At 38.3% G+C, this 62,007-nt stretch overlaps 7 protein-coding genes across 9 annotated transcripts; 4 read left to right on the top strand and 3 right to left on the bottom strand.

Moving 5' to 3' along the window:
* The first annotated feature begins 574 nt into the window (after positions 1–574).
* Positions 575–6,318, top strand: LOC126372333 (ATPase family AAA domain-containing protein 5). Its single transcript, XM_050018031.1, has 3 exons — positions 575–793; positions 1,262–4,792; positions 4,952–6,318. Exons 2-3 carry the CDS (start codon positions 1,269–1,271, stop codon positions 5,211–5,213), a joined length of 3,786 nt encoding a protein of 1,261 aa, XP_049873988.1. The 5' UTR covers positions 575–793; positions 1,262–1,268; the 3' UTR covers positions 5,214–6,318.
* A 6,989-nt stretch (positions 6,319–13,307) lies between these two features.
* On the bottom strand, positions 13,308–27,026 carry LOC126372339 (equilibrative nucleoside transporter 4). The gene is made up of 10 exons (XM_050018040.1): positions 26,860–27,026; positions 25,947–26,101; positions 24,033–24,236; positions 23,638–23,876; positions 17,994–18,066; positions 16,720–16,929; positions 16,044–16,231; positions 15,611–15,739; positions 14,354–14,465; positions 13,308–13,560 (listed from the first exon to the last, which is right to left on the bottom strand). Exons 1-10 carry the CDS (start codon positions 27,024–27,026, stop codon positions 13,379–13,381), a joined length of 1,659 nt encoding a protein of 552 aa, XP_049873997.1. The 3' UTR covers positions 13,308–13,378.
* A 522-nt stretch (positions 27,027–27,548) lies between these two features.
* LOC126372671 (farnesoate epoxidase-like) lies at positions 27,549–42,825 on the bottom strand. Its single transcript, XM_050018520.1, has 10 exons — positions 42,821–42,825; positions 42,681–42,739; positions 39,519–39,770; positions 39,033–39,258; positions 38,184–38,364; positions 34,925–35,024; positions 33,106–33,298; positions 32,745–32,862; positions 30,590–30,728; positions 27,549–28,583 (listed from the first exon to the last, which is right to left on the bottom strand). The coding sequence occupies exons 1-10, from the start codon at positions 42,823–42,825 to the stop codon at positions 28,360–28,362; spliced, it is 1,497 nt and encodes a 498-aa protein (XP_049874477.1). The 3' UTR covers positions 27,549–28,359.
* Positions 42,813–51,520, top strand: LOC126372344 (purine nucleoside phosphorylase-like). 2 transcript variants are annotated; one of them, XM_050018051.1, is made up of 6 exons: positions 42,813–43,019; positions 44,386–44,480; positions 44,820–44,998; positions 47,767–48,009; positions 49,600–49,743; positions 50,817–51,520. In XM_050018051.1, exons 1-6 carry the CDS (start codon positions 42,919–42,921, stop codon positions 51,009–51,011), a joined length of 957 nt encoding a protein of 318 aa, XP_049874008.1. In that variant the 5' UTR covers positions 42,813–42,918; the 3' UTR covers positions 51,012–51,520. The 2 variants fall into 2 exon arrangements, with proteins under 2 accessions (XP_049874008.1, XP_049874007.1); XM_050018050.1 differs by having other exon boundaries at positions 44,386–44,498.
* Positions 51,508–56,450, bottom strand: LOC126372346 (epimerase family protein SDR39U1). The gene is made up of 5 exons (XM_050018053.1): positions 56,204–56,450; positions 55,874–56,078; positions 55,449–55,692; positions 54,441–54,674; positions 51,508–51,833 (listed from the first exon to the last, which is right to left on the bottom strand). Exons 1-5 carry the CDS (start codon positions 56,226–56,228, stop codon positions 51,624–51,626), a joined length of 918 nt encoding a protein of 305 aa, XP_049874010.1. The 5' UTR covers positions 56,229–56,450; the 3' UTR covers positions 51,508–51,623.
* Positions 56,451–56,668: 218 nt separating this feature from the next.
* LOC126372329 (tRNA-splicing endonuclease subunit Sen34) lies at positions 56,669–59,102 on the top strand. Of its 2 annotated transcripts, XM_050018027.1 has the most exons (8): positions 56,669–56,735; positions 57,158–57,216; positions 57,292–57,378; positions 57,454–57,589; positions 57,766–57,881; positions 58,317–58,427; positions 58,650–58,799; positions 58,885–59,102. In XM_050018027.1, the coding sequence occupies exons 2-8, from the start codon at positions 57,165–57,167 to the stop codon at positions 59,079–59,081; spliced, it is 849 nt and encodes a 282-aa protein (XP_049873984.1). In that variant the 5' UTR covers positions 56,669–56,735; positions 57,158–57,164; the 3' UTR covers positions 59,082–59,102. The 2 variants fall into 2 exon arrangements, with proteins under 2 accessions (XP_049873984.1, XP_049873985.1); XM_050018028.1 differs by lacking the exons at positions 56,669–56,735; positions 57,292–57,378 and having other exon boundaries at positions 57,153–57,254.
* Positions 59,103–59,353: 251 nt separating this feature from the next.
* Positions 59,354–60,877, top strand: LOC126372714 (programmed cell death protein 5). The gene is made up of 3 exons (XM_050018563.1): positions 59,354–59,535; positions 59,816–59,927; positions 60,102–60,877. The coding sequence occupies exons 1-3, from the start codon at positions 59,467–59,469 to the stop codon at positions 60,314–60,316; spliced, it is 396 nt and encodes a 131-aa protein (XP_049874520.1). The 5' UTR covers positions 59,354–59,466; the 3' UTR covers positions 60,317–60,877.
* The last annotated feature ends 1,130 nt before the right edge of the window (positions 60,878–62,007 follow it).

The following is a 62,007-nucleotide window of genomic DNA, read 5'->3' as shown; positions in this document are numbered from 1 at the left end:
CTTAATAGAGTACATTCCTACTGCGTGTAAACGTAGCACAACCACAAATAATAGATTGATCAATTAACCAATAGGCAACGAGCGCGATCGACCAATAGGAGGAAGTGTACACGGAATATTTGGATGGGCTTTATCACCTTGTGTCGCTTTTGTCCAAGGTGTTAATTCGCAGCCACGGAATGTACGCGATGATAATCCGTGTACATATGGTCACGGAATATTTGGATGTACATTACTCGGTTGGGCTTTATCATGGTCGTGCATTACAGTTTCCCACAAGATCGAGACCACAGACAAAATCGAGACGAAAATTTTTTTTTCTTCTTTTTCAATGTCGCCAACATAATAGACCAAATGCGTTCTCCTATTGTATGCCCCAAAGATTACCAACCACCTGATTCGACTAACATGTCAGATGGCGAGAGTCAGATTCTTAGACCGAGTATGCTATGTGAAGGTGGTGATGTAATACATACCTTTCGTTCTGAAATTATATGACAGTTTGATTTGTAAGTTTCTGACTTTCTGTTCTATTGCCATTCTGTTTGTCATTTTGACAGACTTTTTTCAACTTTTGGTAGGTGATGGTAATCGTAAGAATGCCGCCAATTTGATGTTTTACGTAAATAATGCGATTATATCACGGGAAACTTGTGTAACACTTGAAATTAGTAAAGGATTATTTTCCTAGTTCGTGTACAAACAATACCACAGTGAAGAGACGACGAAATCATTATAAAAGTGGTAATGTTTAATGCACAATTTGGCATCTTTCGGTGTGGGAATATGCATGGTTTGTATTTGATATTTTTTTCATAATGATTAGTTTAAATCATTTATGGAGAATTCTAATTTGTCTGTTATTAAGTCATTCAGCATTACTGTTGTTATTTTGTCTAGAATGTACTATTTCATGTATTTATTTTCATGCAAAAATTGTCTCAATCTAAGATATAGTACTTGACAATATAACAGCTACCTTTTAAATTTCACATGTTACAGCTGTCAAACAACTTTGATAGACATTTTGTGAGATAAATCTAATTAGGGTTGCCTAGATAATCAAAAAATAAGCTCACAGCAGCATTACAGTACCTACTTACAATTATTTATAACCTGTGAGCTCAAGATATTTTTAGCAAACATATTGACTAACTTCAAAGTATTAATGAGCAAAAACCTCTCCTTCCTCTTTCCATATTTTTTTCAAATACTAATTATAAAGACTTAATTATTCATGATTATTTGTTTTGTTTTTCAGGAAAGTTATGTCAACTTTGATAGCACCAACTATTTTTGAAGAAGACTTAAAAGTAAAAAAAGGTATCATAATCTCAGATAAACACAACAATAATACTCGACATGTATTGAAGTGTAAACACAGCTTCAAACCCAAGTGTGATAAAGCACTTAAAAGGAAGTTACGTAAATATAAATTGAGGAAAAATGGAGAGGAAGACCCAGAAGTAATAGATGTGTCCCACATTTTCCTATCTTGTCTAAAAATAAAATCACCCAGTAAATCTACAAAAAGTTCAGAAAGTGTTTATAACATTGAAGAATTAAGGCCAAGAAATTACCTATTTAAAATGGGTAGAAGAAAGCAAAAGATCAAATCTGATAGTTCAGAACCCGTAGTAGAAAATTGTAAAGTTAATGAGAAGGATCAGATCTCTGTGACACCTGAAGGACAAGAAAAAAAGCAAACAAATGCTTTTAAGTTACTGATGGATTCTAGAAATAAAAGCATTGGAAGCAATTCTCCAGGTAAGGAGAAAATTTGTGATCCATCTGAACAGCAGGATATCATAGAAAAGAAAAACATCAAGGTAAAAAGAAATTTAGCATTACAAAAAATGGCAGAAGCAAAAGGTGCTCTGAAAAAGAAGGAATTAGAAGAATACCAAGAAAAGTGTATTAATAGAAAAATGGAAAAGAGAGCAGAGAGACTAAAAAGCATGATTGCAAGCAAAAAACCAAATGAGAGTAAGAATGAAAAGGAAGTAAACATAGATAGTACTAAACAAGTAACAGAAGTAGTGGAAATCTTAAATCACGACTCAAAATCAAATAACAGCAAGAAAAGTAAGTCAAAGTCTTTACAGTTAGTGGACATTTTCCAAGATGTCATCAAATCTAGAAATATTAGCCCAGATAAAAAGGTTATACCTAAAGAAGACGATGAATTTCTAAAAAAATTGTCTCCATCTATCAAGAAGAAAGAAAATATGCTTTGCTATTTTAGGAAACTTGAAAAAAAGTCAGACACTTCTTTAGATGTAGATGATGGTGGAGAGAATACTAGTGAAGTTATAAAAGTGAAAATAAGTGTTAAAAGCCAGAAAAGAATGAAAAAGAAAAAGTTAAGTTTAAGTAAAGAGCCTGCAAATGAGATTCTGAAAGATCACAATGTATTAGATACTATTAACAATGAAGTGGAAATTGAGAGTCACGTCCCTAATGGTCTTGCTAATGAAAATAGTAGCAGTGAGAGGAAAAAACGTAAACGCAAAGAGAATTTAGCAGAAATAGAAATAGATAAATCTGAAACTGTAGCATCTAAAAACCCAGTAAAAACAGAAGAAACAAGACCAAAAAGGAATATAAAGAGACCAGTTAAATATGTAGATGATGTGCAACTATCTAGTTCAGATGATGAGCTGCACATTTTCACACCGAAAAAAAGAAAACATTGTGAAAATAAATCTAAACATAAGGAAATATCCAATGAAATTATTGTGTCTGATGAAGATTCTGAGACCATTTCTAAACCTAGGAAACCGTCAAAAAATTTAGAGCAAGAAGAGAAAACACAAAAGAAGGCAACTAAATTAGCACCTATATTTGTTTGCAAACCACAGCTCAATCCAGAACAAATTGAAGCTAAACAGAAATTTCTTTACAGTGGAGTTCCAGATCAAATAAAAAAAGTCATCGCTCAACAGAAAAATTTGCATATAGAGACAAGCAATGATTTTCCAACAGTGGTACATGTTCAGCAAAAAGTTAAACCTACAATTCTTACGTCAGTTGCATCACTGCCTGATTTACCCGAAAATAACTATGATGAAGTTATATTTGCCGAAGATGATGCCAGTTTATTCACAAAATTGATTGTTCCTTCTCAAACAGACATTTGTATCAATACTACTCTGCCTTTCAAAGTTAACACAACTGGACTTTTGCAAAATATAAAAGAGCGATATCCCAAGTTTCCAGTGTACCGCACTTTCCGTTTATTAAAAAGCAAAAGTAAAGGCGAATTTAAAGAATGTACCATACCAGAGCTGGATAACAGCATAGAAGTAATAAATGGAGTTACAGATATTTCAAATGAGAACCCAGATTACTTAAACTGGACAGACAAGTTTAAAGCAACATCTAGTAAACATTTAATTGGGAATTTTGAAAGTATAAAGGAGATCAAAAAATGGTTGCAATCATGGACTGAAAATGAAACTAAGCGTAAGAATACACTTGCAAGCTCAGATTCCTCTGATTTTTATGATTCTGATTCAAATAGTAAAGACAACATTAGGTCATTAAACAATTTACTTTTGTTAACTGGTCCAGTAGGTTGTGGAAAAACAAGTGCTGTTTATGCGGTAGCTACAGAATTAGCTATAAAAGTAATAGAGGTGAATGCCAGCAGCAAGAGAACTGGCAAAGTGATGTTACAGGATCTACAAGAAGCAACACAATCACATAAGGTTAACAGAGCAGGAATAGATAATTCGCAAAAGTTACAGGATGTCACTGAGACAATAACTACAAAAGTTAACAAAAGGGGACGGCCAAAGAAAGCAGGGTCATTGCAGATATCAAGTAGTAAAGAGGAATCACTGAGTCAACAAACTTCTAGCCAAGAGAGCACTAGAACTGGGATGTCTTTAATATTGGTTGATGATGCTGATATAGTGTTTGAGCAAGATGATGGTTTCTCTTCAGCCATTGCTCAATTGACACAAACATCGAAACGACCCGTAATTTTAGTTACGAGAACGTTGGCTTATCCGCATTTGCAAAAATTTGTACAATGTGGAAAAATCATAAACATGCACCCCTTGTCGCCAAGAATGCTAGGAACTTGGTTAGACATCATGTGTGTAGTCGACACTGGTACATGCTGGACAGGATTAGGAGCTAAGGTTTTAGATTATTTTAAAGGCGATATAAGGAAGTCTATAAATTTCTTGCAGTTTTACGTAACTTCTTTTGCACAAGACTGCCTTCAACCAGATGAGGCTACTTCTCAAAATAGCGAATTTAAATCGAGTCTTGATGATGAGAACTCAAACATATCATGGGCAGATAGTGACGAAAATCAAAACTCTGGCGAACTTTCTAACGAGGCGTGGAGATGCTTTTTTGGTAAACAAATGAATTTGCGACATCTTAGATATCCTTTGGATTTACTGAATGCGTGGTGGAGTGTACCTACCCTATTGAATGAGACATTTAATGGTCAACGTCAGCGTGCCGCTAATACTGATGAATTGAAGAGGACATCAGAATTAGAATCAATTGTTAGTGTAATAGACGCATTTTCATTTTCGGACTATTATAGCAGCAAAAATCCAAATACACATTGTAACATTACTTCTGAACCATGGTACACTTCGGAAAGCGATAGCATGTCTGAAAACGAGAACTTGGAGAATTATAGCAAACACCATGAAGTTACTAATGATATCATTCAAGATATCATAACAGGGTATATTGATAAGGCACAGACATCCCTGCAGTGTGAAAGAAACGCAATATTGGATTTTCCTGACATGGCAGCCCAAAGGTAAAAAGTATACAATTAGTTTTCTTATAATATAAATCTAGACATAAATTGGAAGATGAGATGGGAGGCCTTACCCAGCGGGAGATAATAGAGTACTTATTATTTTAAACATTTTTTTCCACGACATCCTCTGCTAACTTGCCAAATATGCTTTTTCAGGGAAAAGGATCGGATAGTCTCGCGGCATGACTATTTGACGACAATTCTAAACCCATCTGCAATTTTAGACAGAAGAGGATTAGCACTCGACTATTGGTCAGCGTGTCGATCAATTTGCAGAACAGAGAAGATGAAAGTAGACATAGTTTCGAAAAGACACAACAGATTCTGCCACTACCTCAAATCCATGAATTCAATGGGTAGAAATGATGCATTCGACAGTCTTGCTGATAGTTTAAACTTTAGAGGTAAGGATGAATAGTATAATTTATAAAATTAAGCAATTTGTAATTATCATGGGTAGCCATTTGTGGATTTGTAGCCTGTGTTTAAAGTAAATTAATTAATTGTTTCATTGACATGTAATATCTCGACTCGATGTATTGCGATGGCCAATTTGTCAATGTTTTGAACATTACGTTTTTTTTTTTCTGGAATGCTATTTTGACTCCAGCTAGAATTAATTATTTGTTTACTAAATAAGAATTAGGGAAACAGTTAAAAAAAGGAAAATCTATTGCATTTTAATACAAGTATTAGTTAACTACACATTGAAATCAGCCAAAATAACTTGTACTCTGCACTACAACGTTACTTATGTCTTAATTTATTCACCTCACGAGTTACGAAAATTGTTTAGTTACAAGATTAGTTTTGAAAACAAGGCTTCTTTTTCATGTATTATTATGTTAAATTCTATAACAAAACAAAAGGAAAAGAATCATTTGGGATCAAAATTCATCACATGTTACGTCACACTAAAGATACTGGCTAGTAAGTTTTATTAAAGGCCTGTGCCCACTACATTTTATCGTACTAGGACCGTGTTAGGCACGGCCCGGCGCGTGCCTGACGCTACTATGCCCACAGCAACGCCCAAAGCAACAAATATTCTCACTGGGAATTCTGGCTGCTCCGTACAAGTCACGCTACGGTGTTGGTCGATGACGCGACGGTCTACTGGGCGTTGCGCCATTCAAATTCATACAAAGAATATCTTTTTACCTGTACTGGGACGCATGCGGTGTAGTGGGCACGGACCTTAAAGTATTAACGACGCGATGGATTCGTTATGTAGCTAAGATCATATTTTCGGAACCTATATTTATAATTTTCTGATAAATCATCCTTATCTACTTTATGTCCTTTCGCGTGAAAACCTATTTACAGCGCATGTTATCACGCCCTTATTTATTACTTTGAACATGTCCTTCTTGTGTCTTTTAAGGTGTTTTGGCACAAATATATGCTTAGTGTACTGCATTGTAATAGTTCGTTGTTAATATTTTTTATCAGTTTTTTGAGTAAAGATTTTTATTTTTCATTGACTTGAGTGTGGGACATTAAATATATTACGACCAAATAAATTTTGTATTTTTTCTAGATGTAGGCACGTGAAGTAAACCACTTTGATAAGGTATGACAATCCTTATATATACATACATACATACAATAGCAAGTCTCCAAAGTGCTTGTTGCCTTCGTAAAGATCAATAAAGTGAAGTTATTGTATGGCTTTATAAATAGCATTTACTTGTTTACACCCTGTCCGCGAGATAAGGGCTTTGTCAAGTTGCCAGAACGGCCTATGCGTTTCCAGAAATATCATCGTTTACTTGGTGGGCGTTGTTTAGATTATGATAAATCTGTTGTAGAAAACGGCAGTTGGTGTAATTATATAGCTAAATAGAAATGTTTTGACACCAATACTTTTCTGGTAAAAATTCGTGATTTTGTTTTTCATAAGAAATTTAAAATATTTAGAACGGTAATTATAATAATAATGCAAGTAACATGCGCTGCAGTCCTCTTTCGAGTATGATATGTATGACACAATGAATTATTACGTTAAATCAAGGGAAAATTAAAATAATAGGAATAATAATTAAGTATTAAATGGTATTGGAGTGTTGGTCAAAGTGGATTATTCGAATTCATTAAGTAGACAGATAGGTACGAGTATGTTTTGTCTCTAGAATGGTCTATAAATATGATTTTCATACTATTCGTTACCTACTCATTTTATTTTCAAAATCATTACATTTGTTTGTCGTTTCGTTATTTTCTCGTATCTTTTTTTGCTATCGTACGGAAAGAGCCCACGCAATAGAGAATGTTTAAAAAAAACTGACTATGTACGATTTTAATATCAACTTATCAGATCATTTCTTTTTAAATTGGGAAAACCAACTGGAGTTCATTTTATAAACATTAATTATCAACATTAGTACCCTAAATATCGTACTAAATTATTTGTTTGATACGGCATTATTTGCATAAATAAATTACTGAATGCAGCCACTGGTGCTATCGAGGTTAGCTAACCGGTATTTTCTGGTTGACATCTGGAATCTGGAGCGCCGTTATCTTAGGAACATGACAATTTTGAGCCGGCGACATCTATTAGGTTGGAATATTTAGGAAAATTTTAGACACAAAGCAGTCTGGATAAACTTGTTATCCTCATTCACATTTACGTCGGTCTTTTAGGTACTGAATTTAACACGAGCGAAGCCGGGGGCAAAAGCTATGTACTTTAACTATAAAAATAATAGGTAGCTTTCCGACTGTCTTAAAATGCGCAACTATAAATGCTTACACACAATGCCTACACATACATTAATTTCGTGTAGGCATTAAAACCACGTTTTTTGAAACTTAATATTTTCTATCTGCAAGTACAAGAACATCTTACATCAGCTTAACCTTTCTCATTTCTCATCAGTTTATCCTGAGGTTTATTGACGTCTATCTATTCGACCTCTGCAACTGGGTCTAATTGCTTTCTTCACGGTACGGTAGTGTGACGTATTGATAGCTTTAAATAGCAACCAGTGAGTTGCAGATTATATTTTTGCTGAGTTCGTAGTTCGATCGTTATTACGGCGCCAGGGCGGGGGTTATCACGTGTCGCGTGCGCGACGCCACTGGATCCCTGCATAAATATCCTGCGCCGTATCGCGCGCGCGTTAGTCTCAAAACTGGACAAGTCACAAGCATTCGTCATGGTTAGCAGCGTCCTCGGGGATATTTGTGGCTATTGCCACGCTTGTGTTCGTATGCGGTTGAGTGCTGCTCGGGGCCGGAATCCTGAGCCTTTAGAGTGCGCTTATAAGCATATTCTGGAGTCGTACGGAGGAGCGTGTGAGCCGGTGGGTAAGGTGCTTGAGTCGCCGAAGCCGGTGTGTGCATCGTGTCGGTGGACGTCAGACGCCCAGTTCCCGGAGACACCTCCCTCAGTGAGCGACCTCAGTTTGGAATGGAGCTCACGATCGTCACATCGATCTCGCACACGTCGACGCAAGAGATAGTCGCCTCAAGAGTCCAAAATTTGGAGCCAATCAATGAAATAACCCAACGAGTGCGTGCCATACGATGACACCGCCACACACGGTGTTTCGTCCACTGTGCGTCTCGTAACTTATTAAACCTAATTTGTCTTAGTTTATTGTCTTTAATAAACATTTTTCATAAAATCTTATTTTTTTCTTGTCTTGCATTTTATTGTCTAATTTTCGGGCAAGTAAGCAATTTGTGTGACGTGATACCATAATAATATGTGATATCCGAAATAAATACTTTAATTTTGTAAACTCATGACTGTGTTTTGAAGAACGGAACCTGGGGGGTTGAAATGGCTACATCGAAGCAATAGGCTAGTTTCCAACTAGTCAAATCAGTTACTTTTTACTAAACGTCAAAACACAAAGCACAGTGTGACGTCATAGTAAAACGTGACAAAAGTAGGACTTACTATTAAATTTTTCTTGATTAAAATTCATAAATAAGTTAAATAGAAAAAAGAAAATGTTTTTCGTTAGTTCTAGATCTGTCTTTATTTAGTAATCAGAATTTCATAATTTATCTTGAACCTAGTACACGACCCAATTCGTTTAAAAAACTAATACTTATTGCAATTTTCCATTTGCGCATATAAAAGTAAGTGCGCAATGCAAACGAAATGCCATACAATTTGGCCATTTTAAACTCCCTGTTCTATAGGTATATTTTTATATAGTCACATAGGGGTGTGGTTGTACGGTACATGAAACCTAACTCACCCACCATGGTGTCGAGATTGAGCTCCCGAAGGCCTTTGACATGATTCTTGTAACGATTAGGTAAGCAAGAGATGTAAACGTTTTTATGTCTAGGATATCAAAAATATTCAACTGTGTAAAGGGTTGGTGGTTTTGTTGAGGAAAGGTTCTGTTGATTAGGGACGATTTGTTGATTAGAGGATGTTCTGATGATTAAGGGAGTTTCTGTTCATGGAAATCAAAATCATTTATTCAGCGTAATTATAGATAAACTTGTTGAACGTCAAGTTAACATTTTTGAATCTACGCCATTTCGCAAGGTGTTATGGCTGAGGGGAAGAAATGAAGAAACTGCAATAGCAATACATCTTTTAAATCAATGTAGTACACATTACAAGTTATTTAATAATTAGAGAAACGCAATGAATACCAGGAAGTTTTAAAGGGATGTTCTGTTCATTAGTGGAGGTTTGATTACTTTGGTTGTTTATCATATTATTTACTTTGCAGTTACGTTAGATGTACTCTACGCGTAACTACGCATTTACTACTCATAAATCAGATACGGTACGAACGTTTTTGGTACATCGAATCTACTCGGAATAACTATTATTAAATTATTTATATCTAGGTATTTCTAACATTCCACTCATTTTACTAATGGATGAAAATTTACGTTGAAGTAAGGTATCTGATATCATAACGAGTCTTTAGGTCAAAAAGTGACATGCATAATATAAAACGAAATATTTTTCCGTGGAAATTCTTTATTTTCCGATTCAGTTTATTTTCGTTTTCTTTTAAATATGTTACAACAGTGTGCTAACATCTATAGGTACTTCTGCAGTGTTTCTTATACAGGTTAGGTTAAACTTTTTTATAGGAATTTACTAATTAAGCAATAATGCTATACCTTCTATACACTGCAAAATGCTGTAACATGGTTTTTGTTTTTTATAGCACTTACCCGCGCGGTAACATGCTGGATACAATATTGTCAAATCAGTATGTTGTATTCACTAATCAATAAGCAGTCATACAGTTTATATCCCAAACGACAACAAAATCTTAGGCGATTCTCACACTGCCCCGCATGGGTCTAACACACAGAAAATGCATCCACGCGCGTTCATGCGGATTTTCTGTGTGTTAGACTGTGCGTGTTTTCTATACAAACGGAGATGCTTACAAGCAACGGAAGAATACGCATCCACGAGCTACGATGTATCATGCGGGGCAGTGTGAGAATCGCCTTAAGCCGGGTGTTTACTATACCTACGAGTACTCTCTGACTGAGTGCGGTGAGGTAGTGTGTAATGTACGCATATGTATGTAAAGAGAAGATCATAAATATAAGAAAAGGGAAACAAACTTCTGAAGGTCTGACGGACCTCTGAATACAAATCAATAGCCTGAATAGAGAAAATGTACGTATTCAGCCTCGGGAGTCGTCCGCTTCAATTTGCCAGGAAAAACAACCGAAATCGTTCAAAAAATTCAAACAAACCGACTATAAATACTATGACTTATGTATGTACGGTCACGAGTACTAATATGTATACATTTTGATATCAAGTCACAATAACTTTTTTGACTAATTAAACCGTGTAGCTATGCGTCATAAATGTCAAATATGATAGTGCGACAGGGTTCTAAAGTGCGTATATGATATTACTCATGATTGTATATGTGTGTATTATATGTATGTGTGTGTATGTATGTGTATGCGTATGTATGTATGTTTTATGTTGATCGTTTTAAGTTATATTGCACTATTTACTTATACCTGTATTGCATCGTCCCCGACTCCAATATGTAGCAAGTTCAGTCACCCTAAGGTCGCCTTGCTAAATTGCTATTTAGCAATAAGGCCGCCGATTGTACTTCTCTTGTCACATTTGTAATTGTTTTTAGTGTTGTGTTTATATGTGCAATATGTTCGTTTCTGTATTGTATTGTATAAATTGACTCGCGGCCAGTATCACAGTCACAGAGTAGTTACCCGAGCGAATTCGGTCCCAGAATACTCGTATAGTAAAATCCCGGCTAAAGTATTGTTCGGAAAAGTGTTGCGTTAACAAACGGTTAATAGGTAAAAAATGCAATTCTGTAAAAATATTACTGATAACCTAAGATAGTCATGCGGCTATGTATTATCCCGCCTTGTCGTGTCTATGCGAGAAAAAGTGGAAGAGCAAATAAAATTGTTACTGATGCCTCACGCAACAAATGAAGCATCATCTATAAAATAAGGAACAATAAACCAGGTGTAAAATCCATACGCGTAATGTCTATAGTTTCGCAGATATCCTAATCAGTTTACAAGAGCAAAGTCAATTCGAAGATACTTACTAATACAGAGGAACGTTACATGATCATATGTTTGGATATGTATACGTTGACATTATTTACATGCTATATACAACTGTAATATCCACATTTAAACCAACTACAGCATAAAAAAGTAACAGGTAGCCGAATTGATGTAAGTTATGTTACTTTAAGGCTAAGGCCACACACACTGCAAGAGCTTTCATTATTGCTAAGTACAGTCATGAGCAATATAATGTACCCACTTTAGGACTCTGTCGCACTAACATATTTGACATTTAGTGAGACTTACAGTTCAATTTGTCAAAAGTTAATGTGACATGCTATCAAAGTGTATACATATTAATGCTCGTGACCGTACCAACCGACTACGTAAGCATCCGCATAATTTTAGGATTCCAACAGAATTGGAAAAAAATACAAGGTTGTCAGTATCCTATATACTTCTGCAATATTTAATGCTGTTGATTTTCCGAAAAGTATATAAATATACTTATTTTACCTATCACCTAGAAGGACGTACATTGATCAAATTGGAGACAGACGCCCTTAGAAAACGTTTAGTACGATCTACTCTGAACCAGCGTGCGTATATGAAACAATTGATGAATGTGGGGGAAGCAAGAGAAGTGTGTCAGGATCGAAGCAAATGAAATTTCATAGTCTCTGCTCACCCCGGTGGGAAGTGGGCGTGAGTTTCATGTAAAATTAAATTGGCATTATACAAATTGGCCGACTACAAATTTAAATTCATAAATATCTTTATTCAGTAGTTAACATAGTTACTCTTTGAATCGTCATTTTTTACATAACGAACGTCTCATCCGCCTAAAACTACTGCAGCTTCTCACAACCTGTATAGCCGGGAAAAGAAGCTGCAAGAAAAACCTCGGCACATCGGTGACGTCGCTAGGCAGTTAGCAATAAGCTAAGCTCTTGCAGTGTAGCCTTAGCCTTAGTTTAAAAACCTGGACTATTAAAGAATGGTTATTTCAAAAACTTATTCATTCGATTATTACAAACATACTTATGAGTAAAGATCATGTCAGTCTCCTTCTACTATCACACTACGATCAGCGCTTACAAATACTTAGATACGATACATTCGAATACAGTGATGAAAAATATCAAAATATATAATATCTATCTACCTAGACGTAAATTACAGCACTTATAGATATAACTAGATCGGAAATTCGGTGGCATAATTACTTAAACTTGATGGTAGTACATAATATAGAGTTGATATAACCGTTCATTGCCATACCTTACTTTTTATAGTAGCAATAACTTTATTTGTTATCAGAACAATAAAATACTTACAAAAGTTTTGCATAACTCTTTTAAGTTTTTGGATACGCATTAAAATATGACGAGTAAAATAGTCAGGTAAGGTGGTTAACGGTAATATCAACTCTATTATAGACTGACCGTCAAGCTTAGGCCACCGAATTACCGACCGTATAAGTTACATAATATCAACAAAATATATTTCAAAGAAAATAACAGTCAAAACTGGTGCCTACTATTACATAACATCATAGCAATTAATAACAAATAGACACATCAATCGAGTAGGTATTTAGAATTAGCAGGTACTAGTTATGCTTAAGATTAGAGTTAAGAAATGCTTAATTAGGTATTGTATTGATGTCATGGAATGGAACACGATGTCCTATATCTGATTTGAAGTATACAATAAGCAGTAAGAAGATGACAATTGACGACTGGGCTCATAACTCGATCACTCTCGGGACCATTTCGACCCTTGTTTACTGTACCTATCTAAACTAGTTACAGAGTCTTTGGCTTGTCAAACATTTGCGCACACTCATTAGATAAGGGTTCACAAAATGTCTGGGAAGTCCAGAAATTATGCCGACAAGTATCGGAAACTGGATAAAACTTGTTTCTAGTTGAGGTGAGGTGGTTGTTGGTGGTTGGTTGTCGAGGAGAGTAAGCTCCTTCCTCCGCCCTTCTTTTTAATTTTTTTGTTAAATATGGAGTTTTATCGCCCCCAGAGGTCAATTCTCAACAGTTTTTCTGTTTTTATAGTCTAATGCAGTAGAGAAGTGAGGTTCGTAGCAACGGTTGTCACTGGCGGTAGTGTGGGGAGTGGTGGAGTCGGGTATAAGCGACACGGCGCTCCCGCGGGCTCGCCTAACATGCTTAACAATAAGTAAGATACCAGGGACCCGGACAGTAAACCACCGTTGTATGATAAAGTCATCATATTACCTGAAATTGTAAAAATAATAATTTGGAGAAGTTCGATCGAATATAAGGCTCCGTTTCCACCAAAGATACGGATGCGTAGCGAGGAATGTTTGTTAGAAGCGAATTAAATTGATTCATAGGAGCTGCGCTGAGGGACCATAGGATAAGGAAGCGATTCTATTGGTTCTTAGCAAACACATTCCTCGCTATGCAGCCTCGTATATCTTGGGGGGGGGGGGGGGGGGGGGTAAGTAGCCTAAGAGGACGCACTGCAGTTGGTAGGTACGAAAAAAATATGAATATTATTATTTTTTAAATAATATTGGCTCGCGTTTGACCACAATCTCACCTGATGGTAAGTTACGATGTGGTCTAGGATGGATCGCGCTTACAGACCTAGCAAATGCTTATTCACTCTAGCCTTGAAGACTCCCAAATTATAACGAGGAAAAAGAAACGACGGGAGACAGTTCCAGTCCTTTGCTGTTCGCATTAGTGGTATATCCACAACATAAGGATGGAATGCCTCCCGACGTCTAGTTACCCTTCGCCTGTGTTCTGCACTTTGGAGTCGAGTCTTCACTAAGAGCTCATAGACAACGAGCTTATAAACATTCATTTTTAGCGTTTATTTCTTATAAACATCAATATCGAGCTTCCTCTATAATGCAGGTTATTTCAGTGGTTAACATGCCAAAAGCGTCATATATTTTTCCCTGTTTTGATAGACGACTTACTTTACTAAATACTAATAATATTTCTTAAGTACGTTTGTCATTTGTGCTCCAAAGGTCTTTGACTAGTATTGTGGTACCTGCTATCTCTCGATGCTCGCGGCCGACGCGTGATGGCGCCATTATCATTGGCACTGACCCAAACAGACCGTTGGTGAAACCCAGGACGACAGAAAACATTATGGGGTACACCTGGAAATTAAACGAGTATCTAATACAGTTTCAAAATTACAGATTCTCCTTATAATGGTTCCCTGGAAAAAGCTGTAGAGCTATAAGGCCGCCCTTTCGTACTCCTTTTATTTATTTATAACGTAAATTATCAAAAATAAACTTTTGTAATTATTTTATAAAAAAGGAACAGTGGACATTTGAGTAAACAGTACATCGTGAAAATCTGGTCTCGATAGTGAAAACCTCGTAAGGTCATTTCACAAGTATTATTTTTTGACGAGTCTAAGGCGGTGATTTTTCATGTGTTTGTTGCCGTAAACGATTGGGTAAGGGGTATACGTAGTTAGATATAAAATTAGGGTAGATATGAAATTGGGGTAGATAGAGTTACAGAACTCAAGAAGACTTACTCTTGGTTGTTGCCACTTTATACGTAGGTAAATAGCTATTTATAAACCGTTGTTTTTATTTATAACCTTTAACGACAAGTTTCATTATATGTTTACTAAGTCATGTTTTAGACTTTGGAACATCTTAAGTCTTTGTTTAATTGAATAATTCCCAATAGGTACATCAAACAACAAGAAACAGGGTGTGTTTGTCGCTTGTTTACGCGTAACTAGTCAACTCCAGAAAAAACTAAACAATATTAAAGTCTAATTTCGTTCACATACGTTTTGCGTATGTGTAGTAATTAGTTTCTCAAAAACTGATTGTGAAATCATGCACATAATTTTGTTGTTTTAAAATTCTGTTTGTTTCTGTGTAAAATAGTAGGTTAATGAAGGATTTTCGTACTCAGTTTTTCTTGTAACTGATTTGGGAGCCAAGGGATAGGCACAATGGGTACATAACTAGGTTATCGGTTAAATATGGGCAGGTATGGAAACAGAAAAGGCCGGGATTACCTGGCCAAGTAGCGAATGTGTTAACATATTACTTGGTACAATATTACTCGCCAATATGTTTTTAGATAACCAACAGCTTATAAAACAACATTTAACAAACCAATTTAAGCTATTTGAAGGTTTAAAATGAACACCTTGTGTCAAGGACGATGGGCGAGGCGTCTTGATCCCAGCGGGTTATAGGTACATTAACGAGTGTAGAATAGGAACATTTTGGTTGGGCCCTAAGGAATGATAAAGGTGTATAATACTTACGTCACCGACGATATGTGGCGAGTGTCGAGGAGCAGCACATAACAGGAGTAGGGGCACTAGCAGCAGCCGCAGTCCACTCGCCATCAACAACTGACTACGACTCCACTCATACGGCCACGCCGCTGCTATCTGTAGATAACCGATTGCATGGAAATTATTAGGAAAACTGCTATTTGCTAAAACAACATCTGATGACGCTATGGTGACTTTCTTTGTCATCATGGAAAAACGCACTTGACGAGACTATTTTGTACCTGCTGTAAGCTGATTCCAATGAGTATAGACCTTTGGAGTCAATCCACTTAAATTATTTTGAATTCTGCTGCAATTATTTGGTGTATAAAATAGTTTGTGAGTCATTAGCTCTCAGCATCAATCACTACAGATCCCTTACATGACAAACTGTAGTTCAACCCTTACATGAGAAACTGACCTTGCCAATGAAATCAAAGAAGTTGAATGCGGACATGAGGATGATAGGCATCCAGGAGCCGAGTCTGCATGAAGGCACCTCGGACGCTATGCCAGGGTACAGGCTTAGGGTGGTGAAGTACACCAGGCCTATCGACACCATGTACGGGTAGATGGCTCGAGCTACTGCCCAACGAGCTAATACGCCACCTGAAATGTAAAGCGTTAGGGGGTAGTGCGTATGTAAACAGCCTAATACTGCTGGGCACAGGCCTCCTTTCAATTGTTTTGTTATTTTTGTGTATCCTTCCTTTATTGTTGTTCAATTTATCATTGTAATATTGTAAATTAGTTTTAGGCCCATTAGATTCTTGTTTGTAACGCAATGGTTTCTACTGTAATGTTGCAAATGTCTATATACATATGAATAAATAAATAATCAACCGGAGGAAGTACGGAGCATTCTTCACCACGCTGCTCCACTTCGGGTTTGTGGAGGTTTTTTTTTACGGCTAATAGCCGGGACTAACATCCTAACGTGCCCGGGCAATCAGAATTTTCAAGCCTGCAATGTCGTTACCAATCAAATGACAGTCTCACAAAGCGATTTCCGCAATGACGCAGCGGACTAGAGGGCTCTATTACCTTCATATTTATTTTATGGTAAGTACTTATAAAATATTTTACACAAGTCTTACGTTTGAAAGCTCTCCACGAGGTAGGCCTTTCTGGGGATTCGAAGACAACATCTTCAACTTTGTAAGAGGGGCGAGGAGTGCGGAGTGCAGAGGGGGACGCTGTGGGTTCAGAGGCGCTGGGCGGCGGCGACGCGAGCGGCGCGGGCGCACCCGTCGCAGTGGGCGAGTATACGGGGTTGGCGAAACTGAAGGCGCTTGTATCTGCTTCACCTGGAAGATAGCTGTTGTCTTAAAGACCTGTGGTTTCTTATTTATTTCGTGTCGGTTGTAAGATGGCTGCCCGACCTGACCAACCCTGGTGTCAAAGTCAAGCATTAACCCTATTTAACGTAGCATGATTAGAGTGACATCCTTCGCAGTGATGTGCCGTTCCCGGGTATGTTCCCAATTTGGAAAAAAGGCGCAAAACTTATGTAAAAAGAGCATTATTACCTAACCTATATACCTAACCTATAGGCAGATAAGACCATAGTACAAGAAAGAACAATTTGAAAAAGAAAAGCAGCCAAAGTCCTTACTATTAAAGAATTATTGCAACGGGAACATTCCCACTTCCCATCGCTGCCCTCTTCTCTTTATAGCTGACAAAGCCCCCTGATATGATGTGACTAAACAGTTACAAGTAGGTAATTTCATTAAAAATAGTGGCCTATATTAATGTGAGAGGATGACCTTTGTCAAGTAATAGAAAACACGAAGTAAAACCTTTTTTGCCCGTAGCACAACCCACTTAACACAACTAGTAGTGCAGTAGTGTCACGGGAGAGAAAATTTCCTATGGCACTAACTACAAAAGGAGTAAGTACTAAGATAGAATGATGAAACTTATGGTGACAACTTTACAAGGGATCAGCCAATAAGAAGAAGATATAAAAAGTTGCAAATATACAATTGATCAATCTCTACATAATATAAAACAAAAGCTTAATTTGTGATATAACTGGCGGCGCCTTTGCTTTGATTGTAAGGATCGGCGTGGCGCGTCGGCCGGTCCGTCGATGCATTGTATGAACGCACTACGCGTTACCGGTGCGCACATTCGCGTGGACAGCGAGACTCAGTTGGCGTGTTGGTAGCACATTCATTGGTACATCTTTCGTGATAGCTACGCGTGTGCGTAGCGCACGCCTCGAGGTTCCAAATGCTCATATTTGTCACATGGGGGTCTAGCAGCTAAAGTGTTAATATAAAATAATAGCTTAATTTGTGATATAACTGGCGACGCCTTTGCTTTTGCCGTGAAGTTATAATTTTGTGTGTTCAGTTACGAATACCTTGACCTACAGTAGAAGCTGGGCTTTGTATTTTTAATACACCGTAACTTGGTTCACCTGCTTCGCTTTCCATCTGAAACCAAATTACGCAAATAAGTTGTTGCCTTAATGTAATATAAAAAATAACAAATACTCTCAAGCCCGTAACTTCAAACGGGGTAGGCAGAGCTACAGGAATAAGGAGACAACTTGCAGCCACTTTGATATGATGGGTATGATGAACCGTGTGACATGTGATCAGCCTACCATCGCCTTTTATAGTCTATTATGTTCTCTCATCGTTCCGATGACATTCAGATTTTTTCAGCCCAGTATTTTGCCACCGGGACAGCATATTGGACAGCTTTCATAAGCTTCTCCCGCGCAAAGGTGTCAGGGCACGCGGGGTAGAACGTCAGGTGAGCCATAGCACACTCAGGATACTTATTTATTTACAACCTCGTTTTACAGAGACATTAACGTTATCGTACACGCGCGTCTGTGTGTGTAACGTCTGACGCCATACGATTCACGTCTTTAGTTTCTTTTTCTCCGCGGATACCGTCCGGTACGGTCGTGTGCACTGTTGCTCCGCGAATTTTTAATTTAACGCCACCGCTAACTACCTACCACGATGAAGTGTTTCGCTTGCGATGGTCCCATACAGCAAGGACAGAGAATTTGCTGCTCGAACTGCAAAAGGCTGTATCATTACACATGCCTTAATATTACATCAGCTACATACCGTGAGCATAAGAAACACCTGGAAGAAACAATGAGGTGTCCGGTCTGCGTGAGTAAAGTACCGCGCGAGAACAAGGACAACACTCCGGTAAAGTTTACACCAGCGGTCGAAGCGGCAGGCACAGTACAGGATGACATAGAAGAAATGCAGAGTAGAAATGTCAATACTCAGCGCGGCAGCCGTATGAAAACTCCGCCGGAAGTACTGACAGAAAGCGAAGATTTGCTAGTGGAGTTCAAAAAGTTCCGTCTTGATGTAATTACTCGCCTCGACGCTCAATCTAAAGCCATCATACAGATTGAAGAAGTTTGTAGTTATATGAAGGACGGTTTGAAGAACTTGAAGGCTGAGATGAAGGTATTAGTGAATAACTTAGGAGGAGATACAGTGCTTGAGATTCAGCAAAAAGTGCTAAATGATACCACACAGCAATTGACGGGCTCTATCCAATCACTAAATGATGCAGTAAAGACAACGGCACAAGTTACCGAAACATTTGCTGAGAAAGTACGCAAAACTCCGCGACCAAACAAAACCTCAAAGTCGGTAGTTAAAGACTCAAGTAGGGCCACTAAACCAGCGGGAATAGCGGACTCTAGCCTATTGTCTCAAAGTAACCCAGTCAAGGAGCAATCACGGTTACCGAATACTGATGAGCCAGGAAAAAGTGGAATCGAAGCTGATACTGAAGGTTGGAAAACGGTCGGGAATAATAATAAGAGAAATAGGAAATTTCGATCCGCTGAAGTGAAGGTGGGAGTGAACGCCGGCGTGACGGAATTACAGGCTATGGAAAGAAAAAAGTGCCTCCATGTCTGGCGTTTACACCCTGAAACTACGGTAGAAAAAATAAAATCCCATTTGAAAGCCGTCTGTGGTCATGAAGCTGCAATAGAAGTGGAAAAACTTAAACCTAAAACAGAGAGAGACTACTCGTCATTTGTAATCTCAGTATCCGAAACATTGTATGCGAAGATTAATCAACCAGAGATATGGCCAGTAAACGCAGAATTCAGTGAGTTTATTTGGTTTCGAAAAGCAAACTTTAAGAAACAAAGGAAATAGAAGTATTGATATATATTACCAAAATGTTGCAGGTCTGCGGACAAAACTAAGCGTGTTTTATAATAACATAGTTTCCTGCAGGGCAGATTTAATTGCAGTGACAGAAAGCGGGTGCAATGACTCTATACAGGATGCAGAAATTATACCACCCGGCTATCAAATTATACGCTGCGACAGAGTGGATGGGCGAAAGCAAGGTGGCGCGTTTCTCGTGGCCACACAGCGTCTTGAACTACGACCGGTTGCAATACCGAGTGACATAAACATTGATGAACACAACTTCGAACTGGTTTGTGCTACTGTGCATTCTCGAGATAGATGTTTTTTCTTATGTTGTGTTGTTTACATTCCGCCTAAAAGTAGTGATGCGGAGTACACGACACTGTTTAATGTATTAGAACAATTGTGTGTGTCTTATAGTAATATTATTGTAATAGGTGATTTTAATCTTTTCGTCGAGTAGCGAAAATGTTAATAATTATTTTAGTTACTTTATGTCCTTTTGCGAATTGACTCAGAACAGTGAGGTGGTTAATTGTAATCTGCGCAAATTAGATCTAGTGTTGAGTTCGTTGAAAGTGGGCGAGGTCAGTGTGTGTATCGCGGATGAGGTGATAGTGCCGGTGGACCCGCAACATCCTCCGTTGGCGGTAACAGTGCCGGTAAGTAGGTGTGCGACGACAGATACTGCCCCCCCTTTTGATCCGTTAGAGCGAAACAGCAATAAGCGCCCGAAGTGGAATTTTAATAAGGCGGATTTTGAGTGTCTGTATACAATGCTAGCGGATTTCGATTGGAGTGTAATGTATAACTTGCAAAATCCAGAGGAAGTGCTTAGTTATTTCTATGAAGCGTTGTATGGTATTTTGGATTATTGTGTTCCTAGAAAGAAGCAGAATAAAAAAATGTCTAGGTATGTATATCCGGTGTGGTACACGAGTGAAATCATTAGGGATCTGAAGTTAAAGGCTAACCTTCATAAACAACATAAAACGACTAAATCGAGAATTGATTATGAAGAGTTTGCGCGATGCCGAGCGATGGTTAAGCAAGAAATTAACTTTGTGCACGAGGAGTATCGTAAAATATTACAGACTAGGTTTTCTAAAGATCCAAAGTCATTTTGGGAATATATTAGGTCTAAAAGGGGTACAGGAAATAAGCGAAACATAATGCGAGACGGAGAAATTCTAAACGACCAGGAATGTGCTAAAGAATTTGCGTTGTTTTTCCAATCAGTATATAGCAAGGAAGTGCCAAAACTGGATGTGAGAGCCGCAGCGGCGGCGGCCGGCCCGGGCAGCGCGTGCGTACAGGTGGACAGCCTGAGCCTACGGGATGTTAGGGTTGCGCTAGCGCGACTTAAACCGAAGCTTTCAACTGGTCCGGATGGCATACCAGCTTTCTTGTTTAGGGATTGCAGGCGCGTAATGGCCGAACCACTACACCATATTTTTAATATATGTATCGAGCATGCGATTATTCCCGTTCGTTGGAAAACCACACGCGTAATTCCTGTGCCCAAGGGCAGTGCGGGGTCAGAGGTTGGTGGATACCGGCCGGTTGCTGTATTGTCAACTCCGGCGAAGGTCTTTGAGTCAGCTATCTATAGCAAAGTGTACAATCAGGTGAGCGGCGTACTGGCGGACGCGCAGCATGGGTTCAGGCCGGCGCGCAGCACTACCACCAACCTGCTGAGCTTCATGACATACGTGGTTCCAGCGGTTGATGCAGGACACCAGGTAGATGCTGCGTACTTCGATTTTAGGAAGGCGTTCGACACAGTAGATAATGATATCTTGCTGAGGAAGCTCGCGACCGTAGGGTACGCTCCGCACTTGCTCAAACTCTTTGCAAATTATATGAGCGATAGGCGGCAGTACGTTGACTATAACGGTTACGAGTCTGAACCGTATTATACTCGTTCAGGTATAAGTCAAGGTAGTAATCTCGGGCCCCTTGAATTTATTTTGATGGTAAACGACCTACCGGAGGTCGTTAAGCATTGTAAATGCTTATTATTTGCAGACGACCTTAAGTTACTGCTGGCTATAAACGATAGGTCAGACTGCGACCGCTTGCAGAGGGACATAAATAGTGTGGTGGAGTGGAGTCACGCAAACAAATTGTTTTTTAACGCGGCCAAATGCTCGGTGATCACTTTTAGTCGAGCCAGATCTCCTCTGCACAACCAATATAAGGTAGAAGCGGTACCTATGCAGCGGGTCACGGAAGTGCGGGATCTCGGGGTCAGTCTGAACACGCAGTTAACGTTTCGTGAGCACATCATTAAGATTTGCAAGAAAGCGTACAGAAACTTAGGCTTCATACTTCGACAAACATACAAGTTTACGAACATCGCGGCGGTGAAGGCTCTGTATGACGCGTTGGTAAGGAGTCATCTCGAGTACAATGCCATGGTATGGGGGCCTCACGAACAAAAATATAAATTAATGTTAGAACGCGTACAGAACAAATTCACGCGCCTCTTATATCTGAGGCTGTACGGGGTCTACCCGTTCTATCCGTTGATGTATCCTACACTATTCGTCCTGGGTATGGTAGGGTACACCAAGCTGGAGACGCGGCGGGACGCAGCCCTGGCAGAGTATATATTTAAGTTGTTACGAGGAAAGATGCACAATCCGGAGGTGTTGCAGCTGATAGGGCTAAACGTGCCCGATCGGTACGTGTGGCGGCGGCGGCGGCCGAGCCTGTTGGCGGTGCCGCGCTCACGCACTAACCTGCTCGGGCAGGCGCCGCTCACACGCGCATTGCGCAATCTTAACATTGTAGCAGAGACAATTGACTTATTCTGCTGCTCTCTGAGTGAATTCGCAAAAGCCATCATGTTTGCGATTTGTTATCAATGATATTATGATTGCTTCACTGTCGTATTGGGTGCATACCTGTAATGAGAGTTGTAAGATTGAATAAATAAATAAATAAGTATGTCCGAGGGTGGGGGGGTTTGAGGTGTTAATCTAGGTTTCTAGCTCACACGCTGGTGGGGAGCGGAGAGTTGCGGTTCTTACTCCTTATTATTTAACCATAGTCTGTGGCGTAACAGCTCAGGTCCGATCCGTTCAGAAACCTGATCAGGTTATCTTTACTTCGGCCAACCTATGTTCGGAGATTATGTTAGAAAGGACGAAATCAGTTTTATAAACATCCCGGCATAACATAAGCAACATAATACCTATAAATACTAATTGCTTCTATGCTGGACTGGGAGTGAATAAAACATATAGAATCCTTTCTTTTCGTTTGGACTGATCCCCTGTCTCCATAAGGTTCATCATATTCATCTCAGGACTTCTTATCAATAGTGGCTAAAAGTTGTCTTTGATTGATTGCGGGCGTGAGTTTATGTTTAACTACTTATACCTACTTAGGAGCTCGGTGGCGCAGCGGTAAACGCGCTCGGTCTGCGATTGTTGAAGTTAAGCAACATTCGCAAAGGCCGGTCATAGGATGGGTGACCACAAAAAAAAGTTTTCATCTCGAGCTCCTCCGTGCTTCGGAAGGCACGTTAAGCCGTTGGTCCCGGTTGCATTAGCAGTCGTTAATAACCACCAATCCGCACTGGGCCCGCGTGGTGGTTTAAGGCCCGATCTCCCTATCCATCCATAGGGAAGGCCTGTGCCCCAGTAGTGGGGACGTTAATGGGCTGGTGATGATGATGATGACCTACTTAGGCATCAGGCGGGTTAAAATGCCACATCGAAGCAATTCACCTATGTGACATTTGTTTGCATTGCGCACTTACTTTTGTAGGCGCAAATGTCAAATTGCTTCGATGTGGCGTCTTTAACCCTCCTTTATTTAATTATACTTATAAGTAGCAATACTAACCAAAGTGGCATCTTCATTAGGATTCAAGTGTAGTTGGATACGTCGTCGATGTCTCGATTCGTTGGTGAGCCGTAAGTAGTGTTGTACCAGTGGGTGGCGCATCATCACATGATGTAGCATGGAGTGGCCCAGGAGGATGAGGATGGAGAACACGAAGAACATAAACGTGCTTCGTCGAGGTTGCCGAAACCCATATTTGGTTACGATTCGGTCGAGTGACACCCAGAAACCAGCCGCGCCTGTTTGTCATAAACGAGCAATTATTCAAATGAACTAAAATAATTGATCACTCTAATAATTTTAACAACAAACAGCTCGTGTGCGTAAGAGAGTGAGATAATAGATAAGTACAATACACACAGTACAATAGTATAAGTACAATATACAGCACTTACTTTCTCCAGCCATCACGGCCTGGGTATACCGCGGAGGTAGGCAGCCAGTGAATCCGTAGTACGAGGCCTGTTGCACAGTGCAACCAAACGCCACCACTCCAATAGCCACCAGGTTGATGGTGTACGAGACCCTCGTAGAAAACCCGTCCCAGCCTATGTTGCAGACGGCTACAAACAACATCGTAGCTAGCGAGACTAAAATACCTGAAATGGTAAAATAAGAGGTTTTAGAGTACCTATGAATTTAGAATAATATTTTTTTAGTATAAGCGTAAAGTAAGTGGTAACTGCTCATTGTGCAGGCGTTTGCCTCGAGTAACACGATTAAGATAGAGATGTAGCGTAGCTAAGAGCATTATTAAAAAAACTTACTGTGACTAAAATACCTAAAAACCTACCACCTAAATACCTAAACCCTTTAAAACCTTACCTAAATACCTTAAAACCTTTGACTTTAGAAACTAAGTGACAATTCTTCTCTCTCTTCCAGTCCCTTTAGCGTCAGGATGATTATTTTTGAGGCTGCAGCTGTAAAAGCCGCGGTAGTCCAGAAGCCGAATTAACGTCACAAGTTCTTAAGCCAAGAGTAGGTAAGTACCGCCTCCGGGCGTCACTTCTTTTCCCGAGACGCAAAGTCGAGTAAGTGCGGAAGCAGACTTATCGCAAAAATATTGTGTAGATATGTGTATCGTATATAAAGGCGAACTTATTTTCATTTGGGTCAATAACAATAAGTAGGTACTCCAAGCTGTTATCAGAGGTCATATTGGCATTTTTATATCCTTTCCGAGTACCCGCTATAGGACAGACTTTTAAGTGGGTAGGTAAGTTAAGTACAAATTGCGTTGGATACGAAAATGAATCGAGTGAGGAATTTGAGGAAGAATTGTACAGCTCTATGTTACATTCATTATGCATCACTAGGTAATATTCATAGTCTGTAATGGGTCATTTAGTTTTAGTGGGATATCAACACTTGGTATTGAAGAATGTGGTGATGGCCGGAACTATTAGAAAAAATCGTCCAAGTGCGATGTCTACGATTTCGCGACTGTTCACCTACGACCGATTCGCTGTTGAACTATTCTTCGACGGGGCGATACATACACTGCAATGCGTAGGGATTTATGTTTTTACCGTGTCATACAATACTCCTAACGTTTTTACGTATAAAGTGGTACCAACTCGAATCGGGCGTCGACCTTACCCCTCTGAGTCTTACTTTAGTTTGCTTTAGTTTTAAATTCCCGACGGCCCGATTACTCTAGTCATAGAGGCGGCCAATCAGCTCGCGACAACAAACACTTCAGAACCAAGATACCGACCACGCCGGCGTGGTCGTCGATTTCCCTCATTCAGCGCTTATCGCTATCTATAAATCTTTCAAATATCCTCTTTCAATAATCCTCAGACAACGCTCTGAGCCGAGGACTGCACTCAACCCTCAGCCGCTGGTGGGGAGCGGAGAGTTGCCGTTCTATACGTAGTATTATTATTCCTTATTCTATGGAAAAGTCGAAGAAAAATTATGGAAAGCCGTGGTAGCCCAGTTGGTAGAACGCTTGCCTCTCACTTTGAGGTCGCATGTTCCAGCACAGGCTTAAACCAATGATTGTCGAATTTGTTTTCGAATTCATGTTTGGATCATAGTGAAGGCAAACATCGTGGGGGAAGCTACATTCCCGAGAAATCCATTTTCAGAGGTATGTAACCTGACCTGTATTGGGCTGGTTTTTCCTTCGCGGGTTGGAAGGTCAGACAGGCAGTCGCCTCTGAAAAAAACCGGACCTGTCAAATCTTCAGGTTAGGTAAGCGGACTTTATGAAAAACGGGATAATGCTAGGGGGATGTGATTCCTTATTCTATGAATTCATTATTTGATGTGATTCCTTATTTTATCCTGGTTCTACTTACCAAAAGTGATCCTAGTGTTGTAAGTAAACAAGTCTAACAACAAGTTGTTGGTAACGACGGCGACGCAGGCCGAGGCGATGTACACCGTAGACATATCGAACATGATCGTCGTGTTCGGATAGTGATGCTGAAAGTAATCCACCGCCATGATGAAACTGAAATAAAGATGGTTTGGATGAAACGCCTGTGGAAAGTATCATTCAGTACGTGGGTTGAATAATAACAAAAGTAAGCGATGCCAATAGGCCCGTCCCCTATCATATGGATGAGATTTAAAACATAGCTGGGAACGAGTGGATGTATACTATACAATCAGAGTCATTTATTCAACGTAAGTATCATGGATAAACTCGCTGAAGGTCAGACACCTCTGCTTACCCCTTCGGAGATACAGGCGTAAGCGATACTGTGCTATGATACTCACATAATCGGGAAAACGGCACCAGCGGCCCAGGCGCTGTACTTTATCATCATCATCAGCCCATTAACATTTATTTAACGTCCCCACTGCTGGGGCACGGACCTTCCCTATGGATGAATAGGGAGATCGGGCCTTAAACCATCACGCGGACCCAGTGGGACCAACGGCTTAACGTGCCTTCCGAAGCACGGAGGAGCTCGAGATGAAAACTTTTTTTTTGTGGTCACCCATCCTATGACCGGCCTTTGCGAAAGTAGCTGAACTTCAACAATCGCAGACCGAGCGCGTTTACCGCTGCACCACCGAGCTCCTCATAGCTGTACTTTATATGAATCCATAAACAAAATCCCGCATTTAGCATTGTCCCAATATCGCAGTTTTTTTCAGTGTGAAAAAATAATCATGGTTAACAAATGATAAACTTTTTCATTGGAGTAAGTATTAATAAAGCAAGCACTGATGTAGGTGTCGTAATGGTATATGTGTACTCACCTATTAAATGGTAGTAGGAAAGCTGCGCCTGCGACGAACAGCGTGAGATAGACAGAGTTGTACCTGTCAGGTGGAGGAGCGGCAGGGTCTGCCATGTTAGCCAGCTCTCCCCTAGCCGCGCGGATCGCTTCAATGCGGGCATACCCGCGACCTAACGTCTCGTTCATTTTCCCCCAATTCACTCTCCCATCTCCTTTATGTAACTGTTAATCCCAGCATTTTGCTTACAGTCCGCCAATTATAACAAGTTGCATTGCAAAGATCATGTTATCATGTTGTCAAATGTTTCTTTTTAAAACAATTGCTGATTCGAACTTCGAAATATTGAGATGTCTTTTGTTTATTTTTCATAAGAAGGACGGGCACTTGGAATAACAGAAAGGAAATAGGATTGAATGCGTATTCGTTCACAGATTGGTCTCACTTCCCTAAAGTTTTGTACCTAGCTGTGGCACTTTCGTAATATTAGTAACATAAACGTTAATTTCATGTTACGATTTGTTCATGTGCACTATTTTCTATCAACAAATAATCGCCGGCCTATCTTGACAGCGAAGGCAAGGCCCGTTTCCGCGCATGCGTGTTTTGCATTGATTTTTAGTGAAGGGGCGTTGAATAAAACAAGTTCGTTTAACATTCGCCTTTATTACTCTATACGTAACGAATACTGATTCGTGAACAAAGTCCTTTACCTGTGGATACAATTAGTGGATAACAACGAACACTGTCGCCTTATAGTGAAAACAACGTAAGCGCTTTTTTGAAAAACGAAGGCACATTCGGCTGTGATTTTTGTTAACAAAACCTGGCAATAGACGCGTTAGTTTCGGAGGAGCCGTGGTAGCCCAGTTGGTAGAACGCTTGCCTCTCACTTTGAGGTCGCATTCGAATCCAGCACAATTTGTTTTCGAATTCATGTTTGGATCATAAATGATTATCACACGCCCAGCGTGAAGGAAATCATCGTGAGGAAACCCACATTCTCGAGAAATGCATTTTTGTTAGTATGTGACCTAACCTGTATTGGGCTGATTTTTCCATCGCGGGTTGGAAGGTCAGACAGGCAGTCGCTTCTGTAAAAAACCAGACCTGTCAAATATTCAGCTAATCTTGTGAAAAAAAAAATAACGGAATAATGCTAGACGCGTTAGTTTCAGTTCAGGTTAAATATTGTGGTGTCAGTTTCCGGCCAAGTAGTTAATGCCATCTGCGGCAGATCTACAATAAGACACGTCAAAAATAAAATATAAGTGGTGTCAGTGAAATCGAGGTTTTCTTGAAGAAGATCATATCACAATGTGATTTTGTTAAAAGGCGCTTAAGTTGTAGGTATTCACTATAAGGCGACGATACATTTATATTAGTCAGTAAGTAACATATTTAAATAATACTTATTGTATACAGAATAGGTGAGGCGAGATTTCGTATTGAAATGTAACCGCATCAATAATCCAGTGCCCCGGGCCGCTCGTCTCATCGAAAAGACGTCAGCGTCACATTTTACGCTGTAACTAAACTAGGTCTCCTCCCACTATATCTAGTTTTTATTCTAGGTTCAAAAACAATTTTAAATGGTTTGGCCGAGAGTGATACTCCTTCGATAGGCTCAGTGGCGGGAAGTGGGTCTCCCTCTGGGATCTTCAGGTGAAACTTCTGCAGAATGTAGGTCAGGAACATGAACAGCTCCGACCTGGCCAGACCTTCTCCAATGCAGCGTCTCTTCCCTGGTGTTAAGAGAATAGTTTCAATGGTTTATTTCTAATTAGGTAGGTACAGTCAAAATAAATAAAATACATTATTAAGAAATTTAAAAACGCAAAAAAATAATTGAAAACGCACGTTCATAAAGACCGTGATAAAATATCCAACTTATTGTTATTGTTTCTTTTTTTATACTTTGACACTTGATTTACATAAACAGCCCACTATACGTCCCACTGCTGGGCACAGGCCTCCCCTCAATCAACCGGAGGGGGTATTGTAACATACTCCACCACGCTGCTCCAATGCGGGTTGTAGGAGGTGTTTTTACGGCTAATAGCCGGGACCAACGGATTAACGTGCCCTCCGAAGTACGGAATCAAATTACTTTACTTACTGTACTTGATTTATATTCGTTTTAAGTTAAATGTTAAAACATGACATTAGTGTTAGACCTATTTTTATTTAGCAGTTCAGAATAATTTATTTTTGTCACAGAACATGTACACACACACTTCACGATCCTGTCCCAAATGCCCCTTAGGGTACATTTGGAGGGCAAATTACAGATTTTAAATGTATAGGTACCTACCTACTTTAGCTAAGTATACTTTTTGTTTGTGAGTCAAAATAAATATTTAGTTTTTTGTCGAGTGTCGTGACCTATTAATAATAAAGACTTCTCTATAAAAAGACTGAAACTGGAATCTGCATCGGTACCCTAAGCTCTTATTTATTGTTTTTGTAGTAGTTACTTATTTTATATTTAGGTATTTTATGTTTGCAATATCATTTATGTCTTTAAAGCAAAGTTATAAAAATAAAAGGTAACAACACATGTTTGATTGAGATAGATATTAATGCCAACATTGATACCGTGACATTCCTTGACCGCTTCCTAAAATGTAAAGGTCGTACATTAAAAAAAACCTAATATTAATACTAATACTAAGCAGTAGTACTTATTATTACTTTTACTTATCATCATCATAATCAGCCCATTAACGTCCCCACTGCTGGGGCACGGGCCTTCCCTATGGATGAATAGGGAGATCGGGCCTTAAACCATCACGCGGGCCCAGTGCGGATTGATGGCTATTAACGACTGCTAATGCAGCCGGGACCAACGGCTTAACGTGCCTTCCGAAGCACGGAGGAGTTCGAGATCAAAACTTTTTTTTTGTGGTAACCCATCCTATGACCGGCCTTTGCGAAATTTGCTTAACTTCAAAAATCGCAGACCGAGCGCGTTTACCGCTGCGCCACCGAGCTCCTCACTTTTATTTATAAGTTTTTAAAATACGCTTGGGTCAAGCTAGGTACGTACCTGTTAAAGTGTCTACCTACCTATAGTGAACTGTGTGAATTAATCTAATAAGTATTAACATAAATTATGATAGGTAGGTAAGTACTTAAATGATAATTTTTATTTCTTATCTTTACCTGTACCTACCTCAAGAATTTACGTTGGGTGTTGCCTACCTAAGTGTTGTTAATCATAAGTATTTTGTAATCCTACATACATAAGAGATATTCGTCTTAAAACTGATATGAAAACGCCTGAAGTGGTAACACTTCCCAATAAACCTAGTTAAAACCCTCAGCGCTCCTCTTTTGTCCGGAAAATCTACAATAAGTCTCGCCAAAAACCCCTTCAAATAAATAAGCATCTGATAGCCTATTCAGAACTTTCTTGCTAGACAATAGTGGGTACGTATACTGATATCCAGAACTTTTCGCGGGTAATGTAAACTGAGTCTAGAGAGTAGGTATGATCATTGACATTGCAACGCGAGAAGAAGCAAGTGATGAACAAGGAGATTATTACAAAGAGAAAGTTAAATCGGTAAAGTCTGACTTTGACCAGGGGAGTTACAAAGCAATTCATCTATAAAAGCAATATTGCAATTTTGACATATGAAAGTAAGTATGTACACAAATGTCAAATAGCAATATTGCTTTTTAGATGAATTGCTTTAATGTGGCCTTTTTAACCCTCCTAGCTTATTATTGTTGTTGTACTCCTTACCCATGCCAAAAGGCATCAGCCACTCGTCCTGAATGAGGTTCCCGTCTTTGGTCAGGAACCGCTCCGGTCTGAACTCCTGAGGGTCCTTCCAATGACTGCCGTTATGTAGGTCATACATTGCAAGAAGGACGAACGTTCCCTGAAATTGTAGTATGCTCTGTTCAAAGACAATCGGGTGTTAAGCCGATGTCATAGAGTAAAGAAGAGTACTGCGTACTGTAACTCTCCACCCCGCACCAATTCGTATCGGCCGAGGCAGATTTACCTCACCCCTTCTGGGTCTTATTAAAAACGAGATTTTTGGATGGAGTGTTCAGGTGACGACGTTTAGGCGTTGCGGGACGGAGAATGACAGTTTGTATGATGCATTGCAGCTTCTTCTTATCGTGTGGGTTGTGAGGTGGAATATCAACCTCATCAACCCTGGAGTCTGGGTTATTATTGAGCCGCCAAACGCCCCTGACTTGGCTCATGTAACGGCTTTTACATCAGTAAGTAACCAGGACCAACGGCTCAACGTGCTTTACGAAGAACGGATCATCTTACTTTCGGGCAATCAGGTGATCAGCCTGTAATGTCCTATCCAAAATAGGGAACACAAAGTAATCTTTGAGTTATGTCCTCACCGGGATTCGTACCCGGGGCTTCCGGATCGTGAGCCCAACGCTCAACCACTCGACCACGGAGGCCGTTATTAAATGCAGATATATGAACTCAAAGCGTACATGTAAACAACACGTCAAAAAACATCCCGGTCCGGAACGCTCCTCCGCATCCCTTCCGTCATTCTGATATGATCATTGGACTGATAGAGTTGACGAAGTATTTTAAAAATGTTGTATCTAGATCCGAGTAGTACCTACTACCTACCTATAGGTAGGTAGGTACAATAAATTAAAGGATAAGACACTCTACTGGTTGATAAAGAACATCCGCGTGATTATTCGAGAATTACTCAAATACCTCCTGTGCTTGTACTTATAAAAACTTTATAGCTTTATGCAAGGTGTTCCATGTCCGCTTGAAGTATAAATAATAATACTTATATCAAAATGGAGATGTGTAACTATTATGCAAGTTCGCTTAATTTGTACTTAGTATAGTGTCTCGAATGTTATTTAAGTACTTACCTACCTACTTCTTATTGTAATTTAATTAGTCCAACTCCAAAGTTGTTTAAAACGTTGTTTGAAAGTTGTATAAAACTTTTATACTTGATGATTGTTTCTCAGTAAGCGGATCAAATGTATTTCTTGAGAAATAAAGCATCTTAAACTTCAGAAACATAAACAATACTACGGCCTTATAAAACTTGTACACTGTTTCGAAACGATGGCATCAATACTCGTTTTTTTTTTTAATTCCTTCACAGTCCACGCTGTTCAGTTGTAGAATAAACTTCCAGCGGATATTAGAGAACGTCCATCAGTAGCTTCTTTCTGAGCAGAAAAGCGCATTATGTATCACACACTGCTAATAAAAAATGGCCTCTCGGTTCCTCTTGCGACTCTACCGCTTTCCAGATCATAAATGTTTTTCAAACGTTTACGTTTCATTCATTCTCCTTCATTACTGTTTCCTTACCCTAATATACGTTTAACTATGCGTGATAAGACTCATAATTGACTACCGTTTTACTCACGAACTAGAAGAAACAGTTTGGAAAGGCACTAACGCGCATTTTGTAGCAGAACCGCTGTCGCCGGTTCAACCCTCCTCTCTTTTACTACTACTCCTGTAAACAGATAACTACCATAGCTCTAGTGCTTCTCAAATTCCAAAATGTATATTTGTGTGATAGGATACAATTTTATCATTACTTTTCGTAAGATACTGCATACAAAGGCATTTTCTTGACAAATAGCCAATCACACTAAAGTTTTTAGCTTTCCTGTCATAAGGAGAGATCTCCTTGCATGATATTCGATATTTATTTTTTTGCGATGCAGGTATAATTCACAAGACGACCTTTTAATATACTATCGCGGAGCTCTGTGTGTCGTAAAGTTTGCGGACGAGTGGAAAGCAAAGTTGAAGTATAAACTATTTGCTCATATTTGTATGGCGCGCGTTTCGCGTTCACTTGGCCGTTCCAATCTCTTTCTATTGTTCCGTGATTTTACATCTTTTTATATTACTTCCTGGTCCACATTACCTTAGGTACGACATAGTCCCCAAGTCTTGCGTCATCCAGTGCCATATGAGGTATGCCTACAGCAGCCACAGATGAAATACGCAGCGATTCCAGTAATACTGCTTCTGTGTACACCATCCTTTAGGACAAGTTATAATTTGTAAGATGTAGGTTTGCAGTAGAGAATAAAGTTATTTTATTTCTGCATAAATAGTATTGTAATTGTAACGCTGCAGCTCAAATTAAATTACTTAAAAAACAAGTACTTAACATTAACATAAGCTCACGACTATATTCCAATTGGGTTAGGCAGAGGTACATCCATCGCAAGATGAACTAAGTATCCACACCTCACCGAGCTTTCTGTTAGAAGTGTACTTACTTAGTTCTATCGTTGAGGGTGGGTGGTCGGTCTCGGCCTATGACGTCATCGATCTCCTTCCACAGCCTGGCCTGCGCGTCCTCGTTGCGCACCAGGTGCAGCATCATGAACACGGCAGTGTTGCCAACAGTCTCCACGCCAGCTTGCAGCAGATCCATGCACACCACTTGCAGTTCTTCGTCTGTGATCTTGACTGCCGAAATACAATACAAAACGGCATATCCTTATCTATATAACTATTTACGCTATATTGCAGTGTTAAAAATAAAATTAAAAAAAAAAACACCCGGGATCCTTGGCCGTTCGAAAAATTATATCTCGACGTCAATGTATCGACAAAATACATTTCTTATCTCAAGAATTCTTGTTATTAGCAATCAATGAATAAAAACTGGGACAGTAATTACATTTAAAATATAACAATGGCAAAATAAAATCTCTGACTTAAACCTGTTCACCCGACTGCGGCTAAGCAAAAAGGAGCGGAAAAGGAGCGGAGCGGAAAAGGAGAGGAAATAGATGTAGAAAAATTTTACTCACAAACATAATGACTATTCTACATAATAATTGATTATATGAGATTAATCAAAATCTAGACTTTAAGTATGTGGATATTTTTTTTCTCTCTCTCTCTATTTAAGAGCTGCGCTCTTGTCGGTGGAGTAACCGCCATTCCTCTCTTCTTCCCGCCAAAACCTTCACCTCCCGATACGACACGACCTGCACCTTCTCTTTTATTTGTTTCATAAATGTTATATAACACTGTGTTGTGTTGTTGTTGTTGTTGTTGTTGTGTCATATTTTTTTATTAGGTACAAAATTAATCGTAAGTAAATAAAAAGGTAACAATAGGTATGTAAAGCAGAGAAAACTATAGCTTTTCTGTGTCTTTATATGTAGCAAACCCATGTATTTTTTGTTCTTTATTATGGCTTTGTCTTGACAAGTTATATCGCATTCGTAATTTCTAAGAAAACAGATAAATCAGTCGCAATTTAGATTTATATGCCATCATATTGTGCGATGTGAAATCTATGCAATAAGTATCCCTTTATTCCGGGAATCTAAATGAATAATGTTAATAACAATCGAAGCTCAAAATAAGAATTCCGCCGGGTACTTAAGCCGGGTGCCGGGTATTTTCAGACGACGCCAAGCATCGACGACGTGACCCGTGATGGTCCGTGACGACCCGTGATGTGCCCTTACCGCGAATGTGCCCAAAGTGGGAATGTTCCCGTTGTAAAGACTAAATAGTAACACTGGCAGTTTTTCTTTGTCAAATTGTTCTTTCTTGTAATGTGGTCTTATCTGCTGTAATAAAGCTCTTTTTATATAAGTTTTGCACCTATTTACTGCCGGGAACATTCTGGTGATAACCCGTGATGTGCCGTTTCCGAAAATGTTCCGTAAGTGGCAATGCTCCTGTTGTAAAGACTAAGTATAATAGAAAGGACACTAGCTGGTTTTTTTTTTCAAATTGTATTCAGATCCTATTTGCCTAAAGCAAAATAAAGCTCTTTTAATATAACTTTTATGCCCTTGTACGAATCGCCTAAAGTCTTCTCCAACATGCCTCATGCACCCTAATGTCTTCACTTCCAAATGCAACAGCAAGTTGCCTTCTGCTCTCTCGTGGTTTTGCTCACCCTGATACGAATTACAGAGGTGTATAGTTCCTGTCTGACCCTGTTTTTGTTTACAATCACTTCCCTATTTAAGAACGTAAATAATTTTATGATAGTTATCGTATCGCTTACGTATGTAAGTTAGATAACAATGCAGATACAATATGCAGTTGGTGAATAGATTGACTTACATGCCCCGTCCTTGGTGTTCATCATTTCAATGAGAAAAGTGTCGATAACATCTCGTGGGCACTTGACGTCGATCGATTCTTGGTGTTCTTTTATTATGTCCTAAACAATATAACACAAAAAGCTTAGTACTCACTTACTTACTTGATAAAAATAAACACAGGAAATGCAGTGAGGACTCTGTTTTTTTTTCTGACGTGACTTATTGTAGATTTGCCGCAAATGGCACTAGATACCTGGCCGGAAGTGAGAACACTACTATAGGTACGGTCACGAGCATTAATATGTATACACTTTGGTACCATGTCACATTAACTTTTTTGACAAAGGAGAATGGGCAAATCTGGTCCAAGAACCTCCACTGATGAGACTTATATGTAATGAAAGCTTATGCTTTCCCTATGAATCTGGCAAAGTTCTATCAGATTCTGTCCCGGGGTTCTTTTTTTACGGCCATGTTTGTCCTGGCTAAAAATGTGATAAAATACAGTGGGAGCTAAAATCGGCTCAAGATTTGTTGCTGGATAACAAAGTCTACATAAATAATTATGTATCATATTGTATATCATTTTAAAGAGGATCTTTTCCAGAATCCGAAACATAAAAAAAAAACAAAAAAAGTCTTTATGTACTTAAGCGAATTATAGTCAATTTACATCTGCAGCGCCATTGTTTCTCGGTAGCTAAGTTCAAGTTTCATGCCTTTTACCCCTTCCAAAAGTATCTTACCGATTTTTTTATATTGCTTCCTGAATTTGATCTGAGTGATAATAACAAGAAAAATAAATAGACACCTCTCCGATAGAGACCGCCTAAGCTATTGCCTATTGCAAGAAATCGTCATCATTAGCAAGTCATTACGGTATTGCATATAAGCTTATCAGCAACTTGGAACTTGGTCCAAGAACCTCCACTGGTGAGACTTTGATGTAATGATAGCTTATACTTGTCCTATGATTCTGGCAAAGTTCTATCAAACTCTGTCCTAGGGTTTTTTTACGGCCATGTTTGTCCTGAGTGTACAGTAGTGGACTGCAAAATCACCTCAGGATTTGTTGTCGAAAAACTATTTAACTAAGTCTATAATACATAATTATATATCATAATGTATATCAATTTTAAAGGGGAAGGTTATCAGAATCTGAAACATAAATAAAAAAAAATACATTATTTAAACGACTTTTAGCCAACTCACGTCCGTAGCACCATTTTTCTCAGCAGCTACGTACGAGTTTCGCGCCTTCCAACCTTTCCAAAGGAGCCCAATCATTTTTTTCCTTCTTCTGATATTGCATTCTTAACCTGACAAGTGACAACAACAAGAAATAAAATAGATACCATTCCGATAGAGGCCGCGTAAGCTATGGACCTATTGCAAGATAACGTACTCAAAGGCTAGTCATTATAATCCAACAGACGTAACATGATTAGAATGCGGCAGGACGGAAATGTATCAGAAGAAGGAAAAAATGATTGGACTCCTTTGGAAAGGTTGGAAGGCGCGAAACTCGTATGTAGCTGCTGAGAAAAATGGTGCTACGGACGTGAGTTGGCTAAAAGTCGTTTACATAATACATTTTTTTTTATTTGTGTTTCTGATTCTGATAACCTTCCCCTTTAAAATTGATATACATTATGATATATAATTATGTATATAGACTTAGTTAAATAGTTTTTCGACAACAAATCCTGAGGTGATTTTGCAGTCCACTACTGTACACTCAGGACAAACATGGCCGTAAAAAAACCCTAGGACAGAGTTTGATAGAACTTTGCCAGAATCATAGGACAAGTATAAGCTATCATTACATCAAAGTCTCACCAGTGGAGGTTCTTGGACCAAGTTCCAAGTTGCTGATAAGCTTATATGCAATACCGTAATGACTTGCTAATGATGACGATTTCTTGCAATAGGCAATAGCTTAGGCGGTCTCTATCGGAGAGGTGTCTATTTATTTTTCTTGTTATTATCACTCAGATCAAATTCAGGAAGCAATATAAAAAAAATCGGTAAGATACTTTTGGAAGGGGTAAAAGGCATGAAACTTGAACTTAGCTACCGAGAAACAATGGCGCTGCAGATATAAATTGACTATAATTCGCTTACATAAAGATTTTTTTTTATTTTTTTTTATGTTTCGGATTCTGAAAAAGATCCTCTTTAAAATGATATACAATTTGATACATAATTATTTATGTAGACTTAGTTATCCAGCAACAAATCTTGAGCCGATTTTAGCTCCCACTGTATTTTATCACATTTTTAGCCAGGACAAACATGGCCGTAAAAAAGAACCCCGGGACAGAATCTGATAGAACTTTGCCAGATTCATAGGGAAAGCATAAGCTTTCATTACATATAAGTCTCATCAGTGGAGGTTCTTGGACCAAGTTTCATACAAAAGTGCCCATTGTCATTTAACTGTAAGTCTCACTAAATGTCAAATACGTTAGTGCGACAAAGTCCTAAAGTGGGTATATTACATTTGCTCATGACTGTACCAACTATGAAATAACATAACATAAACTGACGACTATATTCGAAAATTGAACTAGTCAAGATACATCCATCGCAAGATGAACTAAGAACTCACGCTTCACCCGGAACCTATGAATCAAATGAGGTAATTCTCATTTAAGCAGCTTATATTTCCGGCTGCGATCCAGAGGAAAAGTAATTGTTTAAAAATGTAGAACTCAATGGGTCACGGTCAGGGTCTGTTACGCAAAAGAAGACACAATGTCCCTGAACCAAAAGCCCTTATCTTGTTTGCATGATGATAAGGATATACTTGTTTTTCACTTCATGTATATTGTGAACTTGAACTAACGTGATTTCTTCTAATTTTACATAAATTAAACGGTATCCGAATTCTAACATTGTTCAAGGATGATTTTTTAAAAAAGGCCAGCGATTATCCATGAATGCTTTAATGAAACTACAGCAAGCAAAAGTGGAATTTCGTAGTCTAGAGACGCCTTTCCTTATTAGTAGGTATAGGCTATGTTACCACCAAACTCATCAGTTTTCTAACTGCTTGAAGTTCTTTGTCTTCGTATAACGAAAATGATAGTAATATCGCATAAAGCTGAGACCGTATGGCTAGTTACCCGCAATGCCATTTACTGAGACATCGCATCGTAAATAACTTAAGTTTGTTTACTATTTCCACACAACCGATAAGCGTAACTGTGCTACGAAATCCTACCAATAGTTGCAAGTTCGTAAGCAGTGTAGCCGCAGAAAAAGAAAATACTTACCCTAAGAAATTTGTACAGAGAATCGTAGACTTCTTTCATTTCTGTGTACCCGGTTAATCCAGGGATCAAATGTCTTAGGAATGGCATGAAGTTGAGAATGCCTCCAGTCATGTCCACTACAGCGAATGCCCGTTTGATCAAGTGGCACAGTTCTTTCAAACGTTCGTCTTTGAGATCGTATCTACAAAAATGTTTTAAGTAGTCAACAGTCGACTTTGTAGCAAAATAAAGAAACACACCTTCATTCTTGTCATTGTGATAAAGTGTTTATTGCAAAAAGGGGCGTATAGTATTACGTCAATAACCAAATCATTTTATGATTTCAGATAGTATTATATTGTTTTCAGGAAAATCTTGGCCACGATGATTCCATACTACGTACAACTCATATATAAGCCGCATAATCAAAGTTTAGACGATAGCGATCTAAGCTAATCTAACGTCTATTGACATGACGTATTGGAGATATATTGCCAAAGCTGGCATTCACTAATTGGCCTGAAAAATGGAAAACGCTGCTGACGCTGCTCTCTTGGACAAGTTAGGCAGTAGTAAGAAATGGTTCGATGATGAAGGCACTTAGCTCCACATCGTGCACGTAATTCAAAATTCTATCTATTATTATACAGGATAAAGTCAAGTAGAAAATAGATTGAACAATTCTGAATTGGACGGGATCCTAATCCGCAGCTTTTGTCAACCTGGGACAATTATATCCAAATATGAGTGGCGGGTGAGTTTGTGAGTTTCATTAAGCACGGATAGAGTGCCATAGAAAAGAACAAAAAAATACAGAAACACACCTTCATTCTTGTCATTATGATAAAGAGTTTAACAAGAAATTGTTACCTTTTCCCAGCAACAAGTCTCCACAGGATGTTAATGATAGAGACATCAAACATGTCATTGACCAGCACCGGTTGCCCAGCATCAGACATCCTCAGCTCCACCAACGCCTTGCATTCCTGTGCGATGTTCGTCTCCATAGACCTGGTTCCGTAGCCGAATGATTTCAAATACTTGATCACCACTCGCCGGGTCATATTCCATGAGGAGCCGTCACTGAATACTATGCCTGCAATGTGGCCAATAAAATAGTAGGATGCCTAAGAATGTAGTGTAATAATCCTGTCGGTTAAAGACCTCGAAGTCCTAATAACAAAATCGAAACATCAATCGAAAAGAAAACGATTATTTTCTTAATCATCGTTCATCGCCAAAAAATTGGTTTAGGAATAATCCAAACGAATGAATTAAACATCTCTGGGGTTTCAACCAAGAGTTGTCTTGTCACCAGTGAATTTTACAATTAATTAGAGGGATTCAAATAGCTACCCAATTTCTTTCCAAAAGATCTAATCATGTAGAAGAATCCTCCGGGCCTGCCATCGAAGACTTCTCTGGACGACACCTCCTTGATCATGTCTCGGCCTGAAACCACCACTATGTCCACGAAGCCCAATCGAAGGCCCAGAATGTCGCCATACTGCCGAGCCCACGCCTGCCACACACTGTGGTAATACTTCAACTCCTTGTATTTGAACCATGCCGATAAAAGATTGCCGATTATAGGTAGAGTTGGTGGACCTAAAATATAAAACATAAGTTCATAGGGAACTATTACAAAATTTTATGCATAAACCCTATTTTATCAGGAGACAAACCTGCATCTATTTTGAATACGAATATCTACTAAGTATTTTAAAGCCAGGTTACCAATCTATCATAGTCCACTGTTATAATAACATACCAATTAGCAGCTAAAAGTTTTCATTCAACAATTATTTTAGTCTTAGGAAGGGAATTCATAAAAACGAAGCCAAAATACGTACTCAAAGCACACATAACATTAGATAAGCTCCCGACTATATCCCAATTGAGGTCGTCAGAGGTACATCCATCACAAGATGAACTAAGTGCCAACAACTGACCGAACTTTCTGTTAGGCCAAAGCATTCAAATTCAATAATATTCGTTTTTCAGTAGGTAACATAGTTACATTTTTACATAACGATCGTTTCATTCGCCTAAAACTACTGTAGCTTCTTACAACCGGTATAGCCGGGGAAAAGAAGCTGCAAGAAAAACTTCGGCACAGGGCCCTAGAAGTTCTTTAAAAAAACAAAATATTGTAATTACTGTAACCGCTAAAGTTGTTCTACTCTATAAGAAGCTTTCAAACCTGGAGGAAACAGCCGTGGTCGTCTATTGCTTCTTATGAGCAAATGTACAAATAATAGTAGGCAGATCACTAATGGCCACATCACAGCTCTTTGGTGGTAGACTCACGACTGATGTCAAAATCCTTCGGGATCACCTCTGAGTGTAGGTACTTTGAGATATAATCGCGGCAAGTTACGCAATCCCATTCTGTGCATTCACTCGCGTTTTGAATAGAATATTCTAAACATGTGTAAGACTATGTTATTTTGTTGTACACAAGGAAACAAGATTACAAGGAAAAATTTACCGGGTGAGAGCCTTCAGCGCTCCCCATTTGTCCGGCCAAGTAGTTAATGCCATCTGCGGCAAATCTACAATAAGTCACGTTAAAAAAAATAACAAAAAAAAAAAAATAATATTAATATAAAACAGTGACCAAGAAATTCAACTTTTAACGATCCTTGACACACGCTTTCGCTTCATGCACTACATTACATGCCTGCTGGTTTAGAGCAGCGTTTCCGCGGTATCTAAGGGTTCCGTGGCAAAATCACCAGCGTTCCACGAAATTATCATTTTTTTTATAATTACAAAATAAAAATTTACCCTATTGCTCATTCCTACAAGAAACATAAACTCAAGTAAAACACAAATAAAAACGTTTATTTTGTAAGAAAAATATTTTCGTTATGAATTATTAGGTACCTTCGCTCATAATATAAAGAGTTCAAAATGTACCTACACATTTTTTAGGTAAGGATTATGGCATAACTGAGCCTGATGGTGACCATACGACCCAAGTGGAACAGGTTTACCTTGTAAAATGGCTCTATATACTATTTTACGCCTTGACCACTTCAAGACTACTAGTTTTTGCGTCAAACTATAAGAAAAAATAAATAATTATATATAAATATCAAAGAAAAATAATAATGACGCAAACATTTTCATATTTTCTGGGAAAAAATAACTATTTTACCTAACACCTAACAGTACTTAGTTCATCTTGAGATGGCCTCCGTGGTTCAGTGGTTGAGCGTTGGGCTCACGATCCGGAGGTCCCGGGTTCGAATCCTGGTGGAGACATATCACAAAAATCACTTTGTGATCGCTAGTTTGGTTAGGACATTACCTGATTGTTCAAAAAGTAAGATGATTCGTGCTTCGGAAGGCACGTTAAGTTGGTTCCGGTTACTACTTACTGATGTAAGTAAGTCGTCGTTACATGGGTCATGTCAGAGGCCTTTGGCGACTCAATAATAACCCTGATACCAGGATTGATGAGGTTGGTAATTCACCTCACAACCCACACGATAAAAGAAGATCTTGCGATGGCTCTGATTCCTGATTATTAGATTTGGGGGCATAATCCTGAGCTTATGTTGATATGTGTTGTGAATTATACGATCACAAATAGAATATTTTAAACATACTTATTTACGTCTGTACGTATTCCCTAGTTGTAGTGCCTGCTACAGGTTATCGCATGATCATATTCACCTATATCACAAATAGTTGGAAGTTGTCTTTTGACATTCTGCCTTCCCTGGGTGAATCTACATACTTAGGTATGTAGTCAAGCTGCACTGCACTAGAACGATATCGCATCAACTATCATGGTGCATAAAAATATCTACTAACAAATACAGGGTGTTAGTGACATCGTAACGAAAACTTTGAGGGATGATTCAGGCCATGATTCTAAGTTGATATCAAGTGGAATTTTCCGTCGCAAAAGTATGGAACGGAAAATAATTTAAATAAGCTCTAAAATTTTCATGACTTCTCCGACAGGAAATTCCACTTGATATCGACTCAGAATCATGGTCTGAATCATCCCCTTCAGTATTCGTTACAGTGTCACTAACACCCATACCTACTTGTATGGCTACTGTATGTACTTGTATGGGGTGTAAGTGACATCGTAACGAATACTGAGAGGGATGATTCGGCTGATTATTCTGAGTTAATATCAAGTGGAATTTTCCATCGCAAAAGTATAGAATTGAAAATAATTTAAAAAAACTAAAAAAATAACATGAATTTTGCGACGGAAAATTCCACTTGATATTAACTCAGAATCATGGTCTGAATCATCCCTCTGAGTATTCGTTACGATGTCACTAACACCCTGTATATGCGCAAGTAACTACATAACATAACAACCGAACACCGCACGAATGAGTACGCTGATTACGATAATTTCATCAATAAATTGCAAAAAAAAAGAAAATGATAAGATGTTTTCATAAACACAATTATAGTGTGCGAACGGTAGGTACCTATCGCATCAGCTGAGTTTAAAACGTTTGAGAAATCTACTGTAATACTTACACACAGGGTGTATTATCGCGGCATAGCTTCTTGGGAATGATGACTGGAAACGTCGACGACTGGGGAATCAAATGAGATGTAATTACTGGTCATATCGTCCGGCAAGTCAATGTATAAAGCGGCAGGAGAGTCCCGGCCGCCGCATTGCCCGTTCAGATAGCACACACAGAGGAGCTCGCGATCTTATCGTTTTTACTTATAAATTTTGTAATTGACACACACTAGACACAGTGCAGTGATGGCGCCAATTAACGCGAACGTTGTAAATGGGAGCAAGGCTTACGTCGCCAAGAAAACATTACCAGAAGTCGAAACTGAAAACGGAAGTAATGGACACGGGTACGTATACTTTTTAACCCTTTTCAATTATTAAATCAATTAATAATACTAGGTTATTTCATCATCACTAATTTAAGAGCCGCGCTCCTTGTCGGTGTAGGATTCTCCATGCTACTTTTTAGGGAAAAATTAGGGCAGTGGTTTCCCTCTTGCCTTCCGCCCCGCAGTACTCTGTCTGACGCGAGTGGGATGGCGCCAAGTGTAGTCTATTTCAAAGCCGTACTAGGACTTCTGTTCTCCCCCTCTGTATATCACTAGGTTATTTATCTGTTTATAAATCACGAGCTAATTAAAACAGCCTCTAATTAGAAGTCTCGTGAACATCAGAGATTGCTGTTTGTGTGGTAATTAAAACCGTCATGATGCTGTCAAGCAGAGGTTAATTGGAAACAATCGATATCGGCGGAATCGTTTACCCTTGAATCCTACCGAGTGTTCCGATCACTTTAATTGACCAATTGATATAGATTTGATAGGAGATGCACCTTGAAAAAATCTAGAAAAATGTACGAGGAGTCGAACTGGCAATATTAAATCAGGTTTACCAAGCGACATGTGTGATTTCAATTAACTTGTGGTGCGTATACGGCAAGTGCAAGTTATGCGTGTAGAATGGTAAAACCTGTCGACATTCCTGAGAATCTCGTCAATCACGCATCAAGTCGAGTCGAGCCTTAGAGTGGCTGACGTGACAGTGACACGCCCCCAACGTAAGCCAAGGATTTATCTATCTGAGTAGACAACAAGATAAAAAATAAATAATCCACCACTGTCTCAAACCCAACACTTTTTTAGATAATTCCTTAATTTAGTTTTTAAACATGTCAAACTGGTAACTAAGGGTCCTGTTTCATTGCATTCCAGGATCTTGTTATGCAGGGAGTGAGTATTCTTTGATGGAGATGATAATTACCCAAAAGTCAATTAAATGGGGGCTGGACATGTATTTTCGTATTTTTTTATCTTAGTTATCTCACTGATAAATTGATATGGGATTACGAATATGACACCTGCGGATATTCGTCACATGTCAAGTGATTCAAACGAGGCAGGAAAATAGGTACCTGTACCTATATTTGTTTATGAGGCATTATTACCTTATGTAGTGAAGTGATTAGTGATTTTTATTTGTAAAGAAATTCATTGTTAGCGAAATTGGATAACATTCACGCACTTCATTTATGAGTGGTATGCTATTATACTTAGTATTAGACCTAAGTTGTTCAACATGGCTGGATTTGTCGACGTTATCCCTACTAAACTTGATTTATATCTGTATATATGGTTCAGTTGTTTAAATGAAGAATTTGTTAAGTAATTACTGTTTAAAGGAAACATGATTTAAGTTAATATTTTCCTATTACAGATACTCATACGACACGTTGCTCGAAACCGCCAACTTTCTGCTTGAGCGCACGTCCGTGCGCCCGCGCATCGGCGTCATATGCGGCTCAGGGATGGGTTCGTATTGGAAAGACGGTATATATTAAAGCTTTATTTCATTTCATGAAAATATTGCATGAAAATTCAGGTTGAAAAATTTACTTAAGTCACTAAATTTAGATGATCTCTTTTGTAAAAATAAAAATATGAATGTAGTTGTTATTAACACGACAATACAGAAGACATTAAAGCAATCAAATAAGACTAGTGTCCTTTGTTTGAACTTGCCGATTGTTGTTTTAAATAAAAATATATTTCCAGTTTTTACAACGCGTGCACTTTGAAAGTTATTATAGTTATGATTTTGATAGTTATGATTGATAAAGGGTACTTGTACATAACCGGTTTCCTACTCAGGTTCGCTAGCGGAGAGCATTACGGAGCCGCAATGTATTCCGTACGAGGATATTCCCAACTTCCCCGTGAGCACGGTGGAAGGGCACCACGGCAAGTTGGTGTTTGGACACATCCAGGGTGTCCCAGTAGTGGCCATGCAGGGACGCTTCCATTATTATGAGGGATACCCGCTGTGGAAGGTACGTTTTCATATACATTACAATAGCCTATATACATCCCACTTCTGATTTCAGGCCTTCCCCCAATTAACCGGAGGGAGTATAGAGTACATCCCGCTACTCTCAAAATGCAAATGACTTTTAGTAATTACAGAGGATTTCGCTTTCATTAACAAATATTAACTTTGGATCTCTATTATCTTATCTTTACTATCTTCTTTGATATTTTGAAAGTTTGTTTTTGAAGTTTGAAAATATACTTGATTGTTAGATAGGATACTCCGATAAACACTAGGATATGAAGTTATCCAAACACATTATCTAATGATGTCCCACGGAGTTAGTTTAATGAAAAACAAATGACAACAAAAAAGCTTAGATCCACTGCTCGTTACAGATGAAAAGAAAATAAGATCTAGGTGAAATAATATCAAGTCGTTTTGCGATATACCTACGTACCTAGCGTTTAATATAGTTAGTCATATTGCTATCATGTAGACATCCTGAGCCTAAACCAATGTTTCATGGCTTACTTAGGTATGGAAATGAAGTTATTTAGTATTCCATCCCACTCGCGTCAGACAGAGTACTGTGGGGCGGAAGGCCAGACGGAAATCACTGCCCCATTTTTCCCTAAAAACTAAAAAGTAGCATGAAGAATGCGACAAGAGCGTGGCTCTTAAATTAGTTACTTATGAGTATTAATATGTAATAGGTTTAGTAGTTAATCTATCATGTTGGGCCATCATAAAACCATGGACTAATCACCTAAGCTGTCATCAAGAACGGTTCCGTCCGTCTTAGAAACTCGTATTAAAAGTAGCTGCAACTCTGCTCAACCCTTTAGGGATTGCGGCCGTGAGTTTATCTGTGTACTGGGCATGTTCTAAAGTGGTATTTACATTATTATTTGCGTTAGTTAGTTAAATAGTTTTTAAAAATTGAAGTTCATAACTCTATCGAACTTCAATTGCTTTACTTTATTCGCAGTTCAAGATGTTTACTGATATAAATAATTGAATTACTAAATTAAATTTTGATAACAGCATAAATAATTATAGGTACCACGGGATGGAATAATTTTTCAATAACATCTTTATCGTTATGTAAATGAAGAAGTTATTCCAACTGATTAGGTCGGATGATGCAATATCTTAAACGAAAGTCAATATCACGCAATATAAATAACATTAAAATACTATTTTTACCTTTCAATTATTATTAATTAAATCGACGAAATTATATTTTTGCGCGTGTAAATTCCGCACATAATATAATTTCATATATATAATGCATATATATAATTTTGTAAAACATTCAACGCAGTGTAGTTTTTACATGGTTTAAATTAAGAAGTACCTCTAGCTGATTAAGCTATTCATTGAGCAAATAGGTAGGGTACGTTTCTTAAAGAACATTTTATAATTATAGGTCTAAGTGTATTAATGAATATTTTAGTTCAATGACGTTTTAAAAATAGCTTTCTAGAAGCATAATGGACGGCAGTGGGCTGATGCAAGCCTGCCCGACCCCCAGCGACGGGGTTATCTCTTGTTTTGAGCCCACAATGACAGTGTACAAAGATAAACCACCGTATATAAACATTCCACTACCGAACTGCTATCTGTTATCGACAATAGTTGAATGACGAAGTTTGAATAACGTTTTCGTATGTTAGATTAGGGTTCTATCTTGCTATCGTGTAGATAGGAACTAATGGAAATAAACAGCTGTGGGTAAAACCCACGAAGGGTAGGAATAAATGTAAATACTTACTACTTATTTTGCAATGGCACTAGTGCTGTTTTGTGCCAGTAAATACAACTTTAGAATATGCTCATTATTTAGTATTCTATCGGATTGTGAGGTGGATTACCAACATCATCAACCCTGGTGTCAGGGCTATTATTGAGTCGCTAAGCCCCCTTACGTGACTCATGTAACGACTACTAACCTACATCACTAAGTAGTAACCGGACCAACAGCTTTACGTGCCTTTCGAAGCACGGATCATCTTCCTTTCGGACAATCTGGTGATCAGTCTGTAGTGTCCTATTCAAACTAGGGATCACAAAGTGATTTTTGTGATATGTCCCCAGCGGGATTTGAACCCGGGACCTCCGGATCGTGACCCCAACGCTCAAACCACTATAACTCGGACGCCGTTTGTTTAGTGATGTTTATGGTGCCTAATACCTATATTTAAGCGCTGAGGCCGGGTTGCTCTATGATATAAGCATATATGTATAAAAAACCGGAGGCCAGTGTTGCTCTATGGTAAAAAAGAACAACAATAGGTATGCAAAACCAAAACGAAATACATTTAATTTTTATATACGTATGTTATGGACTAAGTATTCAATTGTTAATTATAAGTGAAATGACAGGAATAATAAAAAAATAGTTATTTACTTAATATGTTTTATTAGGTTCTCTGAAATAGAAATAGAAATAGAAATACTCTTTATCGCATTAATCGGAATACTCTTTATCGATTAATTTTTTGGTAATCGCATTATTAATAAAGCCCGCATTGATCACTTAGTCCGTATCATACAGGGTGTTAGTGACATCGTAACAAATACTCAGGGGAATGATTCATGATTCTGAGTTAATATCAAGTGGAATTTTCCGTCGCAAAATTCATGTTTTTTTATTATTTTTTTAATATTTTCAATTCTATACCTACTTTTCCGATGGAAAATTCCACTTAATATTAACAATTAACAGTGTATACTATTTTGATGTAACTGTGTTATTCTAAGTTTACGAATTGTTTGATTCTATAGTGCTGCCTACCAGTGCGAGTAATGAAACTGATCGGAGTGAAGACCCTGATAGCAACCAACGCAGCTGGTGGACTTAACCCTGAGTACAAGATTGGAGACATTATGATCGTCAAGGATCACATTAATATGATGGGCTTTGCTGGCAACAACCCTCTGCACGGACCCAACGACTCGCGTTTCGGACCACGATTCCCACCTATGAGCAAAGCGTATAACTATGAATACAGAAAAATCGCGAAGGAGGTAAGGATATTTTCTTTTTTATGGTACTTATAGCATTAAGCAATAAAAAAATAAAATAAGCCTTTATTGAAAAGAGAAAGAAAATGAAGAGGAAGGAAAGAGAAAGGGGAGGCCTTTGCCCAGCAGTGGGATCTTGTAGGCTAGATTAGATTCTAATCCCTTTATTGCTGTTACTTATATTCCTTACATTATAAATCTAATTACCAATACTTTATAAAAATAAACTAAATCTGTTATAAATAAAAGATAACTCGAACGGCGAACAGTTGATGATTTGCAACAGCTTGTCTTTCGACAAATTGGAGATGTCCTTAGAAAAGGTTCAGTACGATCTACTCTGAACCGGCGTCCGTGTATGAAGCGATTGATGAATTTGGAGGAAGCAAGAGAAGTGTGTCAGGATCGCAGATAATGGAATTCTATAGTCTCTGCTTACCCCGGTGGGAAGTAGGCGTGAGTTTATGTATGTATGTTGTCTTTCGACAAAGGCCTCCTCTACACGGAAAGAAACTTATATCAAAAATGGGATAGTACATCCATCACAAAGTATTCACACTTAACTGAGTTTTCAGATATATATTTTTTTGCTTTTTATAATTAATACTAAATAACAGTTCACATCAAAAAAATCTGTGCACCAAAACCAAAGTTATACCCAGAGGACTATGACTATGTCCTGTAAATGTCAATGTTCATGGTTTTATCTGTTGTACAATCCGTGAAAAATTAACGCAATTGTTCCAAATACCTGAATTAATATTTACTTCGCTATGTAAGCTTTAACGCATAGAAAAGTTCTGTGCTTTCAGCCACCTGTAATGTCTGTAGAAGTTAACACACTTAAGCACAAGTTTGAGAGGAAAAAAATATAAAGAATATTTACAGTATATTTGATGTTGTTATTTATTGTAAAATACGTTTTAAAATAGCGTTTCAATAGAGCGCACCGCTGGTTTCATTAACATGTCTATTGGCAGGTTATCTCGGGTCACTCTACATGTACTACCCACGCAAACGAACATAATGCTTAACAATAACAGACACCAGTTGATCATATCTTGAAGTTTTAATATTCGTTTCCTTGAGGTTAAGAAAATTTTCCATTCGCCGATTGCTAATGTAATAAGAATGACTCTCGGAACATTTCTCGCGTACCTACGCGATCGAAAGATGAACTAAGTACCTACCCACACCTCACTGAGCTTTCTGATAGACCAACGTGATAGGTGGTGAGCTATGTTACCGGGTGAGAGCCTTCAGCGCTCCCCATTTCTCCGGCCAAGTAGTTAATGCCATCTGCGGCAAATCTACAATAAGTCACGTCAAAAAAAAGGTGAGCTATGTCGCCGTCTATAATGGTCGAGCCAACTGTGTTAGTGAAAATACAAATAATACATTATTTGTTTTGGTAAAAATATAATTTACCTAGGTAGGTACTTAGGTCATCTTGTGCACAGATCGACGAACATACTTATAACATAGTGGTCCCTAAATCAACCATATCTGATGTTACGAGTGTGTGTGAGTTTACAATATTTCAAATGAGTTAATTAAAGTTGATTATTTCAGTTTTTATCTTTTCTTTTCCAGGTGGCGAAAGAGTTGAACATGGAGAACATAACCCGCGAGGGCGTGTACACGTGTCTAGGAGGTCCCAACTTCGAGACCGTGGCTGAACTTAACATGCTCAAGATGGTGGGAGTGGACGCTGTCGGCATGTCCACAGTACACGAGGTAGCTAAAAATTCACATTGAAATAACATAATATTCATCATGCAAAAAGTCGTTAGAATAGAACGCATGCACACTGCAACCAAGTTACGAGTACACGCGTTCTGTTCAACTTTTTCTAACGTGTGGGTTATGAGGTGGATTACCAACCTCATCAACAATATTGAGCCGCCAAATACCTCAAGTTACTCCCCTGTGGATCCGGGGCTGCTGGCCAGGGTGGTCCCGTTTTGGCTGATTTTGGCGTCCCCAAAACGGCGCCCGGTGCTGTCGCACCGACCCAGGGTCGCCACTGAGTATCACCTACTTTTATGCGTTGATTTCGCAAACAACATTCCTAAATGGGAAACTAACAAACAATATGTAGTGTGAGTTGAAGGACCTCTAGATATGAACCAAGGCAAGGTCCTGGTTTAATGATCTACCCTTTGACATCCGAGTTGCGTCCGCGCCATTGATAGGCCGTTACTGCGTAGCTACATACAAAAATATTGTATTTCGTTATGATAAGGTTGTTTCAAGTTTACAAACAATTTTACTAATTTATCGAATAGATATGGGTTAAGTATCAGTAATTGGGCTGGAATTAAAATATCGATATACGCGATATATATATTTAATAAGAGAACCTACGCAGTAGACCGCGAAAAATGGAACGGAATGGAAGGAGGTTTGAATTGAAGGGTATGCCTTTGTTCATCTGCCAGAATAATAGGTATCTACGTATAGGTTCTTACCTACATTTTCATGCTGGGTATATGACTCTTTCACAGTAGGCATACTCTTTCTGTCCTGCTCTCATACAAACTATACTATAGCGCAAGTAGTTTACTTAAAGCAGCCATATTTTTTCTGACGTGACTTATTGCAGCTCTCAGCTGATACAAAATTTAAGACAACAGACCTGAACCCTCGGGCGTGTTGTCACCCACCCAATTAGGCGCAAACCTCGTTTCAGGGCAACTTCTGGGAGGATTATAATTTAAAGAATTAATCGACCCTGGCGGGTCGATATCGTTACCGCTGAATAGGGGATTATAGCAACGAACGAATCAAGTAATTTTCAAATGTTTCAGGTTATAACCGCACGGCACTGTGACGTGAAGGTGTTCGCGCTATCTCTCATTACGAACGAATGCGTCACCAGCTACGACATGGACGACGAGGCGAACCACGACGAGGTCCTGGACGTAGGGCGCATGCGCCAAGACATCTTGCGCAAATTCGTATCTACCCTCGTCAAGCGATTCGAGGAACTCGACAACCCGTGAATAATTTTCATACCGTTACTGGTTTATTAGGTCGATATTCTATTTATATATGACGTTTGGAAGGAGAAATTATAATAAGATTGTTATTTTTATATTTATAGCAGAATTTATTTTAATTAGGTGTAACATATACTTAGACAGTTTTGAATAAGATTATTCTCATTACAATGTGTGTTTTGTCAAGTTTGTTGTTACTGTCGGTCTTATGAATAAACTAATAAGGTACTGAAAGTATGTAGACATAATATAATGTAATTACAATAGAAATTAATATAAAATATAATGTTAATATATGATACAGTGACATGGTAGTTAATGATAGGGACTAATAGGGACCAAGCTTTAATTACAAGTACATAATATTGCGCCAGTTTTTGATAGAAACGTTTTTTTAACTAGGTAAAAATATAATAAGTCAGTTCATTTGTACATGTACAAATACCTAATGTACGTAATTAGCGATACGCCGATTGTACAGGACAAAATAAAGAATAAATCACTTTTTGTAACTCGGTGTTTTAATAAATTTACAAGCACGAAAACAGGAAAATAACAACAATAAATTAAATTTATGACTAATTAACAATATTTACTTTTATATTTTTGATACAGTTAAGTTTTCTTTGGGAAGAGATGTGAGAATTCTTTGCAGGCGTCTTCAATGTGAGGATATTTGTATTTGAAGCCGTAATCTTCGACTTTCTTGGGTACGACGCATTGTCCTTTCGTCATGATCATAGCTCGTTCAGGATTGAGCAGCAAGTTAAGAAACAGTTCAGGGACTGGTAGAAACGCTGGCCGATTTAGCGCTTTTGCAAAAGCCTGCAACAAGTTAAGAGAAATAAAATAGTTATTAAAGTTATGACGTAATAATACCACCTCGTCATTTTAATACTTACTTGAAAATTTATAATTCGAACGAGTTATTGAATTTTAGAACAAATTAAATGATGAAAATTAGTAAAAAATAAAATTTATTTAAATAAAATAACTAAATAATAATACATTAAACAAGTAAAATGAAACTTGATTCATTTTGAAAAAAACAAAAACAAAAATTATCAATTACGAGCACTTCTTCAAAATACTGATGTATAATTTGCAACTATAGCTTAAAAGCAGTCCTTTTTGTCGACAACCGCGCGCATTCCTTACAAGCTTGATCTATCGTTTTGTAGTCATATTCAAATCCGTATTCTAACACTTTCCTTGGGACAACACACTGTCCTCTCGTCAATATCATGGCTCTCTCTGGATGGAGAGCGAAATTTAACAACGGTTCTGGCACTGAGATAAAGGCGGGACGTCTCAATGCTTTTGCAAAGGACTGGAACAAACCAAGTTTCATTTTACTATGTACGGTCACGAGCATCAATATGCATACATTTTGGTACCATGTCACATGAATTTTTTGACAAATTGCACTGTAAGTCTCACTAGATGTCAAATATGTTAGTGCGACAGAGTCCTAAAGTGGGTACATTATATTGCTTATGACTGTACTGAGCTTTTGATTAACTACTATTAAGTACGCGCGTACGGTATCAGTGTACTAATACCGTACATGTAAGTGATAGTGGTGACCCGAGTTCACAATTTTTTTATTGACGTGATTTGCCGCAGATGGCATTAACTACTTGGCCGGACAAATGGGGAGCGCTGAGGGCTCTCACCCGGTACAAAATTTAAGAAGGCCTGAGGGTGCCCATTTGGGCGCGAACCTCGGCTCAGGGCGTCGTCTGAGAGGAAGAATATTTGAAGGAATTAATTGACCCTGGTGGGTCGATAGCAACAAGCGCTGAATGAGGGAAAACGTCGACCACGCCGGCGGGGTCGGTATCGGGGTGAGTTCACATCCCGGATCGGGCTCTGAACTACTGAATTCGACGTTATGGTTATGAATTCATGTTTGGATCATATATAATTAATATCACGCGGTTTCCGCGATTTGTACCCAGTTAATAGCATTTACATGGGACTTAAACGTATTTCATTACATACTGTACAACTCTTATATACTGTACAACTCTGCCTACCCCTTTGTCATGTCATGTTACGTGTGATAGTGCACTGATCTTAGGTATATTAACGATTTTGAACGCAAGAACAATATCACATAATTGATTTCTATTTGTAGATGCCACAGCTATTGCGAAGAACACACCAATATCGAGATTATGTCGCTGAAATGCGTCATACGTCAATAGCTAAATAATTGAGGCGATAACCTTGATACGTATTTAGGTAGTAGGTTAACATTGGAGGCGATTAAGAATGACATATAGCTCGTCACCTATGATGGCATACACCAGCGATAGCATAAGCATATGTCATACCTGTGGGCAAGGCTTGAATGCAGTTCAGTTATATGCGGTTAAGGCTACGCTACCATTATAATACCGGTATGAAATTACGGTACCGATTTCCTATTGGTCCGCAAAATACCGGTATGATAACGCCAGAGCGCGCAACCTTAACCTTTTCAAGCCCTGCGTCAGAAACCTTTATGACACTGGTAATGTCGAAAGCATTGCTGCATGTAGGTAGGTACTTAATAGTACCTTTATATGCAGCGTAACATTTGTGAAATTCGCATCATTACCTCCATTTCACACACATACAATACAAAAAATAAAACATAGTACAAATGGCAGCCTGCATAGGCACCTAATTATTCATCTCTAGCATTAAGTATCCCGTTTTTTTTACAGGGTCCGTTTACGTAACCTGCAGATTTGACAGGTGCGGTTTTTTACAGACGCGACTGCCTGTCTGACCTTCCAACCCGCGAAGGGAAAACCAGCTTTTATGATGCATTAGATCGCTAGGCGCAAGTACTAATGGATGCCAATACCGTGGAAACTTATGTGAATCAATAACGGCGGCTTAAGTTGCCGATCTACTTGAGCGGAGTCGGAGTTCGATATTGGTGTCTATTCGGGCGCACACAAACTTAACATAATTTAAGTTTGACAGCTCTTAAAATGTTGTCGTCCATCACTTACAATACTTGCTAGAAAGAGATGCAGCTAGTTTTAATCCTGTCAAAAAGAGTTAAAATTAAGATGGTGGTTGCCGAAATCGACACTATTGTTACCGAGCGGATGGCGCGTCAAGGTTTCTTTTGCTGCTTTGATTCCTAAAGTACTGCATTCACAAGAGATCGGCAAAATTGGTATCGTAAATGCCGACGTTATACGAATTGGTCGGTGTACTGCGGAATGGAAGGCGATTGGGGCAACCACCGTTCTACACGACCTATCTATGGAGTAATGACAATGGAGGCGATTACTCCACCCCCAAGAGCGCAGCTTTTAAATAAAGAGAGAGAGAAATGCCGACGCTTCGTACGTCCCGTCCGCTCCGAGTCCGCTCTAGTGAAGGCACAGCTTAAGGAGTTAACAATAATCGTAATTTTTAGTGACATACCTTTGTGAACTCCTCATTAGTTATAACTTGCGGCGCTACACCGTTTAATATTCCTTTGACCTCTGGGTTCTCAATCGCAAAATGTATGAGCCGTACAAGATCGTCGATGTGTATCCAAGGCAGGAATTGTTTACCAGAGCCGATGGGACCACCCATACCCAAGTAGAATGGCATGAACATGTTTTTTATCATGCCACCCCATCGTCCGAGAACTGCACCTGATCTAATTATTACCTGCAAGAAGTGTTTACACCTATATCATTATGAACATATATACATAACTCATGGCTATTTTACTAAGCAGACTATGGAATTCCATTTGCTTCGATTCTGACACACTTCTTGCTTCCTCCACAATCATCAATCGTATCATACACGCACGGCGGCGGTTCAGCGCAGATCATACTAATCCTTTTCAAGTTAACTCCAATTTGGTCAATGTACTTCCTTCTAGGTCTTCCTCTGCCAAATTTAGCAACAACCCTTGCTTTATATACCGCTTTCGTAATCCCATATAGTATGAGTATAAACCTAGGTAAATCAATTATTTTATTTTAGTATTGGCTAAGGCATAGCTTGATAATTCACCACCGATTCGCGCGTCATCGTGCGTGCATATTAAAAGCTAATACGTCGCCAGCCTAATGCTGCCTCAACGCGGCTCTTATGCTATTATGACGCGGGATATCGCGCGATTAGGGGATTAGAAGACGTAATGGTTGAGGTTTGTGAAGGAGGTTTTAATGTTGGCAGTATAGAACGAAAAGCAAGTGGCTTAACAGCTTCAGTCGTAGCATGTCGAATGCTTATCGCGTGCGATGCGACAAATAAAGCTGGCTTATTATGTGCGTACAAATACGCTTTATTATTCATTATTATTAGATCCAAGAAAATGTCACTGATGTCAATTAAAGCCCAATTTATTATGGAAAACCTTGTAGTGGTCCTAACTTGTAGTAGCTCCTTGTCTAACTTGATACTTATATCAGAGTAGTAAAAACAACTTACAAGTCTCACAGGTGGGTCTACTTTAGCAGCATTCTCCCATTCTACCACTAGTTTAGAAAAGAAGTCAGTGCCAGTTGCAGCAGGACTAGCCTCATCATATCTCTTGTCATCAGATGGTTCGTAAGCACCCACTCCTGTTATGACAACATATGCTACAGGCTTCTTGTCTTTATAGTGTTTATTTATTGCATCGGCCAAAGCTTGTGTTGTGTACACACGAGAATTGTGCACATTTTGTTTAAAACTGCAAAAAATATTTAAGAAATATTGAGTTAAAATGAAGTGTTAAATTGAGCGTAAGGTCAATCATGACTGTATCATATGTATTTTAGTTTAAATTGTTTCTTGTACCTACCAAAAAAAATATTATTTTCATACATGCATACCATTTATTTATTTATTACTTTAATATCCCCAAATCTTACCCAGGTGACCAGCTTTTAGTAAAATCCATAAACTGTTGACCGGCACAATTTACCACTGCATACGTATTCAGAGGCAGACCAGTCTTCTTTATATTCGACCATGAGATGTTATTGACGCCGGGCATACGCGAAACATTTAAAATTTCGTACTGGTGCAGTTTTAGTAGCTCGCCCAAACGCTGACCTACGAAACCAGTGCCACCGCCTAAAATACAAGGAAACTAATTAAATAAACGATTGCGTTGTATGAAAAAGTGACCATACATTCATGTTTAATTCAATAAAGTCATAGTTAAGTTGCATACGCATTACAAAATGTAAATAACCCACCAATAACAACTTTTTTCGCCGCCATTTATTTGAGAGGTTATGTAATACTGAAATAAATCTACACGGGCTCTTTAAATTACACTGGACCTTACTGTTATAGGTTAAAGTTTATATAATATTCATTAAAAATTTTGAACTACTTAGGAATCACATAGAAATGCTAAAACAATTTTGTTTTGAATTTTAGTAGAACAGCTGATAAATATGAATTTTGACCATAGAGTATAGATTAAGAGATTAAGAGACTGTTAGCGTTTTGTACTTTATTTATAAGTTCTTTGTGCCACTTTATTATTGCAAGATTTGTGTTTATGTGATGAAATTAATCCACAACCTGTCCGTATTATTGAACTAATTAGTGAACTTGGCTTAAAATACTTAAATCTAGGCTATAAAATAAAAAAATATATTTTTTTTAGTATGTTGGCTCTACTGCAGATCTGTCAACAAAAATTATCATAATATGTCAAATTGAAATTGTCGCTGCTGCTGAAAACAGTAACCAATTTAGTTACTATAACTAGTTAAAAAAAAAAATGGCTTTTTGGCGGGAGACGGGAACGGGACAGTTGCTTTCTTCATTGAATAATCTAAATAATTAATACGAAGTGGTGTTTTGTGGTTAATGATCGCATTAAGTTAGTCGGAAGACATTCGCGAGTGTTATTATATTGGAGTATTCAATAAACAAAGTGTATCTGCCTATTTTCGCTTCGTGTCAGGAAGCCGCTTCATAACTCAAAATTTTATGCGGACTTTTGAGTTAATTCGTTTGGGGTTCGGAGTAGGAGTCTACTCCGTGGGTGGGGGCTTAGGTTTCATCATCATCACCTTTCATCATTTCATTAATCATCAAGAAAAAAATACGTCAGACATGGCTGTATGGGCATAGTTCCCTTTGCCTTACCCTTCGGGGAAAACCAAAACAAAAAAAAAAAAAAAATAGTTAAAAAATTTACCTATGATTCCGCTATTCATTGAAAATGGTGTTGCATATGTTTGGAATTCTGACGGTATACATTAGTCATTATTAGCCACTTATTTATCTTAGGTATTGTTCTTTATCATTTATTTAATATTTCTTACAGACTGGTATACCCTCCGCTCGAAGTACCGCATAGCTGGATCTCTAATTGGCTCCATTCCATCATTTCCAAGACAGAATGACTTTCAAGGTTATAACTAAACAATAAATTGTAACAATAATACTTTTTATTCACTTTGTAATTAAGTTTGTGATATTATTACAGGGTTACCTATGGCTCTTGCATCGGAAGAGGCTGCCTTGTTAGTAGATAAAGGAGTATGTGAATTATTTGAGCTGCCTGATATTACACAGAAACCTTCAGAGGAGAAAAAACAAGAAATTAAATCATTACAGCAAAAGTATGTATTATTCACTTTTAATTGAGCACCTTTATCCCTGAACTTTGTCCTTGTGTTCACAGGAATACCTTTCAAAATGTATCAAACATTGCCAGAATTATTATTTTCATTGCGCTAATCATATTTATTTCTTAGTGACTTTTGTTAACCTTTTATTTTGATCCAAATGATTTTAGGGTCCTCACAGAACAAACAGAGGCTTTGAAAAAGAGAAAAATTGAACAGTTATCACAAAAAATTGATTTAATAATGGCTGGAAAAAGGAAGAAACTGCTTTCAAAGGGAATTACAGGTAAACAATGTTTGCATTAATGTTTTTCAATTAATTATTCATGTACACTTACAATTTGTTCTCAGTAGCTTGATTCATTAGTTTCATTGTTAAACTAGTTTGATTTTTTTCTCATTTGTTTAACTGACGAACTTGTGACAATAATAGGTTTCAGTGATTCTACTGCAAGTATGTGAATTACTGCTTGGATTTCTTGCTCAGCTGAGTTTTTTGAGCCTGGAATGTACCTTACACACCTGATGATGTACCTTGTGCTTTTGGTAAAAATATTTAAATGTTGTACAACTAGTGGGACTTTGTTCCTCACTAGTCTGACAATCAAACTAAAGAACCAAACTAGTGAAAACAATGACACTTAGCATGTAGATTCATAGAATGACATTTGAAATTTTAGATATATTTTTCTACATATAAAAGTATTCAATTGTGTTGCAGATGTAGAACTGGATAAGCAAGCATTACTGCAAGATGAAATAAATAAACTACAAGGTCTGGCACCAGCTCATGTTCTGGTGCATTTACCTACTGAACATCATATGCCTACAGGTAATACCAATTTACTTACTGGTGCTAGTTCTGGATCACAAAATTTTGTTGAAGTTTGACAGCTCTATTAAAGTGCCATTCTTCACCTACAATTAGTGCTAGAATGAAATTGAACAGAACTTTTAGATCAGTTAAGCTTAAGTAGAAATAAAGTATGTGTGACATAATGCTTTCACAGTTGTATGATTCATAATTTAATTAGTATTTCTTCATGCATTTCAGAGAGAAAAAATGTAGAGACAGATGTACTTAGACCCAGTGTTACTGATAAAGATGGTACTATTCGTTATGCAATATATAAAGATCTTTGGGAGAAAGGACACTTTATTACTAGTGGATCTAAATTCGGATCTGATTATCTAGTGTACCCAGGTAAACAAGCTTGTAAATGCCGGCGTAATCAGGCTATTAAATAAAACAATTGCGTAACTATAAAGAACAATGTCTTTGTTTTCAGGCGATCCAGTAAGATTTCACGCCATGTACATGGTGCGATGTGTTTGCGATCAGACTAAATCTTTTCGACCGACGCAATTGGTGGCGTTTGGTCGACTTTCTGTAGCTGTTAATAAACTGGCGGTTTTGGCTTTCTTTAATAGTTACGGAAAAGTGGAATACCAGACACTTCAATGGCATGTTGGAGTAAATGGATAATAAAAAAGTCATTTATGTATATTCGTATCGTTTTATTTTTGAAGTAGGTTTTGTCTACAAATTCTAATAAAATAGAAATAGATTTTAAAATTGTTTTAAAAGATATAATACATATTTTCTTTGGCTGAATGGCCAAAGACCATGGCCGATAATATAAAAAAAACTAAGTTTTGTCTATGGTTCGTCCCGCTTTGCTTTCGCCATTTTCTTGAAATAATATTATTAAACAAAGTCAGTCACAATTTTCTATAGGTCTATCTCTTTCTTATATAATCATTCACCGTCTCTGCGCTTCCAACAAAACGCATCTGTCAAACTGGAACCTGCTGTTTTCGAATTATTTCCTAATTCTCTTATTTGCTGAATCTATTTATTTTTCGTAACAATGGCTGATCCAGAACTGGAACAAATAAGACAGCAACGTCTTGCTCAGTTACAGGCTCAACATGGTGGGGTACGTAGTTTTCTTTCATGCACTCTAGGTTAGGTTTATATTTAGACCTTAAAAACCAATAAGTTTACTGTTATCATTCTTATGTTATACGGTGCTTTGTAGGTGTAATCGTGAACTTGCCTACTAACATTATAAGAAGTGAAAATTGTGATATTCTGTTGATCTGTTTAGTGACTCATCCCGATTACCTATAATTATGTAGGTACTTACTTAGTATACTTTATACCGATAAGCAGAAGTAAACAAATAGTTGACCTTCTTTGTCATTTATTGTTTACAGGCAAGTGGAGACCCAAATAATGCAAAAGCACAGGAAGAAAGAATGCATGCTATGGAAGAAGCAAAACACACAATTCTGGCACAAGCACTCTCCCAGGATGCCCGGGCCCGACGTAAGGATACTATAATTTCCTTATTTATCTTGTTAGTCTCAGTAATCTTCCTGAGAGAGTCCTCTTTTATGTTTCTTTGCCAGCAACAAAAACAATGTTAATAAAAAATTTTTTCTCCTAAACTGTACTTAAACATGAACTTTATTATAATTTTATTCTCATCTCTATTTACAGTGAATACAATCAAACTTAGCAGACCAGAGAAAGGTGCAATGGTGGAAAACATGATCTGTAGAATGGCTCAGATGGGTCAAGTGCGCAACAAAATATCTGAACCAGAGCTTATACAGATGTTGGAGTCAATTAACCAACAGATGCCTAAGTCTAGCAGCACGGTCAAGTTTGACAGAAGAAGGGCTGCACTTGATTCCGATGATGACGATTTGTAGCAGAGTCTTCATTTGAACACACTAAATGTCACAATGGATATATTATGATGTTTGGCAATATCCATCAAATCGCACACAGGACTTACTAGGCTCTAATACAATTAAAAGCTTGTATGTGAGAGTGGAAGTAAAATCTGTTTTATGGATTTGCCTTCTTCATTGTTAGTGTACATTGTTGATATTATATTCAATTCTATTTTAAAACATGTCTTGGAATGAAAGTACATTTTTGTCACTCATGTTAGCTATGCATACACATTATGGGATATGAACTTATTCTTTTATATTTGATAAAATGCTTATTAATACAAATACTAAAGTCTGGCTAATTATAAATAAATATTTAAGTGAAACTTACACAGTCCTAGAATTGATGGACTGGATACACATTCTAATTTAACTAATTTATGAAAATAAGTATGTCTAACTTAGTCTCATAAAGGTAACAATAATAGCTATACTGCAGCAATTCCATACATTTCATTGAGTTACTAGTCTTCTCAAAGACTTGATAAAAGCACTTTGTAATTTTCAATAAAGAAAGTATTGGAAATATTGGAATTTAGTTTGTATTAATCTGTCCTTTATTGATATTTCATTTGTAGAGGAACTGATTCTGTTTGGCGGCTAGCTGCAGTTAGACAACTACACTCGACACACGCCCAGTAACAAGACTTAAACGTTTTGATACTAATTGGGTTGTATACTAGGTTCAAAATAAATTATGACATTCTAATTTTTTACTAAGTAAAGACAAATCTAAAACTATTGAAAAACATTTAATTTTTCTATTTAACTTATTTATGAATTTTAATCAAAATAAAAGTAATAATATCTCCGACATTTTACTACGTTTTTCTATGACCATGCGTGGTGGGGTGTGCACCATGACGTCACGTTTTGCATAAAAATTCCATAGCAATTTTGTATTTTGACGTTTAGTAAAAAGTAACTGATTTGTCTATCAAAAGCTTGCGTTAGTCCGCTATTGTAGGAGATGACGCTGATCTAAACGGACTAGGTATATGGATCCCTCCCTTTGAGTATGGAATATATTTTTTTTATTTATTTTGTCCCTCCCCGATAAAAACAACACTCAACTATTTGGGTTTTAGGACCAGAATTTCCTCCTACCTACTTGCCAGGTTTAGGTTAGAGCACAGTTTTCTGAGCATAGTAGGTACCTACCCTTAACCTAAGGGTAGTGATTAATGCATGATCTATGGATTTGTCCGTAGCATACCAACCACACAAGTAAATTATTTTTAAAAAGGTAGATAAGCGGTTACCGAAACCCGACCACCGACCTGTTATATTAAAACTAGGCTCCCGTTTAGACGCCCCTGATAATCCAGCAACCCCTAAGACAGTACTGGACTGGGAGAAGGTGGCCGAAGGCCTCCAGTCTTCTAGTTCAGTATACTTAGATAGTATCCCAGTAGAAATAGCCTCCTTAGAGGAGGCCTCGACAGCTATTAACTCCCTCACGGATCACGTGAGGTCGGTTTTGAATGAAAGTTCAAAACAGGTTCCGGAGATGGAAGACCATCGCTGGAAACTGCCTACCGACATCCGTGATCTGCTAACGGAGAAAAACGCAGCCACCCGCGCATATGATTCCAATCGCACCGAGGAATGTCGCCGTCATTTGCGTCTCTTGCAGCATACTGTAAGAAAACGTATTAATGACA

The sequence above is a fragment of the Pectinophora gossypiella genome, chromosome 14 (assembly GCF_024362695.1).
Source record: "Pectinophora gossypiella chromosome 14, ilPecGoss1.1, whole genome shotgun sequence".
In the NCBI taxonomy this organism is placed as follows: domain Eukaryota; kingdom Metazoa; phylum Arthropoda; class Insecta; order Lepidoptera; family Gelechiidae; genus Pectinophora; species Pectinophora gossypiella.
Note: the sequence above shows the minus strand (reverse complement) of the source record. Positions and strands in the feature narration are given on the sequence as shown.

Coding starts and splice junctions, on each gene's coding strand:
- LOC126372671 (XM_050018520.1), bottom strand. Junction 35,025..38,183: donor CTCTGTACAAATTTCTTAGG/GTAAGTATTTTC, acceptor TATATTGTTTAG/GACATAATAAAAGAACACCA. Junction 30,729..32,744: donor GGGACTATGTCGTACCTAAG/GTAATGTGGACC, acceptor CTACAATTTCAG/GGAACGTTCGTCCTTCTTGC.
- LOC126372346 (XM_050018053.1), bottom strand. CDS start 56,228: ATGGCGGCGAAAAAAGTTGTTATTG. Junction 55,693..55,873: donor ACTAAAAGCTGGTCACCTGG/GTAAGATTTGGG, acceptor TATTTTTTGCAG/TTTTAAACAAAATGTGCACA. Junction 54,675..55,448: donor TAGACCCACCTGTGAGACTT/GTAAGTTGTTTT, acceptor CACTTCTTGCAG/GTAATAATTAGATCAGGTGC.
- LOC126372714 (XM_050018563.1), top strand. CDS start 59,467: ATGGCTGATCCAGAACTGGAACAAATAAGACAGCAACGTCTTGCTCAG. Junction 59,536..59,815: donor TACAGGCTCAACATGGTGGG/GTACGTAGTTTT, acceptor TATTGTTTACAG/GCAAGTGGAGACCCAAATAA. Junction 59,928..60,101: donor CCAGGATGCCCGGGCCCGAC/GTAAGGATACTA, acceptor CTCTATTTACAG/TGAATACAATCAAACTTAGC.
- LOC126372333 (XM_050018031.1), top strand. CDS start 1,269: ATGTCAACTTTGATAGCACCAACTATTTTTGAAGAAGACTTAAAAGTA. Junction 4,793..4,951: donor CCTGACATGGCAGCCCAAAG/GTAAAAAGTATA, acceptor ATGCTTTTTCAG/GGAAAAGGATCGGATAGTCT.
- LOC126372344 (XM_050018050.1), top strand. CDS start 42,919: ATGGCGCCAATTAACGCGAACGTTGTAAATGGGAGCAAGGCTTACGTC. Junction 44,499..44,819: donor GGGTTCGTATTGGAAAGACG/GTATATATTAAA, acceptor TTTCCTACTCAG/GTTCGCTAGCGGAGAGCATT. Junction 48,010..49,599: donor ACAGAAAAATCGCGAAGGAG/GTAAGGATATTT, acceptor TTTCTTTTCCAG/GTGGCGAAAGAGTTGAACAT.
- LOC126372329 (XM_050018027.1), top strand. CDS start 57,165: ATGATTCCGCTATTCATTGAAAATGGTGTTGCATATGTTTGGAATTCT. Junction 57,379..57,453: donor AAGACAGAATGACTTTCAAG/GTTATAACTAAA, acceptor ATATTATTACAG/GGTTACCTATGGCTCTTGCA. Junction 57,590..57,765: donor ATTAAATCATTACAGCAAAA/GTATGTATTATT, acceptor AAATGATTTTAG/GGTCCTCACAGAACAAACAG.
- LOC126372339 (XM_050018040.1), bottom strand. CDS start 27,026: ATGAACGAGACGTTAGGTCGCGGGTATGCCCGCATTGAAGCGATCCGC. Junction 26,102..26,859: donor TTCCTACTACCATTTAATAG/GTGAGTACACAT, acceptor TCTTTATTTCAG/TTTCATCATGGCGGTGGATT. Junction 13,561..14,353: donor CGAGCATCGAGAGATAGCAG/GTACCACAATAC, acceptor TTACAATTTCAG/GTAATATGATGACTTTATCA.